Below are 60,948 nucleotides of genomic sequence, written 5' to 3' on the forward strand. Positions count from 1 at the left end.
ATGAACTAAGAAAATAAGAAGAAAAAAACTTAATGGAATTTTATTTTATTATTTTTTAAAAAATACATATTTTATTGATTTTTTACAGAGAGGAAGGGAGAGGGACAGAGAGCTAGAAACATCGATGAGAGAGAAACATCTATCAGCTGCCTCCTGCACACTCCCTACTGGGTATGTGCCAGCAACCAAGGTACAAACCTGGGACCGGAATGGAACCTGGGACCCTTGACTCCACAGGCTGATGCTCTATCCACTGAGCTAAACCGGCTAGGGCCTTAATGGAATTTTAAAATCTATAAACGTAAGCCTAGATCCTCCAGATGATGCAATGAGGTCTTGGAAATTTTCTCTGGGACCTGTCTCTACCTAGAGTGCTTTATCTCCAAGTTCTGACTTAGGACTTGATAATATACTTCATCATCATTGTTGAGTCCCTAGGGACCAGAGAGTAGGTGGGACAGTTCTTTTTGCTTATCTCTAATGAGGTTCTCAGGGAATTTGGTCCAATGGACATGGAAGCTACAATAAATACCCATCTCTAATTTCCCCAAACATCCTTCCTGCACAGAGGGCTACGGCCATGAACCTCTGCTCCTCATTTGCTCAGGAACTACCTATATTTCCAAGACTTTCCAAACCTTATAATAAAGAGAAGCATTGGCCAGTTCCTCATAACAAGATCATAACAGTGGAGCTGTCAATATTTCTTTACTAATAAGTGAAGTTCTTTGAAGAACCGCCTTCCAGATCTAGGAATAATAAGAGTCCTGAATCCATCAGCTGAGCTTGAGATAAACTCAGGAGTAATTGGCTGTTTCTTTTATCTCTATGAGCTACTAAAAGAGACATAGAGAGGGGTTCTGTATGTGGTAGAGAGGGGCTCTGTATGTGCCTGTGTGTGTTTTTTTATGTTATATTTGATATGATAGTTTCCTACTATATCTCATGTGGGCTTCTATTTCTGAATTTTGGTTAAACTCTTTAGGCTTAACCTATTGGTCCCAAAACTGTTGGGCAGTTGCATTACCTGTCTACTTCCTCATTCCTAGAGCAATCAGGTATGTACTCTTAAACATGATGAGTACCTGCCCACTCAATTCTGTTCACACAACCATAGATAACTATGCTAAAAATCAACAGCAGAAGAAATACACAAAGAGGCCATCCCAGCATTAAGAGATATTCCTACTAGTGAAATAAACCAAATGTTCTTTCTTGCAGCTGAAGAATTTCACACCAAAAGCTGAACTGTATGTAGACTAACACCAAACATTTATTATAAGTTTTTGACAGTAATTTTGACTCTCTTATTAATACCTGGTATTGAAATATTTTAAAGAACTTCTCTTAGATTGAGTCCATTAATATTATAAATGTCCTCAACTGTTAATCATTAATGGACAGAATAAATAAAATACTGCATTACCATACAATGTTTGTTATGGCCATTTGGAATTTGAAATGTTTATTGGACATCCAAATGGAACTATCAAAAAGGAAAGGTATATATAGACTTAGACATCAGGGAAGAGGGTGGAGTTGGAAATATTCATTTTGGAGACATCAGCATATAGATAGTATTTGGGAAGAACTGATATCTTAACACTACTGAGTCTTCCTATCCATGATCATGGGATAGCTATCCATTAATTTAGATTTTTTTTCATTGCTTTCAAGTTTTCCTTGTATAGATTTCATATATATTTTTTTGGATTTAGACATAAACTTTTTTTTTGGGGGGGGGGTTGTGCTAATGGAAATAGTGTTGTATTTTTATTTTTAAAGTACAATTTCTATTTGTTCCCCCCCCCCCCCCGGAGAACTTTTCTTCAGTCCTTAAGGACTTAGCTCCTTACATAGACTTTGGTGGAGGTTGTGGGGCAGCATGGAAGCACATAGGCATCAAAGACACTTGCTTCAGAATTGTCTCTAACGGCTGCATCCTCTACTATATTTTGAATGACAAACTTCTTTTTTAAAAAATATATTTTATTGATTTTTTACAGAGAGGAAGGGAGAGGGCTAGAGAGTTAGAAACATCAATCAGCTGCCTCCTGCACACCCCCTACTGGGGATGTGCCCGCAACCAAGGTACATGCCCTTGACAGGAATCGAACCTGTGACCCTTGAGTCCGCAGGCCGACACTCTATCCACTGAGCCAAACCGAGCTGAATGACAAACTTCTTAATGGCTTTGTCCTTGGGCACGCATTGGGTGCAGTTGGTGCAACAAATAGGCTCCACATGGCCATGGCCTTTTTGGCATGATCATTATTCCTTCTTTTCTTGGTGTTCCTTCCACTCCTCCATTGACCCAGCTCTCAAATCCCAAAAATAGTGTTGTATTTTAAATTTCAAATTCCAATTGCGCACTGCTATATATCCAGAAGTAGAATTGCAGGATCATATGACAGCAGTTGACTTTTGTAGATTGGTCTAGTATCCTGATAGTTTTCTATATTGTTTGAGTTCCAGGAGTTTTGTTGTTTTTTCTATTTTTTGAGATTTTCCACATAGACAATCATCTTATCTGCAAACAAAGACATTTTCATTTCTTCCTTCTCAAATCTGTATAACCTTTTTTTCCTTTACTTGTCCTATTGCATTGACTAGAAATTTTGGTGTGTTGTTGAATAGGAGTGGTGAGAGGGGATATTTTATTCCTTATTCCTGATCTTAGGGGGAAAGCATCTATTTTCTGACCATTATGATGTTGCTGTATGTTTTTGTGTATGTTCTTTATCAAGTTGAAGAAGTTACCCTCAATTCCTAGTTTGCTGGTTTTTGTTTTGTTTTGTTTTAAATCATGAATGGGTGTTGGATTTTGCCAAATGATTTTTCTATATCTGATAGGATTATATAATTTTCTTATTTAGCCTGTTGATGTGATGGATTACATTAACTGATTTTCAAATGTCAAACCAATCTTGCATAGCTGGAATAAATTTTATTTGGTCCTGATGTATAATTCTTTTTATACACTGTTGGATTCAATTTGCTGATATTTTGAAGATTTTGGCATATATGTCCAGGAGAGATATTAGTCTGTAGACTTCCTTTTTTTGTAATGGCTTTGGTATTAGGGTAATGCTGGTCTCATAGAATGAGTTAGGAAGTATTCCTTTTGTTTCTATTTTTGGTAGAGATTGTAGAGAACTGACATCTCTTTCTTTCTTTCTTTTTTTTAAAATATATTTTATTGATTTTTTACAGAGAGGAAGAGAGAGGGATAGAGAGTTAGAAACATCGATGAGAGAGAAACATCGATCAGCTGCCTCTTGCACACCCCCTACTGGGGATGTGCCCGCAACCAAGGTACATGCCCTTGACCAGAATCGAACCTGGGACCCTTGAGTCCGCAGGCCGACGCTCTATCCACTGAGCCAAACCGGTTTCGGCCATAATCTCTTTCTTAAATGTTTTTGTAGAATTCAGCAGTAAAATCATCTGGGCCCAGTGCTTTCTGTTTTGGAAGTTTATTAATTATTCATACTGTTTAATATAGGCCTATTCAGGTTATTTTTCCTTGAATTTTGGTAGATTGCCTTTCAAGGAATTGGTCCATTTCATCTCAGTTATCAGATTTATGGGCATAGAGTTGTTCATAATATTCTACTATTATCCTTTTAATGTCCATAGGATTTATAGTGATGGCTCCTTTTTCATTTCATTTTCATAGCAGTAATTTGTGCCTTCTCTCTTTTGTTATAAGTCTGGTTAGGGGTTTATCACTTGTATTGATCTTTTCAAAGAACCAGCTTTTGATTTTGGTTTTCTCTATTGTTTTAAATTTCACTGATTTCTACTCTTTTTGTTTTTGTTGTTGTTAATCCTCACCTGAGGATATTTTTCCACCGATTTTTAGAGAGAGTGAAAGGGAGAGGGAGAGGGAGAGACAGAGAGAAACATCAATGTGAGAGAGACACATTGATTGGTTGCCTCCTGCAGGCACCCTGACCAGGACTGGGGAACCTGCAACCAAGGTACGTGCCCTTGACAGAAATCAAACTTGGGACTCTTCAGTCCGTGGGCTGATGCTTTATTCACTTAGTCAAAGCAGCTAGGGCTCTCCTCTAATTTTTTAAAAATAAATCTTTATTGTTCAAATTATTACGGTTGTTCCTCTTTTATCCCCCCCCCCCCCCCGCCATAGCTCCCTTCCACCCGGTTCCCACTCCACCCTATGCCCTTACACACACCCCTCACTGTCCTCATCCATAGGTGTAAGATTTTTGTCCAATCTCTTCCCGCACCCCCCACACTCCCTTCCTTCTGAGAATTGTCAGTATACTCCCTTTCTATGCCCCTGATTCTATTATATTCACCAGTTTATTCTGTTCATCAGATTTTTTTATTCACTTGATTTTTAGATTCACTTGTTGATAGATATGTATTTGTTGTTCATAATTTTTATCTTTACCTTTTTCTTCCTCTTCTTAGAGAATATACTTCAGCATTTCATATAATACTGGTTTGGTGGTGATGAACTCCTTTAGCTTTTTCTTGTCTGTGAAGCTCTTTATCTGACCTTCAGTTCTAAATGATAGCTTTACTGGGTAGAGTAATCTTGGTTGTTGGTTCTTGCTATTCATCACTTTGTATATTTCTTGCCACTCCCTTCTGGCCTGCATAGTTTCTGTTGAGAAATTAGCTGACAGTCGTATGGGTACTCCCTTGTAGGTAACTAACTGTTTTTCTCTTGCTGCTTTTAAGATTCTCTTTGTCTTTTGCCCTTGGCATTTTAATTATGATGTGTCTTGGTGTGGTCCTCTTTGGATTCCTCTTGTTTGGGGTTCTCTGCACTTCCTGGACTTGTAAGTCTATTTCTTTCACCAGGTAGGGGAAGTTTTCTGTCCTTATTTCTTTAAATAGGTTTTCAATATCTTGCACTCTCTCTTTTCCTTCTGGCACCCCCATAATGCTAATGGTGATACGCTTGAAGTTGTCCCAGAGGCTCCTTACACTATCTTCATAGTTTTGGATTCTTTCTTCTTTTTTGGCTCTTCTGATTGGGTGCTTTCTGCTCCCTCATATCCAAAATCGTTTATTTGATTCTTGGAATCCTCCACTCTACTGTTGAATCCCTGAAACTGTTCTTTATTTCAGTTAGTGTATGCTTAGTTTTGGACTGGTTCTTTTTCATGTCTTTGACATTCTCACTAAGATCCTTGAAAGTCTCATGAAGGTCCTTGAGTAACCTTATAACCAAGGTTTTGAATTCTGTATCCAGTAGTTTGCATGCTTCCATTTCTTTCATTTGTGACATGTTTCTTTGTCTCCGCATTTTGGCTGCTTCCCTGTGTTTGTTTCTATGTATTAGGTAGAGCTGTTATGTCTCCTGGGATTGGGAGAGTGGCCTTGTGTAGTAGGTGTCCTGTAGGGCCCAGTGGCTCAGCCTCTCCAGTCATCTAAACTGGGCACTCTAGGTGCACCCCTGTGTGGGCTGTGTGCACAGTCTTGTAGTTGAGCCTTGATTGTTACTGGCATCACTGGGAGGAATTGACCTCCAGGCCAATTGGCTATGAGGACCAGTGACTACAGTAGGGGAGATGCTATGCAGGAAACACCCCTATGGAGCAGGACTTGCCTCAGTGGGGCTTTGGTGGCTCACTGAGTCTGCCTCTTGATTGTGTTGCTTGTGAATGTGCAGAGTTGTAATCTGCTATGGTCTGAAACTGTCCACTGAGTGCACTGGCTCTAGGGCCTCTAGGGAGGTGCAAAGTCAGCCACTGCCTGAGGCCACCCGGCAGGAGCTACAGAGGGATCTGCAGACGACTGCTATTTGTTATTTGTATTGGGCTTGGAGGTGCCCAGGCCAGGCCCAGCTGTGAAGCAAGGCAGGCTGGTGCTAGTGCTGGGTCTTTTATTGATAGGTTTGGGGCATGCTGTCACCAGCTGCAACTTGTTTGATTTTAGCAAAATCTGAAGCCTGAACCAGGACAGGCCATTCATTTGAAAAAGCTGCTGCAAACAGCTTGGGTGGAACTGCAAATGAATGGGGTGAGATCTCAGGGAATCCCCAGGGTGAAGCAAACAGTGTGCTCCAGGCTAACGGAGACTCAGACATGGCTGCCAGTCAGCCCTACTACAGGGAAGGTCCCAGCACAGGAACAATGACCCCTTCAAGCACCCCCACCTGGGAGAAAGCCACCCGCAAGTTCCTGCCTTGATGCCAGATAATTTAGTTCAAGGATGTCAAACTCAAAGGCTAACATGGGCCAAATAAACAAGGTTTAAGTTTATGTAGGCCGCAAAAAAAAAAAAAAAGCTTAAATTTTCATAGAAACGTAGGTTTATTTCAATAGAGACATGAATACAAAGGGCTGAAATAAATGAGTAATTGTTAACATAAAATAATAGAACATGTTAATAAAAATTAATATTTTTTTTCTTGAACATTGACTTACCAGACACTGAACAACTGCACAAGTTAATAAGTGTAACGCAAATAAACCTATTTTTCTTGTTCTCCAAAAGCGAAATATTTCCTGTTGCACACACCAAACAAGTCAGTACAAGACTAATGACGTGGCAATCGGCTGCTAAAATATTCGCTGCTAGTATTAGTGGGAATGGTGCATCTGCGTTAGGGAAATGAATGCAACATGATTACAGTAATCAGTCATTAGCGAACATTGTAGTTTGTTACTAATAATTACTGTATGTATAACAGGATATTGTAAAAATTAAGTTACAAAATTTTTATTAAAATGTTTCTTACATGCTGTTATATTGGCTAGGGCCGCTAGGCTGCAAAAATATTTGTTGTGGGCCGCGATTTTGACATGCTTGATCTAGTTCCTCCCCGAATGTGTCTGGGTCCCCCAAAGCTCCCAGTGCTGGGAGTCTGAGTAAGTTCACGTTCCAGGCCTTTAAATGGAACACCTGGGTCTCCAGTAGCCCATGTCACTCAGCCACAATCCCCTGGCTTTATTTTTTTAATTTATTGATTTTTTACAGAGAGGAAGGGAGAGGGATAGAGAGTTAGAAACATTGGTGAGAGATCGATCAGCTGCCTCCTGCACACCCCGCACTGGGGACATGCCGGCAACCAAGGTACATGCCCTTGACAGGAATCGAACCCAGGCCCCCTCAGTCCGAAGGCCGATGCTCTATCCACTGAGGCGAACCAGTTAGGGCCCCCCTGGCTTTTACAACTCAAAGTTATGGGGACTTCTCTTCGATCTCTGGAACCCTGGACTGGGGGCTGGGACCCCTCGCTCCTCACAGGCAGGCTCCACAGAGATCTCTCTCCCCATTAAAAAAACAGCACATGTGAGTGTTGGACCAGCCAGTTCTGAGCCTCCACGCCTCCTACCATGATGTATTTTAGTTGTAATTTTGATGTGGTTGTGGAAGGCAGCAAGTACAGGCATTTACCTACACCACCATCTTCTGGGTCTCAGTTTAAATGCCACTTCCCTAGCGTCCTCTCTGGAAAACTCACTTCTAACACTCCTAGAATCCATTTCCTTCCAAGTACTTGTTACACTGTGTAGCTGCATACACATTTCAGATTTACGTAATTTCTGCTCCATCCCCACCCTAGGAAACCACAGGTGTGTTGCTTCCCTTTAAAACCCGGGATGTGGGGCTGTCTTTAGGAGATGCATGCTTTGTAATTGCTACTGGAATCAGATTTTTGGTCCTTCATATTTTCTAACTGGCCTTTGCTGCTCTACTAAAAAACCATTCATTGATGTGTTTACTTTAAAAAATATATTTTTATTGACTTCAGAGAGGAAGGCAGAGGGAGAGATAGGAACATCAATGATGAGAATAATTGATCAGCTGCCTCCTGCATCCCCCACTCTGGGGATTGAGCCTGCAACCCAGGCATATGCTCTGACTGGGAATCAAACCATGACTTTCTGGTTCATAGGTTGACAGTCAACCACTGAGCCACACTTTTTTCCATAAAAAGAAAAATTGGAAATTTTGTTAATTGAGGATTTAAAAATGTTATTTCATGTTTTTGTGGGTGAATAATATTTATTGCCAAGATTGGGTTCAGGATCAATCCTAATCTGTTTTTTTAGTGAGCTCTGAGAATCTTTGTTCATATATAAATAGATGAAATTGATGCAAATTTTGCTATGAAACGATGTCATTCAATTCTTTGAACTATTTCCACTTTACATGTCACTTTTCATGTGTTTACTTTTTTTCTATTAGCTGGTAGTTGGGCTCCTTATTGAGCACTTACTCATCTAAGAGCTTTCTGGTGCTCTCTGCATTTGGGGGCATTCTGGTCCTGTGCTCCTGGGCAAGGATGAAGGCATGGGAAGTCGGGCTGGTCCAGGCACCACCCTCTGGGAACAGTAGGCACTGGCTGGCCTTCACACACAGTGAGGCTCAGGAGACAGAGGGAGGTTGTTTAGATCGTGAGAGCATCACCCATCCACAGGCCTTGAGGACCAGATGGCCTGTCTCTTCTCGTCACTGCCCTGCACGGCAGTCTTTAAGTACTCTAGGTGTGCAAGCCAGTCCTCTGGTGCCAATAGCTTGTGGACCCAGTCAATAATTCTGGAGGAATAGGAGAATAATATTGGCAGCCAGTTTTGTCACTGGTGTTAATGGGTACTATAGACTTGAAATACAAATTGATGAAGGACAACTGTGCTGTGGTCCTTTAAGTGTTGGTTTTTGTTATTATTATTATTTTTTTTTTACAGAGAGGAAGGGAGAGGGATAGAGAGCTAGAAACATCGATGAGAGAGAAACATCGACCAGCTGCCTCCTGCAAATCCCCTACCGGGGATGTGCCCGCAACCAATGTACATGCCCTTGACCGGAATGGAACCTGGGACCTGTCAGTCCGCAGACCGACGCTCTATCCACCGAGCCAAACCGGTTTCGGCGGTTTTTGTTATTTTTAATGAGAGGCCTGGCACACTCGTGCATGGGTACGATCCCTAGGCCTGGCCTGTGATCAGGCCATCTTCCCCAGTTGCCAGCAGCCAGCCCCACCCCTCACCACCACCCACCCCCCAGTTCCCCGTTCGCCATCAGGTGATCAGAACCTGCCCACTGGGGGAAGGGACCGAGAGGTTGGCCTGCAGCTCCTGCATTGTCTGCCCCCTGGTGGTCAGTGTGTGTCATAGCGACTGGTCGTTCAGCCGTTCAGTCGATTTGTATATTACCCTTTTATTATATAGGATGTTTTTATTGAATTCAGAGAGAGGGGGGATAGAAACATCAATGATAAGATTCACTGATTGGCTGCCTCCTACATGCCCCCTACTGGGTATTGAACCTGAAATCCGGGCATGAGCCTGACCAGGGGAATAGAACCATGACCTCCCAGTTCATGGGTCAATGCTCAATCACTGAGCCACACCAGTTGGGCTGTTATTGTCTTTTAATTAGGACTCAGGATTGCACTGTATGATAAAATGTTTTGTACCAAAACAAAGCTTAGAGCTATGTGTTTAAGAAAATAACAAAAAAGGAGCAATAGGCAGAAAGGATGAAACAAAACTATTACTTGTAGATGGTATAATTTTTAACCATAAAATAGAACTGAGAAATTACTGAAAATTAAGAACATTCAGTGAAGTGGCTAGTTTCACAAATATATAATTAAAAATAACTTTCCTATATAAGAGCAATAACTAGAAAAATATAATAAAAAACTATTTACAATACAAAATGAGAAAAATGTACTCAGGAATACTCTAATAAGTGAAAACGCATGTTTCTGGTTGGGAAACAAAATTTGTAAACAAATTTTCCTAAATAGTTTAGAGGATTAACTTATTCCAATCAAAATACCAATGTAAAAATTTAGGGAAACCAAAAGGAGCAAAACTGAACAAGAATCCTTAAATTCACACACCATAGGATCGGTCCCATGAAGGCACCGCTGGCCTTGCTTTGGGAAGGTAAGTCAGGAAAGTTTGATATCAGGCCAAAGAGAACAAATATCTATGACAGGAATCCTGTCTCTTGAGGGACAATGTGACCTAACCAATGTGACATAATTTCTACAAATAAAACACTTTGCTTGTGAGGTAGTGACCACTCATTGCCAAAGTCCTGATAACTGCTTAGAGGGGAATGAAGCCTATGGTAAGGTTATTGAGTAACCATGGACCCAAGCCAATGTGTTCCTCCTCCTTTTCAGGCTCTTGGGGTTTCCTTCCTAGTAAGTCTTCTTGGCTCAGCAGAGGAACAAGATTCTGAAGAGGTTTTCCAGTAGTGGGGTTGGATCTGAGCGACCCAAACTTCTTTTGTGGCAAGGGAAAGGCATCAAAGTGCTGTTTGAGCAATTGCTAGCTGAACAAGAACAGTAAGAGGAGTAGACATTTTAAAACTACATTGTGAAAAGGGTTTTTATAAAAGTCATTTTTCCCCATAAATTGCAAACAACTGACAGATCACAAATAATAAGCCTTTGATATTCAATTGCTATATTTTCCTATATTCTAAAGCTAACAATCCCTTTCAACACTCAAGCTTTGAGAGGGTGTTCTTAGAGGGTTACACGAATATAAGCTGTTGGCTTAACAATCAGTAGTTTGGGCCTTTCAGGAGAATACCAGTCCAGAAAAGGATCTTTGCATTATTTCTCTTTTCTCAAGTGTGTAAAAGTAGATATACTTTCAGTACACAAGAGTTACTCTGTTCACTTTGCAGGTAAACAACCTCCACACTCATATTTGGAGCTTTTCGTGGGAAAGAGATCTGTGACCTGTACATTGCTGTATAAGCTCACAAAGGAAAGCTCCTTAGTCTCAAAAGCCTGGCTGCTATCTGAGGTATAGGGACATTTTCTTCCCTGTGAATTTTCTAAAAATTTGAGGTTTAACCAAAATAGGTGTTTATTCAATTTGGGCTATTATGAGGGTCTCATATATCTGCATCTTTCCAGACAGCATGGGAATTCAGAATTCCTTATGAAACATTTCAGGTTGAGGCAGGACCATCAGACCTTTCCCGATCACACTTCTGCTTTCGGGTCTTACATGCTGAGTGGGTTTTTTCATGCCGCGTACAGTTTGACAGCCGACCAAATCTTCTCCCACATTTTTTGCAACCATATGGCCTCTCAGCCACATGACTCTGCAGATGAAGCACAAATTCTTTGTTCTCTGGGAAGGTTTTCCCACATTCTGGACATTTAAATACCTTCTTCCTTATATGGATTCCTTCGTGTCGACTACGATGAGAATTTTGACGAAAATTTTTTCCACATTTTGAACATGAATAAGGTTTCTCTCCTGTATGGATTCGCTCATGTTTATTAAGGTTTGTTTTATGATTGAAGCTTTTCCCACAGTGACTACAGTCATAGGGTTTTTCTCCAGTATGAGTCCTCTGGTGGGAAATAAGGTAAGAACTTTCATTAAACTGTCTCCCACACAGTGGACAAGTGTACCATCTTCCTGATCTCCGATTTCGGTTAAGTGCAATAATATTGGTATCCACAAATTTTGAGAGTTCCTCTAGTGGAGTATCATTTTCAATGGTAATTAAAAGATTTCTCATTTTCCTTTCATTTGGAATGGATGTATTTAGTGTTTTTTCTTTATGGCAATCTGGAGGTTGCTCAGAGACCACAAAACAATCCATTTCATCACAATCTGAAGAATCTTCTATATGATCTTCACCCTCAGGATTACTGTCATTGACTGTTGAAACAAAAAAAGAGAATTTAATAACTTCTGAGGGATGTGATACCAGGAGGAGGAAAAAAACAAGTTTGATTTCTCATGAAATAACCTTAAAAATCACAAATCTGAGGACTGGCAGATAATTGCCACCAATAGTCCTTTTATACTCTTATTAAGGGTGGGATACATGACAAATAAATCTTTCCATACCCCATAATATAAGCACACAGTACTCTTTTATGTGAAAGAAAAAATGAAATGAGTGAGACTATACTAAAAGACTTTATTTTACTCAGTGAGTTCATATTGAGCTTGTATGTGTAAAGCATTGAGCTAAGTACCAGGGGATGAAGGACATAAATACTAAAGGGTACCACTCATAATCTTTAGGCTAGTAAGTGAATGGTAAGATGACTTACTTCTAGGTTCTCACTACATTAACTATTTCAATATTATAGTATTAAATAATACTACAATGTCCTATATAGTAAAAAACCATAAACAATTAAAATACCCCAAAACAGAGAAGATATAATACATTGACACAATAGATTATTACTTGGGAATCAAAGTGATTACTACAACTGATAAAACTATGGTAGAAGCCAACGGTGGCATTTTGGGGAGAGAAAGGAAGTAGTAGTAGTAACTGGGTGGGGCACAATAGGAATTTCTGCAGTGCTAGGAAGTAAATTTTGGAAGTAAAGTTAGACAAATGTGTATATTTTATGAAAATTTGAGTTATACACTTATTTGTAAACTTTTCTGTATTTTTATTATAGTTCCAAAAAAACCCTGTAAAATAAGATTATAATGACTAGGTAGCAAAGTGAAAAACAGTATGCTGTAAACAGACTGGGTGACAAAGGACCCCTAAACTCTGGCCAACTTACTGAGAATAAAGTAAAAAGGTTAAATTAACTGCTTAGGCCTCAGCGGTTGAGCATCGACCTATGAACCTGGAGGTCAAGGTTTGATTCCCTGTCAGGGCACATGCCCGGGTTTCAGTCTCAATCCCCAGTGTGTGGCATGCAGGAGGCAGCTGATCAATTATTCTCTTATTGATGTTTCTAGCTCACTCTCCCTCTTCTTTCCTCTCAGAAATCAATTTTTTTTTTAAATCAACTACTTAAGATATGTGGCTGACCCAAAAGCTGGAATGTGAATCTCTACTGGGTTTAGTAGTTTCACACACTAATGGATTTATTCTATTTAATTATTCCTTTTATTTATTTCCTTAGGATAATGAAAATGCTGGGTAAAGCATATGCCAATTTTCATCACAGGTCTTGATATGAATTGCCAAAACGCTTTCCAAAGAAGCTACAGCAATTTCAATACAACAATATCAATCGTGTGTTAACAACTTAAACTAATCTTGCCAACTTTAAATACCACGTAAAATATTTACTAAGTATAATGGTTTCTCATTGTAGCTTTATTACAAATTATTGGGCTGAGACTTTTATAAATTCCAAGAAATTTTATATATTATAAATTCTAAATCTTTGTCAATGACTATTGATGACATATATATATATATATATATATATATGTGTGTGTGTGTGTGTGTGTGTGTGTGTGTGTGTATGTGTGTGTGTGTGTATACACACACCCATATATATATTTAAATTCACATCGAAGTTCTTTTTAAAAAAAATATATTTTATTGATTTTTTACAGAGAGGAAGGGAGAGGGATAGAGTTAGAAACATCAATCAGCTGCCTCCTGCACATCCCCAGTGGGGGGTGTGCAGGAGGCAGCTGGTCGATGTTTCTCTCTCATCGATGTTTCTATCTCTCTGTCCCTCTCCCTTCCTCCCTGTGGAAATCATTAGGATATATTTTAAAAATAAATAAATAAATAAATAAATTTAAATAGTTGCAACCAGCTGGCCAGTGTGGCTCAGTGGTTGAGCGTTGACCTATGAACCAGGAGGTCAAGGTTGGATTCCTGGTCAGGGAACATGCCTGGGTTGAGGGCTCGATCCCCAATAGGGGCCATGCAATAGACAGCCGATCAATGATTCTCTCTCATTGATGTTTCTTTTTCTCTCTCCCTCTCCCTTCCTATCTCAAGTCAATAAAAATATATTTAAAAAATAATAAAATAAATAGTTGCAATCAGTTTATTTCTGGTGTATTATTAATATTGACCGTTTAAAATAATGGAATAATGTATCTAATGAAAATAACAAAGCTACTGATACCCAATATCAGTGGCCGGCAAACTCATTAGTCAACAGAGCCAAATATCAACAGTACGATTGAAATTTCTTTTGAGAGCCGAAAATCGACTTCTGTGCATGGGCCACGAAGTTTCAATTGCACTGTATGTGCGCGCCCGCACATGGTATTTTGTGGGAGAGCCACACTCAAGGGGCCAAAGAGCCGCATGTGGCCCGCTAGCCGCAGTTTGCCGACCACTGCCCAATATCATCCATCATCAAGCTGATCTTCAACACTCAGAAATGTTATAGCGTTCTTTCTCCTTAAACTTGTATTTCCATTCCACCTTTGTCACAGAATATTTTCATGTAAACTATTTTTATATTTGAAAATCTTTTACTGATATAAGTTCATCCTTCGAGTTAAAATTTTTCCTTTTGGAAAAATTATTATTAATACTATATAGCTTATCAAAAGTAAGACATACATTCTAAATTTTAAACATAAAAAGAAAAATTGGAAATTTTGTTAATGAAATGGAGAATTTAAAAATGTTATTTCATGTTTTTGTGGGTGAATAATATTTATTGCCGAGATTGGGTTCAGGATCAATTCTAATCTGTTTTTTTATTGAGCTCTGAGAATCTTTGTTCATATATAAATAGATGAAATTGATGCAAATTTTGCTATGAAACGATGTCATTCAATTCTTTGAACTATTTCCACTTTACATGCCAAACCCACAGTGCCACATTTCAAGTATTATTTTTGTGACCAATCAGCTCTCAACTCAATTGGATCCTCCTCAATTTTGTCGAAAGAACAGAAGTGAAAAGCATCCTGAATTATGAAGAGATTTGTTTACCCATTACTAGAGACATCAATTTTTCAATTTTGGGGGAAATATATAAAGAAGACTTTTCTAACACTAATCGAATAACTATTAATTATACCTTTTACTCTTCCATTTACATGCAATCTTCTTTAGCTGAATAGACTCACAATAGATTGGGAAAACTAAGACATTGTTAATTATATTCAATACTTGAGGCCCGGTGCATGAAATTCATGCATGGGGGCAGGGGAGGGGGAGGTCCCCTCAGCCTGGCCTGCACCCTCTCCAATCTGGGACCCCTTGGAGGATGTCCGACTGCCGGTTTAATGTAATAATGTATCTAAAGAAAATAACAAAGCTACTGATACCCAATATCATCCATCATCAAGCCAATCTTCAACACTCAGAAATGTTATAGCGTTCTCCCCCCCCCCCGCCCCCTTTTTTAATATATTTTATTGATTTTTACAGAGAGGAAGAGAGAGGGACAGAGAGTTAGAAACATCGATCAGCTGCCTCTTGCACACCCCCTACTGGGGATGTGCCCACAACCAAGGTACATGCCCTTGACTGGAATCGAACCTGGGACCTTGGAGTCCGCAAGCCGACGCTTTATCCACTGAGCCAAACTGGTCAGGCTGTTCTTTCTCCTTAAACTTGTATTTCCATTCCACCTTTATCACAGAATATTTTCATGTAAACTATTTTTACATTTGAAAATCTTTTACTGATACAATTTCATCCTTCGAGTTAAAATTTTTACTAAACCAGCAACTGGACATCCCTCTCAATTCGGGACTGCTGGCTTCTAACCGCTCGCCTGCCTGCCTGCCTGACCGTCCCCTAACCGCTCCCCTGCCGCCTTGATTGACGCCTAACTGCTCCCCTGCCAGCCCAATTGCCCCCAAATCTTGTGAGGCTTTTATTATATAGGATTGTTAACATGTTTTCAATAGAGTTAAATCTGCAGCTTGCAAGTTTTTTTAAAGGTGATGAAAGGTTTTTAAATTGAAGTCTTCCTCTAGAATAACTCAACTTAATGAGGGGGGGAAAATCAGTTTTCAAAATCTGATCAATTTCTATTGTGTTTTCTGGCCATTTTTTAATTACTTCTTTTTACAGTTAACTCATATATTTGGAGTTTTGTTGTTGTTTTGGCATTGATTTTACAAAGTGTATAAAGATTTGTATTTCTCTGAAATAACAAAAAACCAAGGGCTACAAGAGTGGTTGTATATTGAAAATACAGATATTGCTTCACCTGCAAACAGGGTCCTGACCAGACAAGGAAACAAGAGAAAAGGGCATAGAGAAGGGGAGGAGGGTCCTTCTCCCAGCACAAATCTACAGACAGGGGCTGGATTCACATAGGCTTGGGAGAGGCCAAGGTCAAAGGCATGTGCCAGTGCTGACTGTACGTGGGGAGTAGAGTGCCAGGAGCCTGTGTCTGTCTCACCCCACCTTAGTTGCTCTTCAGGCTTTAGCCCAGATGGCAATTCTGGGTGGGGACCAGGGCCAGCTGGGACAACTGGCAAGAGAGGGAGGGAGGTAATTGCTCCCTGAAGTCTGCTGTGGAAAACTGAAGAAGCCTGGTCAGTGTGCCCATCCTCTTGCCTCTGGCTGGCCTTGCCCATCCTGCCACCCTCCCTGCCCCATCCAGAGGCCCACTGGGACCCAAGAAGAGCAGGTGCCGCAGCCAGGGCTTTGAGCTTTCCTGGGGTGGAGGGTGGGGAGACAGGAGGTGCTGCCTGACTCCTATTCTTCTTAAACCCCAGCTGAGCTCAATGGGAGAGTGGGATCATGTAGGACATCATGGTGAGGGGTGAGCGGAGGACAAGGATGTGCATGCACACATGGACGAGGTGTGCGTGGTTACAGGCACTGCAGACTGTTCAGTTTGTGTCTGTTGGTAGCAGGCAGCACACTGATGTCCACCACATTGTTGCCTAGGGACTGGTGGGCTGCACGGTTTCCAATCTGCTTCTGTGATAGACTGTGGTAGATCTTTGTGATGATGTTCTTGAAAGCTTCCTCTGCACTGGTGAAGTCCAAGGCTGAGCTCAATGAAGGACAAGTTGTTCTCTGCAAAGGCACAGGCCTCATCAGTGGGCACAGCCCTCAGGTGGCACAGGTTGCTATTGTTGCCCACCAGCAATATAATGAAGTTGTTGTTGGTATGGCCCCAACTACTTCAGCCAGTGCTCCACGTTCTCTATGTCAGGGGCCTGGCAATGTCATAGCAGCGTGCCCACTGCACCAGTAGTAGCTGGAGGTGATGGTGAGTAGTGCTCTGGCTGTGGTGTCATAGATCTGCACCTATAGTCTTGCTGTCCACCTGGATGCTGTGGGTGGCAAACTCCACGCTAATGGTGCTCTTGCTCTCCAGGTTGAACTTGTAGGTGAAGCAGGACAGACAGCAGGTAGCTCTTCTCCACACTGGAGTCCCCGATGAGCACCACTCTGAATAGGTAGTCGTACTTGTCCTCCCCAGACCCCATTGTCCTGCTGCTTCCTGCAGGATCCCCTGCAGCCCCACCACAAGCACCCACATTTGGAGTTTAATATCACACTTTTGTTTATAACATGTCTGAAATTGGTAAAAGCAGCCAGAACATGAATCTAAATACAGTATAAATAAATTTGGAGGGCCCTAGCCGGTTTGGCTCAGTGGATACTGTCAACCTTTGAACCAAAGGGTCCCAGGTTCGATTCCGGTCAAGGGCACATGCCCAGGTTTCGGGCTCGGTCCCCAGTAGGGGGCGTGCAGGAGGCAGCCGATCCTTGATTCTCTCTCATCATTGATGTTTCTCTGTCTCTCTCTGTCTCTCCCTTCCTGTCTGAAATCAATAAAAATATTTTTTTAAAAATTGGAGGGCAGTAATCTTTACGTTTTAATTTTCCTATTTACACCTGTGTCTCTCTAATTAACAATCTTTTTTTATGTTTACCAACAAAGCGTTTCCAGTTTACTTCTATTTTATAGTCACTCTGAATGAGAGCTTTCATTGTTTTAAGAATACCACTGATAGTTATATATTTATTTTCTATCTACCTACTTTAAAACTATTTAATATAAATTTTAGTCAATCCTTTTAGATTTTGTAAGTACAAACCAGGGTTTGTACTAAGTTCAAAAAGGGTTCCCTCCCTTTCCAGTATTTATTATTTTTTATATATTTATTGATTTTAGAGAGGAAGGGAGACGGAGAAATAGAAACATCAATGATGAAAAAGACTCATTGACTGCCTGCCTCTTGCACGCCCCCTATTGGGGATCGAGCCCGAAACCTGGACATGTACCCTGCCTGGGAATCAAACCCAGGACCTCTTGGTCCATGGGACAACGCTCAATCCACTGAGTCACCACAGCTGGGCAATATTTATTCTTTGTAACCCCTTTTTCTTTTCTTGTTTTAGAAAACCTAGTTAATGATATTGTGAAAGCAGGCTTCTTTATTTTGTTCTGTTTTAAGGAATTACCATCAGTGTTTTATGAATGATTATAAATGTTTGGTTATATTAAAGGACTGTTTTGAGGACAATTTATAGACATTCATGGTTTTTCTTTAATGTACTAATTTTTAAAATTAAAAAAATTTTAGTAGCTAATATATTTATATTGCTCAAAAATCAAAACATATGAAAAGGTATGCAATGAGAAGTCTTAATCCAATCCCTATCCCCATCCATTCTATTCATCTCTCAGAGTGGTACCAGTTTTTATAAGTTTCTTTTTAGTCTTCCATTGTTTCTTTAAGCAATACATTTTCTTTTTCTCCCCCTTTCTTATATAAAGGGTAGTATATTATATATTTCCGCTTGTTTTATTTCAATCACTATATTCCAGTATATAGAGATTATCACAATATGATGTGTGGACATATCATAATCAACCCTGCAGACACACCTGAATTGTTTTCAACCATGGGTTTTTAGAAACAACACCACAATGAATAACTACATCATTTTGAATATGTACTGTTGCTGTGACCTGTAGATCAGATTCCCAGAAGTGGGACTGCTGGATCAAAGAGTTAATGCATCTGTAACATGGGTAATTACAGATTCCCATACATAAGGACTGTACTATTCCGTATACCTACCAGCAATATAGCTGTCTCCCAACAACCTCACTACCAAAGTGTTGCTACAATACCAATTTATGTAAATCTGATTTTAACAAATGGTAACTCAGGCCCTAGCTGATTTGGCTAAGTGGACAGAGTGTTGGCCTGCAAACTAAAGGATCCCGGGTTTGATTCCAATCAGGGGCACATGCCTGGCTTGCAGGCTTGATCCCAATAGGGGGCATGCAGGAGGCAGGCAATCAATGATTCTCTCTCATCATTGATGTTTCTATCTCTCTCTCCCTCTCCCTTCCTCTCTGAAATCAATAAATATATTATTTAAAAAATGGTAACTCAGTAGAGGTTTAATTTGTATTTCTAATTATGAGTAGGACTGGACATATTTTCATGTATTTAAAAGTAATTTGTATTTCTATGTGAATCTGTTGGATTTTCTCTTCCCTACTTCTAGAAACTGTTTATAAATTAGGAAGATTAAGCTTTTGTCTGAGTTATAAATATTTCCAATTTGTTGCCTTTTAAAACTTACATATATATTTTTTCACTTTTATGTATTTAATTTATTGATCTTTTCTTTTAAGACTTTCAAATCCATTTGATTTTGGTATCAGATTGTCTAATTGCAGGAGGTGGGGGTGAGGTGGGAGAGATCCTATTGGTACTGTTAATGAGATTACATTGAATTCATAAATCAACTTGGGGTGAATTGACCTTTATACATTAAATCTTCCTACCCAAGAACATGGTGTTTCTTTTCATTCATTCAAATCTGCTTCTGTGTCCTTTAGAAGTGTTTTAAGGTTTTCCTAATAATTTTTGCACATTTCTTAAGTTTATTTCTAGGTGTTTAATCTTTTTTTGTTCCTATATCTTCTATATGATTATTTGCATATGAAAGCTAATGATTTCCATATACTGTAATATTTTACAATCTAACTCGATACCAAATGCTCTTATTTATAGAAGTTTTCAGATATTCTCTAGAGTTTTCCAGTTACACAATTATAACATATGTAAACAGATGTACTTTTATCTTTCTCTTAAAATTGTTATACACCTAACTTCTTTCTCATTTAACTGCACTGGCCAAATACCCAAAATATAATATTAAATACAGAAGTAGTGATAGTGGGCTTCATTGTTGTATTCCTAATTTTAGTGGGAATGCCTCCCAGTATTTCCTGTTAAGGTGATGCTGGCTGAAAAGATAAGTACCTTATTAAGGATGTATTCACTAAGTACTAAGTATTCTTATGAAGCAGGGGTATTTAGTCAAATACCTTTTCAGTAACTATGAAAATGATCTTGCATTTTTTTCTTCATTATAAGATGGAATATATTAACAGACTTTCTAGAATTAAATCAGTTTTGCATTCCTGGAATAAATCTTAATTGGTCACATCAGTGTTTTTTTTTTTTAATTTATTATTATTTTTTAAAATCCTTCACCTGAGGATATTTTTTTACACTGATTTTTCAGACACACTGGAAGAGAGGAGAGAGGGAGAGAAAGAGAGACACACATCGATTGGTTGCCTCCCACAAGCCCAGACCGGGGATCAAACCCGCAACCAAGGTACCTGCCCTTGACCAAGAATCAAACACGTGACTCTTCAGTCCGTGGGCTGATGCTCTAACCACTGAGCAACTGGCTAGGGCTGGTCACAGCAGTTTTTATCAGGTTGTGGTATCTTTGTTACACTAATTTCATAAAAATAATTTGAACATTTTTTTTCTGTACTCTGGAATTTTTCATAGCATTTGAATTGTCTAGTTTTTAAGAATTCACAAGAATTTTCTGTGAAACTGAAGCTGGTCCTTTTTCTTTGATGGGGGACTAGTTTCTAAAATTTTCAATTTGCTCATATAAATTAGTTTATATATATATATATATATTTTTTTTTTTTTAAATATATTTTATTGATTTTTTTACAGAGAGGAAGAGAGGGACAGAGTTAGAAACATCGATGAGAGAGAAACACCGATCAGCCGCCTCTTGCACATCCCCTAGTGGAGATGTGCCCACAACCAAGGTACATGCCCTTGACCGGAATCGAACCTGGGACCCTTGAGTCCGCAGGCTGACGCTCTATCCACTGAGCCAAACCGGTTTCAGCAGTTTATATATTCTTAAAAAATCTTTCTTTTTCTTCTGTTTTTTAACTTACTGATTTCTAATTTAGTATTTATTAATACTTTGTTTTCCTTTATGTTGTTGTTTTCCTAACTCTGAGTCATAGGCTTAATTACTTTATTTTTCTACATGTTTTCACAGCCATAATCTTTCTTTTGAGTACCACTTTAGGCTATACCATAGATTGTGACACACAGTTTTTTGGAAAAATTATGTAACTTTAACTTGTATTTCCCCTTTGACTCAGGTAATTTAATAGTTTTTAAAATTTCCAGGTGGAACTTTTTCCCCATTCATTATTAATTTCTAGTTGTACTGGGTAGATCCTATTGTGTTATTTCTACTCTGGAATCCACTGAGGTTTTCTTTGTTGCAGGGAAGAGAGTCAGTGTGTATGTATCTTGTAAAGATATGTTCTCTTACCACAGTACAAGTAGATATAACTATAAGAACTATCTCACTGAGAATTTAAGGTTCTACATTCCTAACTGTTTTCATGTTCACTTGGATAGAGACACGCATTCTATTCTCCTCTATTGACAACTCTTCTTTGATTCCTGGACCCCCCAACCCCCAGGTTCATTCCCTTGCACTTCTCCCTTTGCAAATTGACCAATGTTACTATTTCCAGCTGTATGCTCATGACTCCCAAATCCCCACGTCTACATCTGACTCCCAACCCCCAATGTCCAAGTGCCCAGAGGATAATCTCCTTTTATTTCCTCTATGGAAATAAAATCCATCTTCTTCCAAACTCTGCTCTTGGGTCCAAATCCTGTCTCAACCTTGTCATATCTCTTTATAGTTATAATGCTTTCACACTGCTTATCTTTTTATGTGAATGATTTACCTTACAAAACAAATTGGAAAGTCCTGGAAGGCAGGACTGGAGTAATATGTTTATTTTTAATCAACTCCAGAACCCAACTCTGCCTGAGGAAAAAAACAAGGGGCATTTACTAAATATTGGTGAATGGCTTCTTTTTTTTTTTTTAAGACAGAGTTGAAGGGAGGGGGACAGAGAGAGAGGAGAGAAACATTGATGTGAGAGAGACATCGATTGGCTCCCTCCCGAATGTGCCCTGACAGGGTCTGGAATTGAACCTGTAACTCAGGTCTGTGCCCTTGATCGGGACTCAAACCCAAGACCCTTCAGTGCGTGGCTGATGCTCTAACCACTGAACAACATGGGCCAGGTTGACTTAAGTGTTTTAAAAAATCCTATGTGTATCTTTGCTATTTATTGTTGACTCTAAGCTTAAATAATCAATTTTAGGGTATGGGCAAGGGAGGGGAGAGTGAGCATTGGGTCTCTAGGTCTCAAGGTGCATGGCCAAAGTATTCCCGGTGTTGGCAACATAACCATCAACCTATCACCCAAAATATATGCTAGCTTTGCCCAAGAGTCAGGAAAAACTCATAAATCTTACCTGTCTATACTTCTTCCTAAAATAAAGAAAACAGAACAATCTGTGGGAAATTAACCTGGCCCACTACCCTGACCATATGTATAAGAAAACTACAGAGTTTAATAGTCATGGATTTTTGTCACCCTAGGCAACTCACAACACCTACTCTCTGCTCAACTTCAGCCTCAGAACAAACAGCCGGGAAATCAAGTAAAAGTATTAGGCACTCAGCTAAATGATTTTTGAAGGCCTCTGACTCTATGACAGAGGTGGGGAACCTTTTATCTGCCAAGGGCCAGTTGGATATTTACAACATCACTTGCTTAATATAATTCACTTAATATAAATGTATGTTGCTATGAAAAAAAGCTCCTAGATTTATTGAATTTCAAGTCCTGCCTGCGGTTGCCTTGGCAGGGCCAGACCAAATGATTTCTCAGGCTTATACGGCTCTCGGGACTCACCCTTGCTCTCCAGTAACAGTGTACTTCTGGAGAAAAACTGAAGCATCTCTAAGGTTAAGCTGCTGCCACATGAGTTAATATGTATCACTGAGGATACCTGCTAACCATTACTGGACAATGAGTACAAATGAAGAAGAGCCCTTCACCAACCATACAGAACATACACTGACAAAATTATGAGACATTCAGCAAGGAGACAGTACAGCTCTGGGTCAGGACTGTAAGATCTGATGTTAGATTCCCAGAGTCCAAATCTCTGCTCCACTACCTACTGCTGTGTGACCTTTATCAAGTAGCTTTTCTCTGCTCCAGTTTCATCATCTGTAAAATGGTAATAACTCCTATACCCCACAGTACAGTTGTGAGAATTATAAGAGATAATAAATGCATGCAAAGTACTTAGACTAGTGCCTAGCACATAAGTACACAAGTGCTTAATAAGCAGATATTATTTCCACCAATAGTTGGATATCTTTTCTTTTACACTAGGTTTCATAGCTATTGACCTTCAATGTGTCATGTGTCCAGTGAAAACACAGATTTAAAATATACCTGTTGGGCCCTAGCCGGTTTGGCTCAGGGGATAGAGTATCGGCCTGGGACTATAGGGTCCCAGGTTAGATTCGGGTCAAGGGCATGTAGTTGCGGGCTTTGATCCCAGCCCTGGTCGGGGCCATGCAGGAGGCAACCAATTGATGTGTCTCTTTTCACACCAATGTTTCTCTATCTCTCCCCCTCCCTTCCACTCTCTCTAAAAACCAATGGAAAAATATCCTCAGGTGAGGATTAACAAAAATATAATATAATATAATATAATATAATATAATATAATATAATATAATATAATATACCTGTTGGGAAATAGCACTGGATCCAAAATATAGATTCAGAAAGTCTGCCCACATTTTCTATCTGCTTGAATGCTTGCTATTAATACATCAGCTGTAGTACTTGCTTACCAAGAGAAGGACCTTCTGCCTTTGCTGCCCCAAGATATAGGGAAAATGGCCACCCACAGGTGAAGCAGGCTCTGGCTCATGGGACAAGACAAAAATTAAACGCATGTGTGAGCCTGTGCTTAGTTGGTATGAATGGTGTCTAGAAAAAGTCTGAGATCAAGTAGAAGAACATGATTTTCCCATAGCATTCAATCTGAATTCAATCTGAATACAAAAGGGACTTGATTTCTTACCCATTAACATCATCTCCCCAATACTGTCTTCTTCCTTCTCTGAGGTGGGCTCCTGCATAGGATCCAGGCTCACACATTCTTCTTGGGAGTGAAATATATTCAAATCCTCAAAAACCACCAGATCCTGAAAGAGCAACAGGCCCCCCCTTCTTCTTAGTAACAGAGGTTCCTTGACAGCCCTGTTGGTAAGAAATACTGAGACCCAATGACGAAGGAATGGTGAAAGGGATTTATAAGTCCCACAGAGATGCAGCCAGTCAGGAAAGGAGCCAGAAGACAAGCAGAAGACAAAGATCTAAGGAGAAAGTGAAGAACAAGCCCCATTCTCCCTGCTGACTTCCGAGAGTATGTTCATATATAAAGATTGGCTGAGCTGGAAGGGATAGCAAGAGCAGAAAAGGGCCTGGCTAGTGGGGCCCGGTTGTTGAGCCTCCATCCATGAACCAGGAAGTCACCGGTTAGATTCCTGATCAGGGCACATGCCTAAGTTGTGGGCTCAATCCGCACCCAATAGGCGGAGTGCAGGAGGAAGCTGATCAATGTTCCTATCTCTCCATCCCTCTCCCTTCCTCTCTCTCTAAAATCAATAAAAACATTTAAAATAAAGAGCAGAGAAGGTGATACACTCAAACAATGAATGGGAAAACCATACCCACCTCAGAATCAGCTTTCAAGCACAGAGGTACTGTCTCCTGTTCCTGCTGGATTCCTTCTCTGGTCAGAAGCTTCACTTGGGGACCAGGTTGCACTGGGAAAAGAGGAAACTGCAATTACTGGAAGTCAGTGAGTCTAATATAGAGACTCTACCCACACCCTAAGGTCAGGTTGTCTTCACTCCTTTGGCAGGCAACTCATGGTCTTTTCTGGTCCTGTGAGCCCAGTCAGAGATCAAGCCATAAATCACAGCGTCTTGAACCTATTATATAGGGCAGGGGTCCTCAAACTTTTTAAACAGGGGGCCAGTTCTGTTTGAGGGCCGTTTGAGGGCCGGACTATAGTTTTAAAAAAACTATGAACAAATTCCTATGCACACTGCACATATCTTATTTTGAAGTAAAAAAACAAAATGGCAAAAACACCCACATGTGGCCCGCGGGCCGTAGTTTGAGGACGCCTGATATAGGGTCTCCTCATTATGAAAAGAATGATTTCCCCTAAGTACCTTTTAAAATTCCCACAACTACTAAAGAGGGGGTTGGGAGAAGATAAGGTCTGAAGAACCCCATAGCAAGCACAAAGTTTCCAAAACGCCACATAAATTAAAATCAATTCTATCATTCATTCACATTCATTTATCTTAAAAAAGATATTGTCGCCTTAGCTGGTTTGGCTCAGTGGCATCAGCCTGCGGACCAAAGGATCCCAGGTTTGATTCCGGTCAAGGGCACGTTATCTCGGTTGTAGGCTCCTCCTCGGCACAGGCCCTGGTCAGGGCATATGCAGGAAGCAACCAATTGATGTGTTTCTCTCACATCCATGTTTCTCTCTGTCTTCCCCTCTCTAAAAATCAATGGAAAAATATCCTTGGGTGAGGATTTAAAAAAAAAAAAGATATTGCCTACTCCCCTCTCCCAATGAAAAATTGACACTACAGAAAAGAGGCACACTGCTTATTCTATGGCCTTACCCACACCCAGCAAACCACCCAAGCTCCAGCTTGAGAAAAAGACTCCCTCTCCCCAACATGTTGACTTATTAAAATCAACTACTTTTTTCAATATCCATCATCCTAACTGGGATTCCTTACTAGCAGGAAAGACTATCTCAGCCCCTGAGCACCATCCCCTTTCTCTCCCGGTGAAACAGAAGTGTTCTTACCTCTGTTCTGAAAGTTTGAGCTCACATCTTTCATGATAACCAAGGTCTCTTTGGCACTCTGATTGGGCTGGGCTAGTCCCGGCTTGGGCAAGAAGGTGAGGAAGTGCTCCAGAACCAGCTGGTGGATGGTCTTGGGCCTATTAGTAGCATCTTGAAGTAGGTCTTGGCCTAGCTTGGAGTTTGGAGGAACTCTCAGTATAAAGGACTGCTTTGGCTTCGGAGGCATAGGAAACACTTTTGCAGCCATCGTGCCTTGAAATCACACACCACACTCCTTTGTGTAGAGCTTCAGAAGACACCTCTTTCTGAAGAAAATCTGCCAGAAAGTTGCAGACAAGAGATATCATCGGTTACCCACAAGATCAGGCAGAGCATGCCTACACGTGTGGCTTGGGTAGTGAGACCACATGAGATCTAAGTCAGAGAAGAAAGACAAGCTGGGGTAGGGAATTCATAGATGAAATGGCTACTCTTAGCAAGGCCTGAAAGGAAGATCCCGAGAATGAAAGCTAGAGGATGGCCAAACCGCCAGGACCAAATGGAAGGGAGCAAAGGCATCCGACAGAAGACCAAGGGCTATTATCCTAAGAAATACAAAGTGCAGATTCCACTGGGAAGAGGAGTTTCACTCATGCTGGTAGAGCAATGGGCTAGAACAGCGGTCGCCAACCTAAGGAAACCTCTGGAGCCGCGGTCGCCAACCGGTGGTCCGCGGACCACTGGTGCTCCGTGAGGTCCGAAAGGCTGGCGACCGCTGGGCTAGAAGACAGGAAACCTGGGCGCCAATACCGAGCGTATCTGTATAGAAGTCCACCAGCTTTGGACCGAATCTGACCGACGATCCCTCGGATACCTTTCCAGGGACAGCCGAGAAGAAAACGCAAGGCCGCATGAGGTGCCTCCTTCATGCTGAGAGAGCTCCATTGAAAGCGGCAGGTGAACTATCCCAGTAGGACCACCAGTCCTAGCCCGCGCCAGAACCTCTCCCATTGGTCAAGGGCTACCTTGAGCGCTAAGCCCGGCCTGGGCGTTGCCTGGGGCCAGCTCCAGGCTCGCTATCCAGCTAAGCTCCTCCAACAACGGACCACGATCCACGATCCGCTCCCCGGAGGTTGCCTCAAGCCAGGTTCCCGCCCTCGCGGAGCACCTCACCTTTCGGAGGCTCTGCCACCCCTGGGCGCTCGCTGAGGGCAGCCCGGAGACCCGGGCTCGAGGAGAGACCGGGAAACTAGGCGCGGGAAGCCGAGACCTCCCCTCGCCCTTGGGAGTGTCCTCACAATCTCCCAGAGACTATTGGTGCGCCGACACGCCAGTTAGGAAAGACGGCAGGACGCGGTGCCTTCTGGGAGCCCGGGCTACTCCGCATCTGTGATGTCACGCCCGGTGCCTCGTTTCCGGTGCGGTAACCTGGTCTCCCTCCTCGGAGCGAGCAGTCTGCCGTTGAGGCGAGGCTCGAGGCAGACCGGCGGAGCTCACAGGGCTGGAGGGAGGCCAGGCCGGAGACAGCCGCTTTCTCTGTGTCCCTACCTGGAAGACGGGAAGCAGAAGGCTAGCTCCAGTCCTCCATGACCGGCTAGCACCACTCCAGGTACGGGCTAACTCCAGGTGCTGCTGGGAAATGCAGTTCAACTCTAATCAGCCAATGGGAGGTCTCCAAGCGCAGCGGTTGGGGCGGGGCAGAGCCGTGGCTAGACCGGAAGCGAGTTGTCTCTGGGACCGGAAGGTTTGTTCCCCGCCGCCTCAGTTGCCGTCGCTGCATCCGGGGTGAGCCACAGGATTACGGGGGTGGCAAGTGAGTAGTGGTTCAGGGCTTCTGCCAGATCCTGGGTCCCTCCTATCAGGGCCGGCCAGTAGGTCAGAGCCTGGCGACCCTTCTCTCCTCTGCTTGACAACTTCAACACATCTTACTTTATAAGGAATCCTAGTCCTCGGACCACGCCATCTCTGCTCTCAATTTGTTTCTCACTGACGCCTAACAGCGTCTTTTCTCTTTGCACTGTTCCCATACACTGATCAGGGTTGGAATAACCCTAGGGATTAGCTTATTCCTCTTTGTAACACCGGCCACCAGCAGGATGACGAAAGTAAATGTAAATGAATGCCTTTATTATTTATTTATTTACTTCAGAGAGAGGGAGCGATAGAAACATCAATGATGAGAATCACCCATGGGCTGCTTCCTGCCCGCCCCACACTGGGGATGGAGCTCACAACACAGGCATGTGCCCTGACCCGGAATCAAACCCCGACCTCCTGGTTCACAGGTCGATGCTCAACCAACTGAACCACACCAGCCAGGGCTAGGGCTGAATGTCTTTTCTTAACCCTAACTATAGGACACTCACTTAGCCATGGTTTAAAATATGTTATAGAGAGACTAGTGTCAAAACTGTAGCACCAAACTTTTTAAAAAATAAAGATTACCTGCCTTTGCAGACATCAGAATTACTAAAAAACCTCCTTTAATCAAAGCACTATGGTTTTAACTAAGAGTACTTAAAGAGAACAATAGAAAAGACTAGTAAGTGCCAGAATTGATCAGAATATATGGGAACCTATATGAAAGGGCAGCATTTCAACTTAGTGTAAAATAGATGGTGCTAGCAAAAACTGTCTGAAAAAGAGTAAGACTCCTGTCCTTATACTACATACAAAAAATGGAATTTAATCAATAAAAGAACACATAAGAACATTAAGTTTAATGATGAAGCAAAATAGGAAACTGAGATGCCTTAAAATAAAATATAAACCATTGTGATGACATAGTTTTTTTAAAAGCTATTACTAATCGTTCAAAATTTTTTATTCAATTGTTGGAATCAAAGAGAAGTGTTTAGTTCATTTTGCAAAAGTAAATCAACTGAAAGTATGAATCCTATTGTAAAATTTGGAAGTTCAACACAAGATAAAATGATTTATTTTTTGGTAAACATATGGAGACAAGTTTAGAATCAACGAAGTCTTATGATAAAACAGAAAAACAATATTAAGTCAAACAAGAAATAGACTGGAAAATAATTGTAAAAAGGCAGATAAAGAATTAGACATTCCCAACATACAAAGAATACCTACCAACTGACAGAAGATGAAGGCAAAGGTTATGAAGTCATTCCACAGAGCAGGAAAACTAACTGGTCATTAACTATTGAAAAGCTTGTTAGTTCTCTACCTGGTTTGGCTTAGTGGGTAGAGCATTGGCCTGTGGACTGAAAGGTCCTAAGTTTGATTCTAGTCAAGAGCACATGTCTGGGTTGAGGGCTCAATCCCCAGTGGGGGAGGGGGGTTGTAGGAGGCAGCCAGTCAATGATTCTCTCTCATCATTGATGTTTCTATCTCTCCCTCTCCCTTCCTCTCTGAAATCAATAAAAATATATTTTAAAAAAGAAAAGCTGGTTAGTCACTTTGGAAACAGTTTGGCAGTCACTCAAGTTTTAACATAGACTTGCCATATGATCCAGCAATTCCGCTCCTAGGATAAACCTAAGAGAAGTGAAAACATATGTCCACATAAAAGCTGTACATGAATAGCAGCATTATTTTTTAAAATATATTTTTATTGATTTCAGAGAGGAAGGGGGAGGGAGAAATAGAAACTTTGATGATGCAAGAGAATCATTGTTCAGCTGCCTCCTGCATGCCCCACACTAGAATCGAGCCCACAACCTGGGCATGTGCCCTGACTGGAATTGAACCATGACCTCCTGGTTCATAGGTCGACGCTCAACCACTGAGCCACGCTGGCAGGGCTAGCAACATTATTTTATAATGGCTGAAAAGTAGAAACAACCCAGATGTGTATCAACTAATGACTGATGAGTGGATAAACAAGATGTAGTATCTATAATAATAAAATCGTAATATGCTAATTAGACTGGATGTCTTCCAGACGAAGCCGGGGCTGCAAGGGAAGCTCGGGTCCCGGGTGCCAGAGGAAAGCTGGTGCCTACAGCCAGGGGAAGGAAAGCCTACTCTTGCACGAATTTCGTGCATCAGGCCTTTAGTATCCCTATAATTATTCAGCAATAAAAATGGAATAAAGTACTGACACATGCTGCAACATGGATTGACCAAGTCACTGATAATGGATTTTTTTGGGGGGTGATGAAAATGTGCTGGAATTAGTGATCATTTTTTGTACACATTGTGAATTGTACCAAAAACTACTTAATTGTACACTTTATTTTTTAATTTAAAAATTTCAATTACAGTTGACATTCAATCTTATTAGTTTCAAGTGTACAGTTTAATGGTTAGACATTTATATAATTTACAAAGTGATCCCCCTAATAAGTCTAGTACCTATCTAGCAGCATACATATTTATTTCAATATTATTAACTATATTCCCTATGCTGTACTGTACTTTGCATCCTGGTGACTATTTTGTAACTGCCAGTTTATACTTCTTTTTTTGTTGTTGTTGTTAATTCTCACCAGAGGATATTTTTTCCATTGCTTTTCAGAGAGTGGAAGGGAGGGAAGAGGGGGAGAAAGAGAAAAACATTGATATGAGAGAGACACATCAACTTGTTGCCTCCCACATGCGCCCTGAACAGGGGGTGGGGAGCAAACCCAAACCCAGGGACATACTTGACCAGGAATCGAACCCACGACCCTTCAGCATGTGGGCTGATGCTCTAACTACTGAGAAACACCAGCCAGGGCCAGTTTGTACTCCCTAATCCTTTCATAATTTTTGTCCAGCCCCCAAACCTCTCTCCCATCTGGCAGCCATGAGTTTGGTCTCTGTATATGAGTCTTGTTTCTGTTTTATTCATTTATTTTGTTCTTTAGATTCCACATATAAGTGAAATTATATGGTGTTTGTCTTCCTATGTCTGACTTATTACACTTAGCACAATACCCTCTAGGTCCATCTGTATTCTTGCAAATGGTAAGATGTCATTCTCTTTTATGGCTGAGTAATATGCCATTGTATTTATGTACTATATCTTTTTTTTTTAATATATTTTTTATTGTTGATGGTATTACAGATATCTCCCATTTTCTTCCCTCTTTCCCCCTACCTACTACCCAGGTCTTCAACACCCTGTTGCCCATGCCCATGGGCTATGTTTATAAGTATATAAGTTTTTTGGTTTATCTCCTCTCATCCCCACAATCCCACATTGAAGTATGTCAGTCTGTTCCATGCCTTCCTGTTTCGGGTCTTATTTTGTTGGTCAGTTCATTTTGTTCATTAGATTCCATAAATAAGTGAGATCATGTGATATTTGTCTTTCTCAGTTTGGCTTATTTCACTTAGCATAATATTTTCCAGGTCCATCATTGCTGTCCCAAAGGGTAAGAGATCCCACTTTTTGAGAGCTGCATAGTATTCCATAGTGTAAATGTCCCACAGCTTTTTTATCCATTCACCTACTGATGGGCACTTGGGCTGTTTCCAAATCTTAACTATTGTAAGTAATGCTGCTATGAACATAGGGATACATATATTCTTTCCAATTGCTGTTTTGGGGGTTTTAGGATATATTCCCAGAAGTGGGATCACTGCGTCAAAAGGAAGTTCCATTTTTAATTTTTTGAGGAAATTCTATACTGTTTTCAGTAGTTGTTGCACTAATCTGCATTCCCACCAGCGGTGAACTAGTGTTCCCTTTTCTCCACATCCTTGCCAGCACTTGTTTGTTGATTTTTTTATGATAGCCATTGACAGGTGTGAGGTGGTATCTCATTGTGGTTTTAATTTGCATTTCTCTGATGACTAGTGACTTTGAGCACTTTTCCATATGTCTTTTGGCCATTTGTATTTCCTCTTTGGAGAAATGTCTATTTCTCCAAAATGTCTTCTGCCCATTTTTTAATTGGATTGTTTGTCTTTTTTTGTTGTTGTTGAGTTGTATGAATACTCTATATATTTTGGATATTAATCCCTTATCAGATGTATTATTGGCAAATGTGTTCTCCCATTCAGTGGGTTTCCTTTTCAATTTGATGGTGGTTTCTTTTGCTGTGCAGAAGCTTTTTATCTTGATGTAGTCCTATTTGTTTATTTTCTCCTTAGTTTACTTTACCCCAGGAGATGTATCTGTAAACATTTTGCTGCATAAGATGTCTGAGATTTTACTGCATATATTTTCTAAGGTTTTTATGGTTCATGCCTTACTTTTCAGTCTTTTATCCACCTTGAGTTTATTCCTGTGTATGGTGTAAGTTGGTGGTCTAGTTTCATCTTTTTGCATGTGTCTGTCAGTTTTCCTAGTACCATTTGTTGAAGAGATTGTCTTTACTCTGCTGTATGCTCTTGCCTCCTTTGTCAAATATTAATTGACCATAATGGTGTGGGTCAATTTCTGGGGTCTCTGTTCTGATCCATTGGTCTATATGCCTGTTCTTGTGCCAGTACTATGGCTTTTTTTATTATAATGGCTTTGTAGTATAGTTTGATATCCGGTATTGTGATCCCTCCTACTTTGTTCTTATTTCTCAAGATTGCTGCAGCTATTCAGGGTCTTTTATGGTTCCATATAAATTTTTGGAGTATTTATTCTGTGAACTATGCCAGTGGTATTTTAATAGGGATTGCATTGAATCTGTAGATTGCTTTGGATGGTACAGACATTTTAATGATGTTAAGTCTTCCAATCCATGAACATGGTATACGCTTCTATTTCTTTGTATCTTCCTCTATTTCTTTTTCAATATCCTATAGTTTTTTTGTTGTTTTTGTTTTACTTCCTTAGTTAAGTTTATCACTAGGTATCTTATTTTGTTGTTGTTGTTGCAATGGTATATGGGACTGCTATTTTTCATTTCTCTTTTTTTTAATATATATATATTATTGATTTTTTACAGAGAGGAAGAGAGAGGGATAGAGAGCTAGAAACATCGATCAGCTGCCTCTTGCACACCCCCCACTGGGGATGCACCCACAACCAAGGCACATGCCCTTGACCGGAATCGAACCTGGGACCCTTGAGTCCGCAGGCCGACGCTCTATCCACTGAGCCAAACCGGTTTCGGCTCATTTCTCTTTTTGAGAGTTCATTATTGGTGTATAAAAATGCCATAACAAAAACAGGAAAAAACATAAATATGCCATAGATTTGTGGATGTTTATTTTGTATCCTGCTACCTTGCCAAATTCATTTATTAAGTCTAGTAGTTTCCTGGTGGAGTCTTTTGGGTTTTCTATGTACAATCTCATGTCATATGCGAATAATGACAGTTTACTTCCTCCTTTCCAATTTGGATGCCTTTTATCTCTTCTTTTTAAAAAAAAAAATATTTTATTGATTTTTTACAGAGAGGAAGGGAGAGGGATAGAAAGCTAGAAACATCGATGAGAGAGAAACATCGACCAGCTGCCTCCTGCACACCCCTTACTGGGGATGTGCCCGCAACCAAGGTACATGCCCTTGACTGGAATTGAACCTGGGACCTTTCAGGCCGCAGGCCGACGCTCTATCCACTGAGCCAAACCGGTTTTGGCTTATCTCTTCTTATCTGATTGCTGTGGCTAGGACTTCCAGTACTATGTTGAATAACAGTGGTGAAAGCGGGCATCTTTGTCTTATTCCTGCTCTTAAGGGAAACACTTTTGGTTTTTGTCCATTGAGTATTATGTTGGCTGTAGGTTTCTAATATATGGCCTTTATTATGTTGAGGTATGATCCCTCTATTCCTGCTTTACTGAGAGTTTTTATCAAAAAAGTGTGCTGGAGTTTGTCAAATGCTTTTTCTGCATCTATTGATATGATCATGGGATTTTTATCTTTCATTTTGTTTATGTGATGTATCACATTTATTGATTTGTGAACATTGTACCAGCCTTGTATTCTTGGAATAAATCCCTCTTGATCATGGTGTATGATCTTTTTAATATATTGCTGGATTCAGTTTGCTAATATTGTGTTGAGGATTTTAGCAGTTATGTTCATCAGGGATTTTGGCCTGTAATTTTCTTTCTTTGTAGTGTATTTATCTGGTTTTGGAATTAGGATAATGCTGGCTTTGTAAAAAGAGCTTGGAAGTGTTCCTTCCTCTTCCATTTTTTTGTAATAGATTGAGGAGGATAGGTGTTAGTTCTTTGAATGTTTGGTAAAATTCACCTATAATCCACCTGATCTAGGGCTTTTGTTTGCTAGGAGTTTTTAAATTACTGCTTCAATTTTACCAGTTGTTATTGATCTCTTCAGGTTTTCTGATTCTTCCTGTTTGAGTTTTGGAAGATTGTATGTTTCTAGGAATTTGTCCATTTCACCCAGGTTGTCCAGTTTGTTGGCATATAGTTGCTTACAGTCCTTTGTATTTCTGTGGTGTCCATTGTTATATCACCTCTTTCATCTCTGATTTTATTTATTTGGGTCCTTTCTCTTTGTTTCTTGACGAGTCTGGCTAAGAGTTCATTGATCTTCATTTATCTTTTCAAAGAACCAGCTCTTGGATTTATTGATCTTTTGTACTTTATTTTTTTTAGTCTCTATGTCATTTACTTTCACTCTGATCTTTATTATTTCCTTCCTTCTACTTCTACTTCCTCTGGGCTTTTCTTGCTGTTCTCTTTCTAATTTATTTAGTTTTAGGGTTAGTTTATTAGTCCTTTTTCTTGTTTCTTGAGGTAGGCCTGTGGGGCTATGAACTTCCCTCTCAGGACTGCTTTTGCCGAGTTCCATAGGTTTTTGGTGGTTGTATGTTCATTTTCATTTGTTTCTAGGAAATTTTTAATTTATTGCTTGATCTTATTGGTAACCCATTCATTGTTTAATAACATGCTATTTAGCCTCCATGTATTTGAGTATTTTTGAAGGTTTTTAATATTATTATTATTGTAGTTGATTTCTAACTTCATGCCATTGTGATTTGAGAAGATGTTTGGTATTATATCAACCTTCTTGAATTTGTATAGACTTGTTTTGTGCCCTAACATGTGGTTTATCTTTGAGAATGTTCCATGTACACTTGAGAAGAATGTATATTCTGTTGCTTTAGGGTGAAATGTTCTGTAAATATTGGCTAGAACCATCTGATCTAGTGTGTCATTTAAGGCCTCTGTTTCCTTGTTAATTTTTTGTCTGGAAGATCTATCCAATTATGTCGGTGGGGTGTTAAAGTCCCCCACTATGAATGTTTTGCTGTCAGTCTCTCCCTTAAGGTCCATCAAATGTTTTTTAATGTACTTAGGTGCTCCTATATTGGGTGCATATGTGTTTACAAGGGTTGTATTTTCTTGTTGAATCATTCCTTTAGTATTATGAAGTGGCCTTCTTTGTCTCTTGTTATGACCTTTGTTTTGAAGTCTATTTTGTTTGATATGAATATTGCTACTCCAGCTTTTTTTCCCCTTTCCATTTGCATGGAATATATTTTTCTATCCCTTCACTCTTAGTCTGTGTTTATCTTTTGTTTTGAGGTGGGTCTCTTGTAGACAGCATATATATGGATATTGTTTTCTTATCCACTCAGTCACCCTATGTCTTTTTACTGGAGCATTTAGTCAATTTACCTTTAAGGTTGTTATTGATAGGTATTTATTTATTGCCATTTTTATTTTCTTTATGCCTATGATCATCTCTCTCCTTTTCTTCTTCTTAAAGCATTGAACATTTCTTGCATTGCTGGTTTGGTGGTAATGTGCTTCTCTTAACCTCTTTTTGTCTGGAAAGCTTTTTATTTCACCTTCAATTTTAAATGATAGCCTCGCTGGATACAGTAGTCTTGGATTTAGGCCCTTGCTTTTCATTACTTCAAGTACTTCATGCCACTTCCTTCTGGCCTGAAGTGTTTCTCTTGAGAAGTCAGTTGACATTCTAATGGGAACTCCTTTGTATGTAATTTTCTCTCTCTTGCTGACTTTAAGATTCTTTCTTTGTCTTTAACGTTTGCCATTTTAATTTTGAGGTGTCTACGTGTGGTCTCTTTGGGTTCATCTTGATTGGGACTCTGTGCCTCCTGAACTTGTGTGGCATTTTCCTTCACTACATTGGGGAAGTTTTCTGTCATTATTTCTTTAAACAGGTTCTCTGTTCCTTGTTCATCCCCTGCCCCTTCTGGTATTCCTATTAATGCAGATGTTGTTACATTTCATATTGTCCCAGAGCTTCCTTAACCCTTTGCACTCACTTGCTTTTTTCTCAATTCCTTTATTCTAATGCTAACTGTGTCGAGTCACACTCGACACCCGATTGCAAAAGGTTAAGCTATTTTCCTGCTTTTTAATTCTTTTTTTCTATTTACTGCTCTAATTGGGTATTAATTTCTACCATGTCTTCCAAATCCTCTGCCTCATCCAGTCTACTTTTAATCCCTTCCAGTATGTTCTTCATGTCAGATATATCATTCTTCATTTCTGTCTGGTTCCTGTTAATGGCCTTTATTTCATTTCTCATGCTGTTGTAATTTGCACAAAGTTCTGTAAGCATCTTTATAACCATTGCTTTGAACTCTATTTCTGATAGGTGGCTTGCCTCCATCTCATTTAGTTCTTTTTCTGGAGATCCCTTCTTTTCTCTCATGTGGGGGCTGTTTCATTGTCTCCCCATTTAAGCTGTCTCTTTATATTTGCTTCTATGTGTTAGAACTGCTATGCCCAGTCTTTGTAGGATGGCCTTATGTAGAAGGTGTGTTGAGGGGTCCAGTGGTGTAGTCTCTTTGTTCACCTGAGCTGGATGCTCTAAATGCCCCTTGTATGCATTGTTTTGGCTTTCATGTTGTAATTGGGACTTGATTGTTGATGTCCCATTTGTGGGAGGGGTCTCCCCCTTGACTTGCTGCCAGTGAGGTTCAACCCTAATGTCTTTTTGCCAGCTATCCAGTGGTCAGGGACTCCTTAGCCCACAGGCTGGGTCTGCCTTGGGTCTCACACCTTGATTGACCCTGTTCTGGGCTGTACTTCCTTCCCCCATGGAGCTGGTCTGGCAGGTGTCAGCTGCAGGCAGTTGGGGTCTTGCCAGTTTTTGCCTCTCTGAGCAGTCTCCCATATCTTCTTAATTCAGTCATCTATCGATGGATACTTAGGCTGCTTCCATATCTTGACTATTGTATGTGGAATGCCCACCATTGTCTCTTTTATACCCTTTGTTTTAAAGTCTATTTTGTCTGATATAAGTATTGCTATTCCAGATTTTTTAACTTATATTTGCATGAAATTTCTTTTTATATCCCTTTAGTTTCAGTCTTTTGATTGGAAGTGGGACTCTTGTAGGCCATATATATATATATATATATATATATATATATATATATATTATATGTATGTATCTTGTTTCCTTCTCCATTCAGCCACCCCATGTTTTTTGATTGATGCATTTAATTCATTTACATTTTTTTTGTACTTTGTTTTTTGTTTTTTGTTTTTTAATTTCTTTATTGATTAAGGTGTCACATATTTGTCCTCATCCCCCCATTCCCATCCCACACCCCTCCCCATGGATGCCCCAACCCCCTGTTGAACTTAACCATTGGTTAGGCTCTTATGCATGCACACAAGACCTTTGGTTGATCTCTCCCTTCTCCCCCCACCCTCCCCTATCCTCCCTCTGAGGCCCGATAGTCCGATCGGTGCCTCCTTGTTTCTGGTTCTGTTCTTGTTCATCAGTCCATATTGTTCATCATTTCCCCTAGATGAGCGAACTCATGTGTCACTAGAGATATACTTATAAGAATTGAATGTGCGACGAGCAATAATAGTTATGCTGACAGGCAAATGAATCAGTCTGTAGTGAGTTTCTTTCTGGACCCACAGTTCTTTTGAGACCCAATATCAATGTCCACCAGTTCCTTATGAGTACATGTCGGCTCTGACCCCTCAGCTCTGGATGGTGGACAAATGGTGGTAATGCAGGTCCGACTCCCTCTGGTTTGGTCTCGGCCGGACCCAGGGGCACGGCTTCACCCGGATCCAGGGGCCCACGGCCTCGCCCGGACCCAGGGGCACGGCTTCACCCGGATCCAGGGGCCCGCGGCCTCGCCCGGACCCGGGGCCCAGGCTCACCCGGCTCCAGGGGCCCGCGGCCTCGCCCGGACCCGGGGCCCAGGCTCACCCGGCTCCAGGGGCCCGCGGCCTCGCCCGGACCCGGGGCCCAGGCTCACCCGGCTCCAGGGGCCCGCGGCCTCGCCCGGACCCGGGGCCCAGGCTCACCCGGCTCCAGGGGCCCGCGGCCTCGCCCGGACCCGGGGCCCAGGCTCACCCGGCTCCAGGGGCCCGCGGCCTCGCCCGGACCCGGGGCCCAGGCTCACCCGGCTCCAGGGGCCCGCGGCCTCGCCCGGACCCGGGGCCCAGGCTCACCCGGCTCCAGGGGCCCGCGGCCTCGCCCGGACCCGGGGCCCAGGCTCACCCGGCTCCAGGGGCCCGCGGCCTCGCCCGGACCCGGGGCCCAGGCTCACCCGGATCCAGGGGCCCACGGCCTCGCCCGGACCCGGGGCCAGGCTCACCCGGATCCAGGGGTCCACGGCCTCACCCGGACCCGGGACCCAGACTCACCCTGACCCAGTTCCCAGCCTCACCCGGACCCAGGGGCGCGCAGCTTCACCCGGATCCGGGACCCCAGCGGGGTTTCGTCTTCTTGATCCCATTTCCTGTTGATCAATTCCATCTCAGTAATTCCTTCGGCCATTTTCTCAGAGCTCCAGGGCAGCCGCCGCAGAACTCGCTGGGCGGTGGGGTCGGCAAAGCTCCGGTGTGCCCGGTGCGCGGCAGCGGGCTGGTCCGGGGTGGCTGCGTCGGCCCTTGGGTCTGCAGCGGTGGCCAGTCACCGAGCGTGCGCACCTGGCTGCTTCCGGGGCGTTGAGATTCTTGAAGGACTCGGAGGTCAGCAAGCGCGGAGTCTCCCACCCCATGTCTCCCAGGGGCTCGTCTGTCCGTGTTCGGCAGCGAGTGGGGCCTTCCCCTCAGCCGGAGACCGCCGGGGGAACTGCGCCGAGCACGTTCCAGGCCGCCACTGTGTCGTCTGAGCCGTAGTTCTTAAAGTGTGATCTTTGGGTCACCGGCATCAGCATCATCCCGAGTACCCCTCTCTTTTATTCTAGTTGTAGAGCATCTGCTCAGTCAGCCCTCCGGTGGTTCTGGATGGTGTCTGCTCTGCTCTCCCGTCGTAGACTCAAAATTGTTGTGGTAGGCAGCAATCAGGCTTCTGCCCTATGCCTCCATCTTGGTCTTCCTTTGTATAGTTAAGTCTTGATTGTTGTTGGTGTCACTGGGAGGAATTGTCCTCCAGGCCAATTGGCCGTGCAGATCCTCTGTGTCTATAAAGGAAGAGTTGCTGTGTAGGAGACAGATTTTTGGGCCGGGTCTTGGTGCAGCAAGGCTTTGGCGCTCACTGAGTCTGCCTCTGGAATGTGTCCTTTATGCGAGTGGTTGAAATCTGATGTCATCTCACACCGACCACTAGATGCCCTCGTTTCTGGGTCTCCAATGGTGTGTAGGTCAGCTACTACCTGAGACCACTCAGCAGGACTTACGGCAAAAACTGCAGTTTCCTCCTCCTGTCTGAGCGTCCCTAGAGCAGTCCGACTAGAACCGCAGTTTATCTGGTCAAGCTGCCATAGGGCAGGCCACCCACATGCAAAAGCCGTTGCTTGGATCCCAGGTGTGCCTGCAAGACGTGCGGGGCGGACCTGCAAAACGAGCGGGGCGGGTCCCAGGGCGGGGCGAGTCTCAGGGCGGGGCGGGGCCTCAGGGCGCCACCAGGCCATGGCGAGGCGAACCGCACTGGCTGCAAGTCTGCTGTTTCTGCTTTCCACGTTTCCAAGCCCCCTCATTCCGCACTCCAGCGCAGCAAACACTGATTGCTGGGCGCACCTCCGCAAGGAAGTCACTCCCACTCTCCGACAGGAAGGCCGAGAGTCCAGCCTCTTCCCGCAGGCGTCTGGGGAGCTAATCTCCCCTAGGGTTGGAACAAAAGCCACAAGTCCCTTCCCCCGACCCACGCGCCTCCGCACCTCAGCTCCTCCAGAGTTCGCTCTTTCCTCTTCTCTCTTAGCTGTAAATCCACCATTCAGCCAGCTCTCCTGTGGTTCTGGGTGGCAGACGCTCTGTGCGCGGCGAAGTTCCTTTGTTTAACTTTGAAATTGCTGTGCGCGAAGTTCCTTTGTTTGACTTCGCTGCCTTCTTAGTTCTCCTCTCTCAAAATGGCTAGAGGACTTGAGTGTAAGACAGGAAGTCTTAAGAATCCTCTAAGTCGGTGTTGGCGGTCTCCGGGGCCCCGAGGATCTCAGTGGGGAGCTGGGCCAGGTCTGTGACGCGGGTGGGCCCGTCTCGCAGAAAGATGGTCTCTTCCTTCACCGAGAGCCGCTGCGCCGAGTCCGCGGCCGCCGCCACAGCAGCTGCCGCGGCGCCCACGAGCTCATGGCCCCGGCTGTGGTGCTGGCTGAGAGTAGTAGCCGCCCGGCCTGGGGAGACGCGAGCAGGAGTCGCCGCGCTCACCAGTCCATCTTTTAGTTGTTTTTCCGGAACTGCCATGCGAGGCAACAGATCAGCCGTTCACCTCCGCCGCCATCTTGGCTTCTCCCTAATTCATTTACATTTAAAGTAATTGTCGATAGATATGTAGTTACTGACATTTTATTATTCCTATTTTTTTTATTGTTTTCTATTCTTCTTAAAGAAGGGCTGCCCTAGCTGGTTGGGTTCAGTGGATAGAGCCTCAGACTGAGGACTGAAGGGTCCTGGGTCAGATTCTGGTCAAGGGCACATGACCAGGTTGTGGGCTTGATCCCTAGTAGTGGGCATACAGGAGGCAGCCAATCAATGATTCTCTCTCATCATTGATGTTTCTATCTCTCTCTCTCCCTTACTCTCTGAATCAATAAAATATGTTAAGAAAAAAGAAGGAGGAGGAGGAGGGGGAGGGGGAGGGGGAGGAGGAGGAGGAGGAGGAGGAGGAGGAGGAGGAGGAGGAGGAGCCTTTAGCCTTTAACAGTTCTTTAATGCTGGTTTGTTGGTGATGAATCCCTTTAGGTTCTTCTTGTCTGGGAAGCTGTTTACTCTCCTTTGATTCTAAATGATAGCCCTGCTGGGTAATCTTGGTTGTAGGTCCAGTTTTTCATCATTTGAATATTTCGTGGCAGTCCCTTTTGGCCTGCAAAGTTTCTGTTGAGAAGTCAGCGGACAACTTTATGGGAGCTCTCTTATAGGTAACTAATTACTTTTCTTTTGCTGCTTTTAATCTTCTCTCTGTCTTTAACCTTTGGCATTTTAATTATGATGTGTCTTGATGCAGGTCTCTTTGGCGTTCATCTTGTTTGGGACTCTCTGTACTTCCTGGACTTCTATGTCTATTTCAAATAGGTTTTCAATCCCTTGCTCTCTCTCTCTTTTCCTTGTGGTACCCCTATGATGCAAATGTTGTTGGGTGAAATTATCCCATAGGTCCCTTAAACTATCCTCATTTTAAAAAATTCTTTTTTTCTTTTTGCTGTTCTAATTGGGTGGTGTTTTGTTTTTTTAATCCTCACCTGACTATATGTTTTATTGATTTGAGAGAGGAAAGGAGAGAGAGAAAGAGAGAAACATCGATGTGTGAGAGAGAAACATTGATCGATTGCCTCCCATATGTGCCCCAACTGAGGATTGAACCCACAACCTAGATATGTGTCTTGACCAAGAATTGAACCCACAAATTTTGTGTGCATGGGATAATGTTCCAACCAACTGAGCCACCCAGCCAAGGCTGATTGGGTGTTTTTCATTAGCTTGCCTTCCAAATTGCTGATTTGATGCTCTTCTTCATCTAATCTATTTATTTCATCAAATGTAGTCTTCATTTCAGTTATTTTAGTATTCATTTCTGACTGGTTCTTTTCAATGGGTTCTCCTTCTTGTGTAAGTTTATTGAGCATCATTATAAACAGTGTTTGGAACTCTGTATTCGGTAGATTCCTTGCCTCCATTATGTTTAGTTCTTTTGCTGGAGTTTTGTCCTGTTCTTTCATTTGGGACATATTTCTTTGTCTTCTCATTTTGGCTGCCTCCCTGTATTTATTTCTATGTATTAGGTAGATCTATGTTTCCCAGTGTTGGCAAGGTGACGTTATCTAGTAGGTGTCCTGTGGGGCCCAGTGGTGAGGACTCCCTGCTCACCTGAGCTGTGTGCTTCAGTGGTGTTCCTGGTATCAGTTTTGTGTGCTCTCCTGTTGTAGTTGAGCTTTGGTTGCCATTGACATGTCAGTGGTGGGATTGACCCTAAGGTGGACTGGCTGTGACTATAGTGGGTGAGCTAGAGTATGGGGGTTAACTCCGTGGAGTGTTATTTACTGTACTGGGGCTCTGGTGCCTGTCGAGTCTACAGGTTGTGTGTGTCATTTATGGAGCTAATTTGTTGATGCTCTAGTATGATCTGAAGCCAGCCACCAGGTGTGTTGGTTCTGGGGCCTTTTGGGAGGGGCTCCAGTTCAGGCCCAGATCAGCCATTACCTGTGCCTGGTCTGCGGACAAGTGATGTGATCTACAAAGTGATCTATGTTTGGTAGTGCCTGTGCTGGACTTAGAAATGCTTGAGAGAGGCTCTGGTGCAGACCAAGGACTACTGCCACTAGTCCTGGGGCCACTTAGCCAGGGGTAGAGGTCATGCCCAGGCCAATTGCTGCTTGTTTGGAGTCTGTGGACCTTTTAGAGATTTGATGCAAGTCCACAGCATGGGCTGAGACTGGCAGCTTGTGAGGAACAGCCACTGAAAGAGGTTTGGGTTGGCGTGTGAGTTAAATAGGGTGAGTTTCAGGGAATCAACAGTGTGGGGTGAGTTTGATGGCAACTCAGATTTGGTATCAGCCTGTATCTGCTGGCTGTGTGCAGGGAGGGCTCAACAAAGGAAGAATGGGACTTGCAGCAGTTTAGTCCCAGAGAGAGCTGCTCCTCCCGCCGTCCTAAAGCCAGACAAGTCAGTTTCATCCATTCTCTCCCTGCAATTTTTTGAGTGTGTCCCTGAACTGGAGTCAGAGTGAGTGAGTATGTCAGCAAGTAAGTGTGTACACAGGCCCTTGAAGAGGAATACCTGGGACAACAGCAGCCCTCCATGTCACCCAGGCAGAATCTCCACTGATTTTCACAGCCAGATGTTTTGGAGAATCCTTTTCCTGGCACGGGTGCTATGGTCTGTGCCCAGGGTAGGGCTGGGACGCCTGGCTCCCAAGGGAGGACCTCCACAGCTGAGCTATCCCTCCCAATTCTTAATCACCACACGTGGGTGTGGGACCAGCCTGTTTCATGTCTTCGCCCTTCTACCAGTCTTGGTGAGGCTTCTTATTTATATCCTCAGTGGAACGAGTTTTGTTCAGCTACTCTTCAGATGGTTCCCAAGGGTGGCTGTATAATTTAGTTGTAATTTGATGTGGTTGTGGGAGAAGGCAAGCATGTAAAATAGGAAGTCCTATATACTTTAAAAGGGTGAATTGTATGGTTTGTGAATTATACAACAATAAAAAATGACCAGACACAGGGAAGAGTTCATCTTAAAGATACAAATGTTTAGTATCCAAAATATTTATAAAGAAATACTACAAATAAAAAAAGTTAAGTATCTAGACTCAAAAAGTAGGAAACAAAAAGTAGAAATTCACTTGGAAAAATTCAGCGCCTCAATAAATATTAATGAAATAAAACATTCGTTTCTGGCTCGAAGGACCAAAAAAGAAAAAAAAGAAAGAAAACACTGTAAAACTCCATTACATCTCTGTTAAATCAGCAAAAAATAAAAATAAAAATAAATCAAACATTGCTTTGGGCAGAAACATTTTTTAATCTTTCTGAAGGATTGTTTGGCCACTATAGCAAGTGTTATCAAATAGTTTATATTTTAGAACCATTTTAGGAATAACAGGAGAAAAATTAAGTGTATGGGGAGGTGGGGGAAAATATATACAAAGCTGGTTGTGAAAAGGTTATTACTAAGGGATAATTGGGAGTAACAAATGACCAACCATAGGGAACAGCTAACCAAGTAGGGCACGTGAACTGTGTCAGCATATAGATTATTCGCATAGAACAAAGCTCCATAAAGACAGCAACGCATGTGTTTTGTGGTCTGGTCATAACCATGGAGAACTGGAGTCCAATCTAGGCTCTAGTGTGAAGATGTGGAAAGAGGAGGTTCGGTAGGAAGAATTTGGAGTTTAATCTTGATTTGACCCTCCCTCCCTGCCCCCCCCCCCTACATCCCTTCTCTTTACATGTCTTTAAATGGGGGATGATAAAGGGACATCTGTGAACTAAAGCACCTAATATTCCCATAGATTTTCAGACAGAGATTGGGACAGAAAATTTGACACTTAGAATATATGTCAAATGTTTTTCCACCGCAGTAGCTCCATCTCTTTCATGGTGTTTAGTGGGGAAATGGTATCTCACAGCAATCAATCAAGTGACAGCAAATGGAATTATCAAATTTTCTAATCAATTTATCAGGCACAGCCAATACTCTTAAAAACCATAGTTCATGAATCCAGGCACAAAAAAATTTATAGCAAGGCACTTTGCTTATTTTTACCCCCCCTAGAATTCCCCAATCCTCAAGACAGGGGAGAATAAAATGAGGGGACATATCGTTGCCATGGGTACTGAGGGAACATGATGGTGGAATCTCTGTCTCAGGAACATCTTAGGGTATTAATCTATACAAGGGTTTATTAAGCCAGGCACTTTCTACTCTGAAAAAAACATGGCATGTCATCAGCATATGTGTTCTCTTCACCCTTGGTTTACCATTATTTGAGTACCATAAGCTCCTAGGGCACAAGGACTATTCTCTGATTTATTATATTTCCCAAAGCACCCAGAACCCAATATATGTTCAATAATAACTGGTGAGAGTATAAATTCAAGGTATAAGGCTGGGAGTTGGAAGAGAGATGCAAAGTGTAGGGTTTTCAGTGAGGCCCCTGGTCACCGACTGGACAGATGGTGAGAGGATCCATGTTCTTCCCTCCATCATGTGTCCCAGGGCTGAAGATAGCTTGAAGGGGCCCAGTGGAAGAGAAGCTGGTGAAGGTGTAGATGTGCGATTTGGCTGTCACATTGTAAAAGGTTATGTCTCCAGCCTTGTAGTCCAGGAAGATGCCCACACGCCTGGGGGGCTCCCTCATCCGCAGGCGGGTCGGGGGAAAGGTGGATGCCTGGTACTCATTTCGCTTCATCATCATCACCACCCAGTAGCCATTCTCTGGGGACAGAGTCATGTTCCCCTTTCTGCTTGTGGATGCCTTGCAGATGCCCAGGACCCACCCTGTCTTGTCTCCCACCTCCACTTCCCAGTAATGACGGCCAGAGAGGAAGCTCGGAGAGCCCAGGGCAAAAATGCAGCTATCAAATCTTTCTGGACTGTCAGGCATACGGATCCACTTGTTTCCAAGTCTAGCACTCTTCAGGTCATCAGAGATGATGAGGTTGGGGTGGGCAGTCTCTGCATCCAGAATCACATTAACTGCAGAGAGAATTAGAATACTTAGCTGGGAGTCAATGGGCAACATCCCCTCAGGTTCACCCCACCTCCAGGAAACATGGACAGGGATCCATCAGGCAAGGCCACTCGCCTTGATCTGGCACTTACCAGCATGTGCCTGAGCATCAATCAGTTCTGGAACTACAGAGAAAAAAGAGATGAGGGGGGAAAATCCTGAGCATTCCTCATTCAGAGGGCTAAATCTACCTGGATCCCCACAACAAGGAAAGACAAGAACCCATATGCTCAGGACCTGATTCCTCTGCTTGGATATAACCCCATTCCTCCCAGGCACCAGGGCTCCTCTGGTCTGATGAGTTGACCCAGGCAAAGGAGTTTCGCACAGAACCTGTGAGGGCCTGTCATGACCTTTCTCTTGCCTTTGTTACAGGTATTTTTTCTCACTCTCTTCTAAAGAATGCCCAGAAATCAACAGTACAAGGGAATATCACAATAACTCCTGCTCAGCACATACCACCACCACAGTACTTACCACTGAAGGTTTCCATTTCTGAACGCAGAGTTCCTAAAGGAGAAAGAAAACTAGAGTTCATTTCCCCAGCTAGGGACAGATCAGAAGGAGGCTGAAGGCAGAGTCAGAAGACTATGAGAGATGGAGAAGGGATGCCCGGGGGCTCTGGGCTACATGGGTCTCTGGGAGGAAGTGAGCGGGCACCTTCTATCTTCCCCCAAGCCCACCTACCTGAGAAATGCTTCATGCTCTTCTCCACAAATTCTGATTTCTGGTGGAGCAGGTGGATCTTCTCTTTCACCTCTAGAGGGGTAGCCCATGGCTCAGGGACAGTCACTGTCTTGGCTCTAGAGATAAAAGACTATTGTCCAGAGAGGGCTGGAACATGGAGTGGCCCAAGCTCCCATAAAATGGAGGGAGGTACAGCCACCACAGGGTACCCCCAGCCCAGCCTAGGCTTTGCAAAAAAAGTCCTCCCTGGACTTCAAGTTCTAAACATTGGTCCTCAACTTTGACCATGAATTTGCATCACCTGGGGAGGTTTTTTTTTAAATGTATTTTTATGTATTTCAGAGAGGAAGGGAGAGGGAGATAGAAACATCAATGATGAGAGAGAATCATTGATCAGCTGCCCACAACCTGGGCATATGCCCTGACCAGGAATCGAACCATACCTCCTGGTTCATATGCGGCACTCAACCAGAGCCAAGCTAGCTGGGCTCACCTGGGGAGTTTTTAAAAGCACTGATATTAAAACCACAATGAGTTTTAATAATGGCCTTAAAATCTTCTGATATTGAAATGCTCAGCCCAGAATTATCTATGTCAAATTAATTATACTTCCTCAGTAATTTTCTTTCTATTGAAATAAAATGATAATAAATGAGGAAAAAACACATATTACTGCACACCCATTAGTATGGCTGTTGTTAAGAAAAATATAGCCCTGGCCAGGTAGCTCAGTTGGTTAAAGTGTCATCTCAATATACTAAGGTTGTGGGTTTGATCCTTGGTCAGGGCATGTACAAAAATTAACCAAGGTATACATAAATAAGTGGAACAACAAATAAGTGTGCCTCTCTAAAATAAATTAATAAAAAAAAATTTAAAAAGAAAAAGAACAAGCCTTAGTAAGGATGTAGAGAGAATTGAACCCTTGTACATTGCTGGTGGGAATGTAAAATTGTGCAGACACTGTGGGAAATATTATGGTGGTTCCTTAAGAAAACTAAACATAGAATTACTACATGATAGAGAAATTCCATATCTGGGATATACCCAAAAGAATTGAAAGCAGACACTCAAACAGATAGATCTATATCAATATTCATAGCAGCATTACACACAATAGCCAAAAGGTGGAAGCAGTCTAAGTGTCCATTGATGGAAGACTGGATAAACAAAATATGGTATATACATACAATGGAATATTATTCAGCCTTAAAAAAGGAATGAAATTCTGACGCCTGCTATAGCATGAAGACATTATGCTAAAGGAAATAAGCCAAACAAAAAAGTACAAATATTTTTTGATTCCACTTATATGAAGTAGTTAGAGTAGTCAAATTCACAGAGACAGAAAGTAGAGTGTTGAGTGCGAGGGGCAGGGGTTGGGAGGAATGAGTTGTTTAATGATATGGAATTTCCATTTGGGAAGATGAAAAAGTTCTGGAGATGGATGGTGGTAATGGTTACATAATAATGTGAATGTACTTAATGCCACTGAACATACATTTAAAAATGATTAAAATGGTAAATTTCATGTTATGTATATTTTACCACCAAAAAAAAAAAAAAAGACTTCAAACATTGATTCCTGGGTTACACTCCTGAAGATTCAGCTTTAATTCACCAGCCATAGCCTGGATGTCAGGATTTTGTAAAGCTCAGGGGGTGATTGTAACTTCCAGCCTCCTCCCTTCCTTTCCGTCCCCTGCCTGCAGGGCTTAGCAGCTCCACTCCAGGAAAGTGCTTCCCCCCTGAGGCTACAAGCACTCTGCAGGAACAGTTTTCTTGAGGTGAATTACATAGGACACAATCTATTAGGGAGGTTTCTTAGGAGGCCACCAACAGCACGGCAGGCTGTATTCATTCTTTCCAGTCCTCAACCCCATTTTCTTCCTCCTGATCACACTCCTGGTTTTGCTACACAAATCCAGAAAGGCCTTAGGTAGCAGCAGGAAATGGGAGCAGCCCAGGAAGGAGTCCCAGACCCAGGGCTGGGAACATCTCCCCTCTAGGACTGCCTTCCCAGATGCTTCCTGCAGGACACCCAGGGGATCACCAGGGGAGCTCTCGGTACCTGTGCAGGGTTACTCCGATGTCCTAGGAGACAAAAGAGGGAAGCTCTCCATTACCAATCTCCTAGGGGCTGCACTAACTACTGGCCTCTCTTCCTGAGCCCCATACATCAGCAAACCTGGGGCACCTCTCCCAATTTTAATTCTAATTCCCCAAGGTGGCAGCCCAGCTGTGGCCTGCAACAGAACTGCACCCAAGTCCTGATGATCTCTTCTGGGAGATGCCAGGAGATCCCCTCGTTCTGGGCCACTCTGGGCTCCTAAGAGCTCACAAAAGGGATCTGGGCACAAGAGGCATCGTGGGTCACCAAGACCAAGTCCCACCCTTGGGCCCAAGGACCTCACCCCCTGGCTGGGGCAGAGCTGATGTCTGTGTTAGGAGCCCATGTCATCTTACTGGGCACAATGGGCAGGGCAAGGCCAGGTCCAGCCACACTCACCTGCATAAGCTCCCATTCCGGCTGGCACTGCTTGGTCTCCAGCTCCTCAATCAGCTCGTTGAGAAGGGCAATGTCCCTGGACACTTGGGTGTCATATGTCTCCCTGACCTGGACAATGGTCTGTGCCAGCTTCTCCAGCCAGGCCACAAAGAGCCGCTCTTGCTGCTCCAGAAACCGGCACAACTGCTCCATCTGGTGCCTGACTCTCTGCTTCTGGATTTCCGTTTGTTTCTGGAAACGGGACAGGAAGGTAAAGGGGTCTGTGCAGTAAGGTGGATGTGTGTGCCCAGGGAATCCCCAGAAGCCCACCTCCTGGAGATGGATATGAGGCAGGCTTTCTTAGAGGCCTGCGTTCCAGAGAAGGAGGAAAATGGACCAGAACCTTTCCACAACAGACTGAGGGTGGAAGGGACTGGCTCTTGGAAAATGCCCTAAAACCTGTTGTTATGGGTTAAATTGTGTTCCCTCTAAAATTCATGTTAAATTTATAACCCCAGTACATGAGAATATGATCTTATTTGGAAATAGGGTTTTTGCAGATGCAATTAGTTAAGATGTGGTAATACTGGAGTGGGGTAGGCCACTGGAGTGGGGAAATTTGGGCATAGACACGAACATAAGGAGAACACCATGTGAAGAGACAGGGAAAAGACGGACATCTACAACTTGAGGAGAGAGGCCTGGAACATGTCCTTCCCTCATGGCCCTCAGAAGGAACCAACCCTGCCAAGACCTTGATTTCTGACTTCTAGCTTCCAGAACTGCAAGATAATAAGTTTCTGTGGTTTAAGCCACCCAGTTGGTGGTATTTTATTACAGCAGCCACAGGACACAGATATCTGATGTCACCTTCTCCCTTGAAAGCTAGTGTGAGGATGGCATATACTTGGAGTCATAAATGGATAAGATTATGACCACCAAGCTCTCCAGAAGGGAAACCTCTCCAATCCCTGCTCCCCTGCCCCAAGTGCTGGCATGCAGAAGGTTCTCAATATGGCTCTGAATAGGGTAGTTAGTCCATTTATTTGAATGTAAGTGAATTTGACGTCCACTACCATTGTACACTGGTCAACCATTAGTTCTCTCACCCTGTTTCTCATCCTCACTAGGAAGCTTCTGTGGAGAGGTGCAGTGGCTAGAGCACCTTTTCCTTCCTCCCAGGAGGGTGAGGGCCTTTTGGATCCACTTAAGAAGTCTCATCATTTTGGGCTCAAAGGACAGGACTAAATTTCCTCACCCAAGGATATTTTTCCCATTGAGAGTGGAGGGGAGGAAGGAAGGCGGGGGAAACAGAGAGAGAAACATCGATCGGTCACCTCCTGCACGTGCCCCAACTGGGGCCTGGGATTGAGCCTGCAAACAAGGTACGTGCCCTTGACCCTTCAGTGTGTGGGCCAACGCTCTAACCACTTGGCAACACTGGCCAGGGCCACTGTGAATTTCTTAAGTGAAAGCTAGACCCTCTTGTCTCCCTGGTTTCCCCGAGCAGCTCAGGTTCCTGACTCATCCTTCTCAGGGGACATCCCTGACCTCCACAAGTTCTAAGCCTCCTGGGGTTATAGGAAAGGATTTTTATTTTACTACAATTTAGGAGTTTCCCAAAAGTCAGGCACCTGGGCCAATGTCACCTTCCTCCCATTCTTTTTTATCTTTGCCTGTTTCCCACTGCAATGTGATGGGTCCCAAAAGAAATTTGGAACCCAGAAAGGGAGATAGGATCCAGCCAACAAAAATGCATGAGATAAATCGAAGCTCCTTGGGGTAGGTGCCTTCACTTGCAGGTAAAATGGAAGCAATTTACACATCCAAGAGGCTGGACACCAGCTCCACAGAGGAAGGGCAATAATTTGTGGCATTGCAAAAACCGCGGTTTTAAAGAAAATGTGTACTTTAAGCACTTGAATTTTAAAAATCAATACGGTTTTTGTAAAAAAATAAAATGGACAACAATGCTAAAAGCAATAGAAGTGTTCAAAGTTGAAAAGTCTCTCCTCCCTTTTCCTCAATCCCATCCCTCAGCCACAGTCACTGGCATTAGTTTCTCTAAACCATTTTGTGGTGAGTGTGAGCAAGTGTGACAGGGTCCTCAGAGATGCCCCACCCTCCGAGCTCTGTAGGCACGAGCTCATCCTTGGACACCCGGAACTACCATCACCATCCCCCCCCCCCCCCCCCCCCCGAAGCCAAGAGCAGATAATTCTAAATATTCTAAATATATGATCAGCTCTGCTTCCCTGTGAACCTGAATAGAACCTTGCGGACCCCTGTTTACTCTGTCCCTCCCTCCTGCAGGGGTGAACCTGAGGAAGGACTGGCCACAGAACACCGTTTGCCTTACCAGGTAGTTTGCAGTGTTCTTATCCCCTTCAGATCTCTGCTCTTCTCCAGAGCTTCTCAACGCCTTCAGATGCTCCAGCTGCTTCTGAATTTGCTCCTGGACAAAGAGCATTTGTTGAAGCCTAAACTTGGCTCCAGCTATGTTTAGTTGGTGCCAACTCTAGAGGGGAAAATCTGCTTTAGGGAATAAAGCTGAGGGTGCTGCAGCCAAAAGCAAAGGGAGGGATGCCCAGGAAAGAGAAAGAAGGAATCCATCACGCTAAGGGAAGAGAGCCAAGAGGAAGAGAACTTCTAACGACCTGTGAGCACCTGCATTTAACCATACCTGAAGCGAGGCCCTTGGACCTCTCAGCTACATGCACTGCTAAATTTTTTCTTTGCTGTCCTGGTTTGTCCTGGTTTATATTGTGTTTTTGCCATTTACAGCTCAAGAGTGGCAGCTAATGCACCAACCTCCTAGTGTCATTGGGAAAGGAGGCAAGCCCCCACATGACCAAGTGCTCAGCAGGGAAGGGCCCCGGGCAGGCAGCCCTACCTTGTATTCTAGGGCAGCTTCCTCAATGGGGCGCACCCGGTGGCCTCGGTGCTCCTGACTCAGGCTGCAGATGAGGCAAATAGGCTCCCTGTGGTCCTCGCAGAAGAGCAGCTGGACCTGCTTCCTGTGACGCGTACATTGCGGCAGGGGCGTGGGGCTCAGGCTGGCCGTCGGTGAGCCCTCTTGCTGCTCGGTGCCTCCAGAGCTCTTCCCTGGGAGCGAGACCTGACACCTGAGGCAGTTGGGCAAGCAGCCATCTGAGGCCTTGGGATCCTTAGAAGCAACGGAGCAGCTGTAGGAATCATGCACACAAGTGCTACCAACCCGATCTCCTTTCTGGGCCCGGCAGAGGGGACACACAGCTTCATCCTGCGGCCTCCCTGGGAACATAGCAGTGGAAAAATCCCCTGAGTGGTAACCCCAAGATGTTACGAAGGGGTGATGCAAGAGCACAGCAGAGAAAGAGCCCACACCTGGGACTCGTGAGTTCTCCATTGAACTGTGGCCACTTCCTAGCTTGTCCCCCTCCGATTCCTCTCCAGCAAGGCAGCAGACAAGTCCCTGGGACTGAGAGTTAAGGGCTAGATCTCATGACAGTCCTGAGACCTGGAATTCTTGGGGACTTATCCTAAAGAAAGGCCTTTTGCTGTAAATCCTATGCCTTCCTCCCACACATACACTGATCAACCTGGGGTCCATAAAGCCCTTGGAATTCTAAAGCACTTCAGAGTGTGTAAAAACTAACAAATTTGATACAATTTGTGAAGATGTGCATATATAGATTTTTTTTCAGGATTTACAGCCTCCAAAAGATTCTCAAAGGGTTGGGGACCTTAGGGGACAAGCAGGGGTCCAGTGACTACAGTGGGGGATAAAAGGAGGTCTGTGGAGGTCACCATTCCTAAGGATCCCAGGTCTTCTGGATTCTGGGGTCCTTTCTTACCTGAAGACGGAGGGACTTCTGGATTTGAAAGCTCACTGTCTACTGCCTCCCCCAAGGTCTTAGGGGTCTCTGGACGCTCAATTCTATTTTTCTCCAAAAGTGCTGTGTATTCTGGATGCTCCCCGGTCGTCTCCTTTCCATCCAACAGTACATTGGAAAGTGTATTCCCCAATGTTCCGCTTCCCATAATCACAGAATGTTCTGGATTTCTGGAGCCTTTCTCCAGAGCCATAGTAGCCCCTACATCCAGAGTGGCCACTTTGCTGGGGGCAGCTGCTGAGTCCAGATTCTCACTTCTCACTTTCTCTTGAGGCAGAAGAGTTTCTAGATTGGAGAGAGCTCTCTCTCTGGAAGAAAGGGTAAGTTCAAGACTTCTGGGCCGATTCTTTTTTGAAGGTGCACATGCTTCAGATGCCTTGCATTCTTTCCTTCCCAGGGACCCAGCATATGACCCACTGGAGAGTCCTTGGAGCCTCCCTGCAGAGCTGGCATTCCTGCGTAGCCTGACACTGGGATCACTGCCCTTCTCCCCTTGCAGCTTGGCGGGGAATGGACTTCTCCTGGAAAACAGGGTCACACCCCTGGCCCCTGTCTTGCCCTGCACATCCAGGCCCTCTGAGCCCTTCTGATCTCTCCGTTTGCCCTGAGGCTTCTTCTGGGGCCCCTTCCCAGCCTCGGGCTGGCTGGCTGCTCCATCACCACTTTGCTGCTGTCTGTCCCCTTCCAGGCCATCTGGTATCTTCAGGCTCTTGGGCTTATTCTCCCCGGAGGAACAAGACATTGCGGGACAGTCAGTGCCACTTTCTTGTCTCAGATATTCTGAAAAGACAAGGAGATGCAAAGGCATGAAAATGTCAGGTGCTTAGGGCCCAGGGCTGGAGGGAAAGAAGAGAGAATCCCCTCAGAAATTAGAGAAGTTCAGAACATCAGTAGCAGTAAATTACCATGAAATAAGAACATACTACTTGCTATATATTTTTCAAATAGTGCTTTCAAATATTTTAGGCAGGAGAATTTGTTTCCAATATAAGAATTCCAAAACAGAACTCTTCATACATAAATAAAATCCTAGTTTATTGGTATAAATTTGTGTGTGATTCTAAAATCAATCAGTAAAGAATTCCCTTATAAGATCAATCAATAAAGAATTAACAGGTGGAAATTAGACTTTTGATGATGAGCGCACTCTATATAGTGTATACAGTTATCAAATTATAATGTATACAAGAAATTTATATTATCAACCAATGTTACTTTAATAAAAAACACAAACAAAACTCTCCAGGAAAACAAAACTCAATTATAACAGTAAGCAAGGGAAAGAATAGAAGTATTCAGAATGGCAAAATAGTGGTAATCATTGAAGGGTGATGGGTACAAAGAGACTTCATCTTAGTATCCTCTACTCCTGGGAGTTTGAAAATCCATATTTAAAGGTTTTAAAGAAAACCTTCCATACAGAAGGGAACAGCAGGATGTGTACCTGTAGATGTTGACATCAGATAGAGCAGAAAAAGAAAATCTCTCCTGAAGATTTGTAAACACTACTCTCTTTTATGCTTCAGCCCGAATTCACATTATTCATGCCGGAAAAACCTCAAGAGAGTAATTTCATTTGAAGAGGATCCTAGGTGGCATTGCCCCCAGACAGTTAGGGTGAGTAGAATTTCCATATTGCTGCTTGATGTATTGGAAAGTTAAGAGAATAAGTCCTGAGTTCCCATTTTACCATATGAGAAGATGGGTGTTAACTGAACCTATGTGGTAATGATTTCACAATATATGTAAATGAAACATTATGCTGTATGCCTTAAACTTGTATGTACTATATGTTGATTATTTCTCAATAGAACCAGAAAACAATCATTAAGGTGTTCGGCACAACATTTTGAAATCAGGTTATGAAGGACAGTTAAAACTTCAAGAAGTAATTTATTCCTGTTTTTCCTTTGGTTTCATGAAGTGAAAAAAATCACAACTCACACAGATTAAGTGTAAATGATAATTTTAAAAAACAACACACAGCTTGCCTGGAAATTTCAGGATACTGTTTAATAAAACAAATGACAGGAAAGGCTTAATTCCAAGATTTACATAAAAAGGAGTTCAAGTACAGCATGAACTATCACACTGGTGGCCTTTAGTATTTTAAAATTTGGTTACTGATACATTTTAATATGAATTTGTTAGTCTTTTTAACTACAAATTTAATAAAATTTGAATCAAATATTTGCTAATATCCTAAGAATCCCTGAAATATCACCCTCGGTTATAATTTGAAAACCACTACTCTAATAATGAAATGAAGATACCCTGTAATTAGCACCTTAATATTTGGTTTGAGGAAGCTCTTATTGAAATTACTTCAAAGTTGTTTAAGACACTTTGCTGTTGGCTTTGTAGGAAAACATAAGTTATCAAAACTGACTTAAGAACTGGTGAGAAATCCTGAAAATGCTGATAACCAGATTTTAGAACATGAAAAAGTAATTTAAAAATTCCATTCATCAAATAATTCTGGATTCAGATTACAGTTGATTTAGTTCTGTCACTCTTTCAAAGAGCAGATAATTTTTGTTATTTAAGCTGTTCTACCACATAGAAATACATGAAAATAATTTCTAATGTATTCTTAAAGTGTAGAAATAGAAGAAAAATTCAAACACCAAAGAATATTTTTTTAATGATCATGTGTTAGGCACCCTCCAAAATCTTTAAAAAGTCTTTAATAGCAGAAATCAAATAGGCCACATTATATCACAATATAACAAAATTGGAAAGTACAGCAAAAGACAGAAGAAGCAGAAGGAGAAGGAAGGAAAAGAGGAAAGAAAAGATGAAAGGAAGAGGAGAGAGAGGAGAGAAAGAGGGAGAAAAAGAAAGGGAGGAAGGAAGATAGGGAAGGAAGAAAGGAAGGAAAAGAAAAAGAAAATCCTCTTGAACAATTTTTAAATGCCTTTGTAAAACATATTGAAAAAGAACTCAATTGCAGGGGGAAAAGGGTAGGTAGAGGTGAAAGAAGAAATAGTGAGAATAATTGGTGATGGAATTTGTTGGTTTGTTTGTCTAAAAAAGAAAGACTCAAGCCTTGGCCAGGTAGCTCAGTAGGTTAGAGTGTCATCCCCATATGCCAAGGTTATGGGCTCAATCCCCATTCAGGGCACATGCAAGAAACAACCAATGAATGCATAAATAAGTAAGACAACGAATCTATATTTCTCTCTCTCTCTAAAATCAATCAATACAAAATTATTAAAAAATCAAAACTGAAATTATGTGGGTAACAATAAAAAGATTACCTATCAACCCTGTTGAAGATGGGTACTAAGATGAAGTCTCTTTGTACCCATCTCTATCCCAGAGACTTGTCTGTGCATACGTGTTAATTACAAATAACATGAGGAATTCCCTGGGAACAGTCATCTAGCTCCTGCCTCTCCTGATCCTTCCCTGAGTCGGAATCTCAGCTGCCTACTCCCGCCACTGCTCTTTTAAAGCCACTGGGAACCTTAGCTTTATTAATCCAGCTACAAAGACCAGAGCAGGGAGAAAGACTTGCTTGGCCAATGTCACTAACATCTTGATAGACCGGGACTCCTAGTCCCCAAGTCAGAGTGCACTGGTCCAAACACATGCTCATTCTTGCACCTTCCACCCCACCTCATGAACAGCCGGCAGAGCGGGGGACGTGGGGGCCTGCTTACCTGGGTCAACAGCCCTGCGGAGCTCCTCTGCCAGGAGGTGCTGGTTCATGGCCCTCAGGACCTGCAGGGTCAGCTGCACAGCACACTTCTCCCCGTAGTGGCTGAGCAGAAGGGTGGCCAGCTTCACGGGCCTGGCTGTCGGGAGCAGGCCTCGGGGTATCCGTTGTTGCTCCTTCTCCAGGCTGGTGTTTTGCAGCTTGAACTTGAATTTCTCAAAGTCGTAGGGCACCAGCTCCTCCAGGGAGTGCAATAGATAGTCACTAGGGGTCTTGGCCATGGTGTTGACCAGGAGAAGCCAGAGCCAGCTGTCTGGCTTCTGGGAGGAGAAAAGGCCCTCTGTCACTTACCAAGGAGCGAGAAGAGGCAGCTTGTGAAATAACGGAAAAGGCACAGGAAATGCTTTGTGGTGGGAACTGAGGCTAGGAGAGTCATTGCTGGTTTTGTGTTCCCTTTGTCGCAGATTCAGAGGCTTTTCCAGCTGGGAGGGCTCAATGCCTTGCCACACATGTGGTCCTCCAGTGCCCCAGCTCTCACCTCCAAGGATGGGTTGTAGAGAGGTGGGTAAGTCTGTGAGAGAGGGTCTGGGATTGGATTCCAGCCTGTTGATCCTTCAGCAGGCACTCAGTTGCTTCCCTCTCTCTTACTTCCAAGATTCAGGGCTGGGGTGTGGGAACCAGAGTCCCTGGTTCCATGCTGGAGAGGACCATGATGAGGGTCAACCCCTCTGGCCACTGTTCTCCAGACTCTTGGGGTTTTATTGACCCTCCAAAGCCAATGGTGAGAATAGGGAGCAGCAAATACAGCCCTGCAAGGTTTGTGGTTCCCTGCCTATATATTGACCACCTTTGCACACTAGCACATGGAAAACCACTGCGTTGTTTTCAATGGATGCTGTGCAATTCATGGAATAGCTTCACCACAGTTTACTAAGCCAGTACATGGTGATAGTCATTTAAGTTGCCTGGCTGAACAAACAGGTGTGTGTGTGACCAGCCTGAGATCAAGGCTTCAATGAGTTCTGGTTTGTATTTTACAGAGCATTCAGTGCTTTTGGCTTAACAGCTGATTACATTCTCTGGATCCTGCCGAAACTGCTTTGCCTCAGTGGATAGAGTGTCGGCCTGCGGACTGAAGGGTCCCGGGCTCGATTCCGGTCAAGGGCATGTACATTGGTTGCAGACACATCCCCTGTGGGGGGTGTGCAGGAGGCAGCTGATCCATGTTTCTCTCTCATGGATGTTTCTGGCTCTCTGTCCCTCTCCCTTCCTCTCTGTAAAAAATCAATAAAATATATATTTTTTTAAAAAAATAAATTCTCTGGATCCTGCTGAGAAAATAATCCCAACCCAACATTTTTCCTAAAAAATGGATGAACCCAAATGCACTGTGTAAATGTCAGAGTGTGAAATTCTCAGGTTGGGCCAGAAGGGTGTTGACTGGGGTGTTTCTAGGACCAGTACAAGAAACGCAGCTGCCTCCCACCGCCGACGCAAAACTGATGAAATTGTGCAATGACTGCAGTGCCCTTGGGTCTCTGACCCTGTCCTGACTGGCCAGGAAACGCCTCTAAGCGGAGACTAACGCACCTAGGACAACTGGATAGGAAGCGGGGCTTTCCAGTCGGCAGCAGGCTCTTTTGCAATTGTAGTGACACCTTCTGCAATGGGCCATTCTGAGGAAAGGACTTCTTGAAAAATGATGTTTTGACGCCACTAAGGCTCACAAAGCTTCCATTTATTTCAGGTTCCAGTTAGTTTTTAAAATGAAGAAATATGAAAATAGGATTACAGCTCTTGGGATGCATTTTAAACCTTTTCCTTGAGTACATACTATCTCTAATAAATTTACTGTGCTTTGCCAAATCTTTCTGTCATGCTCTTAAATCCTTTCTTGTTCTGGGACAAGAATCTGGTTTGGGTTGAGGCCTTTGGCCTTCCTGTGTGCCAACCGGGGATCACCATCAAGACTACTTTCTTTTTTAAAAATATATATAGCCGAAACCGGTTTGGCTCAGTGGATAGAGCGTCGGCCTGCAGACTGAAAGGTCCCAGGTTCGATTCCGGTCAAGGGCATGTACCTTGGTTGCGGGCACATCCCCAGTAGGGGGTGTACAAGAGGCAGCTGATCGATGTTTCTCTCTCATCGATGTTTCTCTCTATCCCTCTCTCTTCCTCTCTGTAAAAAATCAATAAAATATAAATAAATAAATAAATAAATAAATAAAATACATATATATTTTTTATTGATTTTAGAGAGGAAGGGAGAGGGAGAGAGAGATAGAAACATCAATGATGAGAAACGTTGACTGGCCGCCTCATGCATGCCCCACACACGGGATCAAGCCCACAACCCGGGCATGTGCTTTGATGGGGAATCAAACATGACCTCCTGGTTCATAGGTCGACGTTCAACCACTGAGCCAACATGGCCGGGCAAGACTACTTTCTAATATCAGGTAAACATAACTAGACTGTATTTACCTGCGTGATAGTCTGAGGGCCACCTTTTTACTTAAATCCTTGTCATCCATCTGGAGCATTCTCCTGCCTGCCACACTTGCCAGGTAGCAACTATAACAATTTAAATGACTATCACCATGTACCGGCTTAGTAAATTGTGGTGAATCTATTCCATGAATTGCACAGCATCCATTAAAACAATGCAGTGGTTTCCCATGTGCTAGTGTGCAAAGGTGGTCAATATATATTAAAAGAGCATGTTTACAGTACAATCTGACAGTATAATCCCATGTGTATAAATAATAGAAAAAGATTCTAAAAATGTAAATATCTCAAGGAAGACTCAAGAAATAACATGGCACCGGGTGAGGCCGCGTCCCTGGGTCCGGGTGAAGCTGGATCCCGGGTCCGGGTGAGGCCGTGCAGCCCTGGATCCGGGTGAGGCTGGGTCCTGGGTCCGGGTGAGGCCGCGCCCCTGGGTCCGGGAGAGGCCACACGCCCCTGGGTCCGGGTGAGGCCGTGCGCCCCTGGGTCCGGGAGAGGCCACGCGCCCCGGGGTCCAGGTGAGGCCACGTGCCCCTGGGTCCGGGTGAGGCCACGCACCCCTGGGTCCGGGTGAAGCTGGATCCCGGGTCCCGGTGAGGCCGCGCCCCTGGGTCCGGGAGAGGCCACACGCCCCTGGGTCCGGATGAGGCTGGATCCCGGGACCGGGTGAGGCCGCACACACCTGGGTCTGGGTGAGGCCACGTGCCCCGGGGCCTAGGTGATGCTGGGTCCCGGGTCCGGGTGAGGCCGCGTGCCCCTGAGTCCTGGTGAAGCCGCGCCCCTGCGTCCGGGCGAGACCAAACCAGAGGGAGTCGGACCTGCATTACCACCATTTGTCCACCATCCAGAGCTGAAAAGTCAGTGCCGACATGTACTCATAAGGAACTGGTGGACATTGAAATTGGGTCTCAAAAGAACTGTTGGTCCAGAAAGAAACTTACTACAGACTGATTCATTTGCCTGTCAGCATAACTATTATTGCTCGTCTCACATTCGGTTCTTATAAGTATATTTCTAGTAACACATGATCTCACTCATCTAGGGGAAATGATGAACAACATAGACTGATGAACAACAACAGAACCAGAAACAAGGAGGCATCGATCGGACTGTCGGGCCTCAGAGGGAGGGTAGGAGAGGGTGGGAGTAGGGGGGAGAGATCAACCAAGGGACTTGTGTGCATGCATACGAGCCTAACCAATGGTTAAGGACAACAGGGGGGTGGAGGCATCCGTGGGGAGGGGTGGGGGATGGGAATGGGGGATGAGGACAAATATGTGACACCTTAATCAATAAAGAAATTAAAAAAAAAAAAGAAATAACATGGCAACCTCTAGAGAGCAGAATTGGGGGTAGAGGTTGTGCTTTTCCCTCTTATGTCCTCTATATATTTTTGTGTTTTTCAATTAATATTTAAACATTTTATGGCACATGAAACATAATCTGTGAATACATTTTCAGTGTAAAATAATAAGGCAAGACAGAAAATACAGCAAGAATGTTAGAATACTAGTAAGACTTTCATGTTTTACTCACTATTATTATAACAAAAACTTAAACAAAAGCTAATTGCCTGGCCGGTGTTGCTCAGTGGTTGAGCATCAACCTACGAACCAGGAGGTCAGGGTTTGGTTCCCGGTCAGGGAACATGCTTGGGTTGTGGGCTCTTATGCTGTTGCTCAAATTAATGTCTAGATCAGTGGTTCTCAACTTTGGTTGCACATTAGAAATATCTGAGGATCTTTGGAAAATCCCGATGCCAAGACCAAATATATCAGAATCTCTAGCCCAGCCTGCATGGCTCAGTGGTTGAGCGTTGACCTATGAACCAGAAGGTCAGGGTTCGATTCCAGGTCAGGGTACATGCCCGGGTTGTGGGCTCCATCCCCAGTAGGGGGCGTGCGGGAGGCAGCCGATCAATAATTCTCTCTCATCATTGATATTTCTATCTATCCCTCTCCCTTCCTCTCTGAAATCAATTTGTTTAAATATATTTTATTGATTTTTTACAGAGAGGAAGGGAGAAGGATAGAGAACTAGAAACATCGATGAGAGAGAAACATCGATCAGCTGCCTCCTGCACACCCCCTACTGGGGATGTGCCTGCAACCAAGGTACATGCCCTTGACCGGAATCGAACCTGGGACCCTTCAGTCCGCAGGCCGATGCTCTATCCATTGAGCCAAACCAGTTTTGGCTGAAATCAATTTTTAAAAATATATTTTTTTAAAAAAAGAATCTCTAGGGTGTGGAACCTACATGCTATTTTGTGTCCCCTCAAAATTCATATGTTGAAATACTAATGCCTCATGTGTTGGTATTAGGAGGTGGAGCCTTTGGGAATTGGTTTGTCATTGGTTTCTCATGAATGGTATTAATCTTCTTATAAGAGACCCCATAGAGCTCCCTAGCCCCTTCCACTATGTGAGGGAGAACGTAGAGACTGGCAGTCTGCATTGTGTAAGAGGGCACTCACCTAACCACACTGGCACTCTGATCTTGGCATTCCAATAACCAATACTGTGAAAAACAAATACCTGCTGTTTATAAGGTACCCAGGCTGTGGTATGTTGTTATAGCAGGCCTAATAGACTAAGAC

At 43.1% G+C, this 60,948-nt stretch overlaps 2 protein-coding genes and 1 pseudogene across 7 annotated transcripts; all 3 read right to left on the reverse strand.

The window, feature by feature from the left end:
• Positions 1-9,681: 9,681 nt before the first annotated feature.
• On the reverse strand, positions 9,682-27,312 carry ZNF200 (zinc finger protein 200). 5 transcript variants are annotated; one of them, XM_079781904.1, is made up of 5 exons: positions 27,252-27,312; positions 25,725-26,040; positions 24,563-24,654; positions 23,907-24,030; positions 9,682-11,633 (listed from the first exon to the last, which is right to left on the reverse strand). In XM_079781904.1, exons 2-5 carry the CDS (start codon positions 25,969-25,971, stop codon positions 10,909-10,911), a joined length of 1,188 nt encoding a protein of 395 aa, XP_079638030.1. In that variant the 5' UTR covers positions 25,972-26,040; positions 27,252-27,312; the 3' UTR covers positions 9,682-10,908. The 5 variants fall into 5 exon arrangements, with proteins under 5 accessions (XP_079638030.1, XP_079638029.1, XP_079638031.1 ...); XM_079781903.1 differs by lacking the exon at positions 27,252-27,312 and adding an exon at positions 26,877-27,004; XM_079781905.1 differs by lacking the exon at positions 27,252-27,312 and adding an exon at positions 26,729-26,814.
• Positions 15,146-17,783, reverse strand: LOC307105954 (ras-related protein Rab-11B-like; annotated as a pseudogene). The gene has a single exon. The product of its transcript is annotated as a ras-related protein Rab-11B-like (transcript).
• A 14,659-nt stretch (positions 27,313-41,971) lies between the features above and the next one.
• MEFV (MEFV innate immunity regulator, pyrin) lies at positions 41,972-56,359 on the reverse strand. Its single transcript, XM_079781777.1, has 10 exons — positions 55,846-56,359; positions 52,142-52,960; positions 51,199-51,578; positions 50,665-50,760; positions 48,327-48,557; positions 47,889-47,911; positions 45,818-45,933; positions 45,608-45,640; positions 45,223-45,255; positions 41,972-45,096 (listed from the first exon to the last, which is right to left on the reverse strand). The coding sequence occupies exons 1-10, from the start codon at positions 56,120-56,122 to the stop codon at positions 44,543-44,545; spliced, it is 2,562 nt and encodes an 853-aa protein (XP_079637903.1). The 5' UTR covers positions 56,123-56,359; the 3' UTR covers positions 41,972-44,542.
• Between the last annotated feature and the right edge of the window lie 4,589 nt (positions 56,360-60,948).

The sequence above is a fragment of the Cnephaeus nilssonii genome, assembly GCF_951640355.1.
Source record: "Cnephaeus nilssonii genome assembly, chromosome: 2".
NCBI classification, from domain to species: domain Eukaryota; kingdom Metazoa; phylum Chordata; class Mammalia; order Chiroptera; family Vespertilionidae; genus Cnephaeus; species Cnephaeus nilssonii.

Bases quoted from the DNA above. Each gene is read 5' to 3' on its own strand.
- MEFV (XM_079781777.1), bottom strand. From the start codon at position 56,122: ATGGCCAAGACCCCTAGTGACTATCTATTGCACTCCCTGGAGGAGCTG. The intron at 47,912-48,326 runs GTGAGTGTGGCT...TTTGTCTCCTAG, and splicing joins CGGAATGGGAGCTTATGCAG to GACATCGGAGTAACCCTGCA. The intron at 45,256-45,607 runs GTAAGTACTGTG...TTTTCTCTGTAG, and splicing joins AGAAATGGAAACCTTCAGTG to TTCCAGAACTGATTGATGCT.
- ZNF200 (XM_079781904.1), bottom strand. From the start codon at position 25,971: ATGGCTGCAAAAGTGTTTCCTATGCCTCCGAAGCCAAAGCAGTCCTTT. The intron at 24,031-24,562 runs GTGGGTATGGTT...TTGCTCTTTCAG, and splicing joins GCTTGAAAGCTGATTCTGAG to GATCTGGTGGTTTTTGAGGA. The intron at 11,634-23,906 runs GTAAGAAATCAA...TTGTTTCAACAG, and splicing joins TGGGGAGATGATGTTAATGG to TCAATGACAGTAATCCTGAG.